Source organism: Camelina sativa, chromosome 19 (genome assembly GCF_030686135.1).
Source record: "Camelina sativa cultivar CO46 ecotype springtype chromosome 19, ASM3068613v1".
Taxonomy (NCBI): domain Eukaryota; kingdom Viridiplantae; phylum Streptophyta; class Magnoliopsida; order Brassicales; family Brassicaceae; genus Camelina; species Camelina sativa.
Genome location: NC_141898.1, coordinates 15,824,357 through 15,893,724, shown reverse-complemented (window position 1 = coordinate 15,893,724; position 69,368 = coordinate 15,824,357). Strand labels below are relative to the sequence as shown.

Here is a 69,368-nt window from a genome sequence, read left to right as displayed (position 1 = left end):
CTTCGCTCTTGTCTCCTTCCACACGTGTGTGCCTGTACTGTTAAATGTGAATTGATGCCTATAATAAACGTAGCCTAGCTAATCGAGTAAATCGGTTTAGCTGGTTCTGGTTTAACAGCTGAAATAAATGTGCAACAAAATGTTTGGTACGGTTTTAAAGTGTTTTGGATTTCCTTTATATTGGTTGGATATGAATTTTTATTTCGATTTTGGCTTTCAAACGTCAAAACATTTTTCACACTCCCAATTTAATTTTTTTTGTAATAAAAACCAGAAAAACAAAAAGCTAGTATAAATAGATGTCATTTGTTGACAAAAAGAAAGAAATAGTGGTTGTGTCCGATGTTAGAGGGGTATTAAACTTACATTTTAGAAGATTTTACGGTATTTTTAAAATCATTTGTTATTCAATTGATGATTTAAAAAAAAATGAAATCCTACATTATTAAACTTGACATTTATGTAAAATCATTTAAAATGATTTACAATTTCTTGTTATTCAATCCATAATCTGTAAAACTTACTTAAAATCTACTGTTATTTAAAATATCACAACTTTTTTTTAAAGAGTTACTTTGAATGATTTTAAGAGACTTTTTTTTTAGTTGAAAAATATGACTTAAAATCACATCCTTTAAGATGGAATTTTGAAGGATTTCCAAAATTCCTAAAAGCTTTGTTCGTGCAGGCTATAGCATGGGTTAAATAACTTCAGTTTTTATTTTAGAAAAGTCTCTTACTCTCCATCTAAACTATATATCATGATAAGAGTATTCTAAGCTTTAAGAAGATTTTGTCCTCGTCAATCTCTTTTTCTCCCCCCCGAGTTCGCCTTAGCTGTCGCCCAAAAGTTTCAAATCTTCGTTTGCCCTCTCCGGTGACCGGTGCTCCTCGCCGTAGCTGTGAGAGGGCCCCCGTTGCTCTGTAGTTCGTTTGTTTTGCTTTCGTTTGTGTTGCTTTGGGTATATCTGGCGGATCGATGGTGTGGTTAGTGTGCTCAGAAAATGAGATGGTCTTCACAGTAAGGTCTAATCGACGGTCTTTTGAGCATATGTTCGTCCTCCCCCGGCGGTTTCAGGAGAAGCCTTTGTTACCTTTGTCAGATCCGGTGTTGTCCTGACCTCTTAGGTGATGCTTCTTGTTTATGTCGCCATGGGTTCTTGTTGTCTCCTGTTTGAGTAAGCTGTTTCTCCCGTCCTTCTCCTATTTCGTTTAGCTAGGGTTAGGTGTATAGTGTTGTTTGCAGTCTTGTTGAACCTTCATTTGGGGAACCTTGTTGGAGGATTCATGGTTTGATTTGTGATTGTGTTGAGCAAGCGGTTAGAGCAGTCTTCTCTGTGAGGGTTTCTGATTACAAGTAAAGTTGATGATGCCAAATCTTAGATCAACGGTTTTTTAGAAGAATAATTGCCATTGGGGTTTGCTTGTTCCTGTCTCAGATCTTGTTGCTGGTCTTGTGCTTATTTTCATTTTAAGCTGCAAATTTGGAATGGTTTGTTAGATCAAGCCTTTGCCTTTACTCCCAGTCCTTGTCTCCATGTTTCAGCCGGTGGTTCCTTTTTAGGATCATCTCCTTTCTTAGTAGAAGTTTCGTGCTTAGTGTTTGGTTGGTAGTCTTCAAAGCTTACTGTGAATTATTGTCCTTGGTGTTTGCGGCGTGTGTTAACTTTGAGAAGTTGTGCTTTGCTCCTTGTCCCCACTTTCATGATTTGTTTAGATATGATCGCCTTTTGAAGGATTCTAGTTAGACGTAATGAGACGCATCAGTCGTCATCGTCGTCGCATCTGGGAGTTTGTTTGAGTCTCTATGAACTTCTATGAGTGCTCTTTGCTTTCCGGGTTATGATGTCCTTGGTTCTTGAGAGATTGGCTTTCAACATGATAGGAGGAGGTAGATGTTATCTACGGATTGGCCGTGGGCAGACGTGATAAATCACATGCGTAGGTGTTTTAGAAGAAGAAGTTTCTCTGCTACCTTGGTTCTACCATATTTAAGGTTGTTGACTTGTTATCTCTGCTTATAGCTTAAGGAGTTTTCCTCTCTCGATTCGGTTTTGATATTATTTGTTTGTATGTCTAGTTCGGTTTATTGTCTCCCTTCGATAGGGCTTAGTTTCCGGAAAATTCCTTTTCATTCGGCAGTTGACTCTGTGGACTTCTAGTTGTCCGCCGGTTTAAGTGTTCCTTTTTTGGACGTTTATAATCCATCTTTGATTCCAAAACAAATTATGATAAAATTTTAGATGACCAAACAAAAAAAAGCTTTAAGAAAGTTTTCTATATGATAACTCCGAAAATTTGATCCAAATATTTATAAGTATTGATAATATTTCATAAGGTATTTTTTAAATTCTTACACATGTATAATTATAATTTATGTATGCTTTCATAAAGTTCACACGTATTAGAAAAGATCTTGGATATTTTAAAAACATTTTTTTATTAAATTTAAAGGAAGGATATTTTTAAGAAATAATATTGAAAGTGGTATTTTTAACAATTTTTCGAATAATAGGTTTTTTGTTTTGTTTTGCATATTTAACTAATAGAAAAAAAATTCCTTGACTAAAACTGATTAAAAAAACAAATGAGCTTGACATATTACGAATAATTTTCCTCCTTAAAGCTAAAAACTATGTCCATCTAATCCCTACTGTAATACCCCTCCCCGGGGCCTAAAATTTATGCGCAATGGCCGTGGGACGGCTATCATGCAAGAATCGATCAAGACAATGGGGAAGTAATTTTTGGGCTGAGCCAAAGTATGGTTAGACAATTTAAAAGCCTTTGGTCGAAGAAAATATGAAGACGAACAGAGAAATAAGATTTTGGTATGGTGGTGAAGTTTCTGGCCGATGGTCGTACGCGTCCGCCAGCTTACCGTACCGTCCGCGTCCGTTAGCTACTAGGAAAGCTGCTGGAATGGACGGCCATGATTGATCGGAGATGAGGATTATCCGATAGGAGAAGATAAGGTTGTGGATAAGCTCGCCCAACCTTATCTGCCATGTGTCGCCGTCCGGAGCATGATTAGTGTCCAGACATGTGTCACGACGGCGTGATCCCTATTCACCCCCAGCTGCTTCCACAACCGACCTAGGGAACCTATATAAACCCCTCTTCCCATTTTGTTTCTCTTCACACCAAAAACCAAACCAAAAGCCCTTAGTGGGCGAGAGTGTGAATGAGTGTCCGAAGGTCCGCGAGCTAGAGTCCAAGAGAGTTTGGGTCGAGAGTCTAGGAGTTTTAGTCGCTAGACTAAGGTAAGTTCTGAAGCGCGTGGGGTAGCACGCGATAGAGTTTTATTTATTTAATTAGTTAGTTAATTATTTATTTAATTAATAAATTAGTTATTTGTTTATTTATTTATTTAGAGTGAGGTTAGGATTTTATAGTTAGAATAATAAGGGGATATTATTCTTGGGTTATTGCTTGCTTTATTGCATTGCGTATTTGCTTGCATTGTGTGATTTCTTGTTGTTAAGCTTGTGTGATTGTTTGATATAGCGTCGCGATGGTGTAGCCGTAATGCTGTCCGATCGCTATATTATTGCTTGCCTGCATGTTAGTTAGTATCATTTAGGTAGTTGCATTAGGCGAATCATGAGGATCCCGTCGTCTGTTGTGCGTTGCATGTAACTCCGTAACGTGATGGCTTACGAAGGTTCAGAGCGGGTCATGTCCGACCGGACGCTACATGACGATGTAGTATGAAGGGATGTGTATCCTTTTTAGACTTTGTGTCTAGGGGTGTGAGGCATTGTCTTGGGATATCATGGATTCGATTGGGGCCCAACTTAGGAGATAAGCATTGCATATTGTTTGATTTCTTTTGCTTGAGGCTTCTAAGCCGCCTTGATTGTTATTCCGCTGTTTGCTTGCTGATTGTTATTTTGGGGTTGGGTTGGGTTATTCATTAGAATCCCGGACTTAATGAGTAATAATAGATTACTCAGGATGCTACCCAATTTGTTTTACATGTAACCTTAGTGGGGAGACCTTAGGGGTAGTAAAGGACGTTAGGCCAACCGGTGTAGATTTCCTTGCCTTTGTAAGATGTAGTTTTTGTATATATTATGTATTACTCGATTTAACATTATCAATAAAGCGATGTTTTCTTAAAAACCCGTGTCTCCCAATGATATTTATTAGTCTAGTCCGGACTAATCACAACTCGCGCATCGCGGTACGTGTTGCAAAGCCTTAGACCATGATTCGCGAGGAACAGGCATCTGCGGTTAGACGGCTTAGGCGATCGGATGCATTCCGGGAACCTCGGTCGGCCGGCTGCGGGCGTCCTATACGTGATGCTCTCGGTCTGTTCGTGGCCTAGAACGGGTCGGGGGTGTTACACCTACCATTATCTATACTATTAAAGCAGAAGTATTTATGGACAAACTTTTGGATTATGACTTTGTTTTGGTAGTTTTTAAATAAAATGGTTAGTAATTGATAATTATTAATATATTAGTATATCATGGAATTAAAATTCTCTAACTATTTCAAATTAAGTCGGATCCCACGCGGATCATTTAATACCCGATTAGTTGACCCGATTATCTCTTTAAATATATTTATTATCTATTAATCAACCATAATCTTGCCTAAATCTTAATCAATTATAATATTTAATTAAGGAAAACATATACATCAAAATTAAATTAGGAAAAGTTTAAATACAGAATAAATCAAATCTAAATTTCTGATTCTCTAAAAATCTTTTAGGAAAAAACGAAAAAAACAAGAAAAAAAAAATTACAGTTAATATTTGTAAATATTTTTCATCACAGTTTTAGGAACAAATAGGTAAATCCAGTTTAATTTTGAAATACAATTTAAAATCAAATTTAAATTAATTTTAAAAGGTATTTTAAAATAGTAAAACATTCATTATAGCCTTAATAATATAAAGTTAATTAATATATGCGATATGTGAAATTAATAAAAATCAATTCAAATTTATTTTAATGGATATATAACATATATATAAAATCAACTTATTTTAATGGATATATAAAATCAACTTATTTTAATGGATATATAAAATCAATTTATTTTAATGGATATATAAAATATATCTCTAAAACACAATATATGCAAGAAGTATCTTTAAAAAGATCTTATGTAACTAATATATTTTGTAATTATAAATGAAAATAATATATATTTGTGAAAATAAACTATTTCATGGATTACATTTGTTGTTTAAGAAAAATTACAAAAAAATAATTTTTGTAAAAAAAAGAAGCAAAGAAATTTCAATTTATATTTATATTTCTAACTAATAATTACCCTAAAATAAGTAATTAAAACTCTAAAATTCAATAATTACAATTGGTTGACTATATTGTATTACTATATTTATGCAAAATTGAATATTAATAAGTAGCTTTTTAATTTATTTACTATTTACAAATCTTATATTGCAGAAAGAAATAAATTATATGTTAAAAAATATGAGAAAAGCATAAAATTTAGTTATGTTCTTAACCAAAAATTTTAGACGATAAAAATTGTCTAATAGTTAATTATTTAAAAGAGAACATTTATGGGACATAAAAAAATTTATGGATAGAAACGAGATGAAAGAGGACAAGACAAAATGGGATGAGACGAGATGTCCTTGCCATTCTCAAATAGTTACGTGTAGGTTATATATGTGCAATAGTCCACATGGTATTATCATTAAATATTGAATAAACTCAAAAATATAATTGCTGTATTTATGTATATTTGCTATAGCACGGGATGTCACATTTTGTAAATTAATTATCTGGAAAATGATTTTGTGTTGCGAATTCATTCTAAATCAATTTAAGATATATTTATAATATATTAGTAATATTATAAATATTAAATGTGGATATTTACGGGTCAAGTAATGAAACAATAATGAGTCGGATAATAGGACGGGTCTAGAAAATAAATATTTGATACTTGACCTTTACCACAGATCTATAATCCGATACAAGATGGGACTGGACGGGATGGAACAGGACAAGACGGGTTTTCCGTTCTAATATAGATATGTGTATGTTATCTACGTACAATAATCTAACTACAATCAAATTAAAGTAAGATATTTGAATGTAACACCCTTAAACAAATTGTGAGACATATTTTGATTAGTTTAAAAATGTACATGTATGTCAGGTAATATTTCAACAAACAAGGGCTATATTTGAGTTTATAGATAGATTACAAAACATCATAAATTATCAGTGAACACTACAAGAAAATAATATTATTAAGACGAAATATTTAGTCACAATAAAAAGTATTTAGTCACAATATAAACATTGTTACGAATTTGTGATGATTTTTGAATGGTTGCAATACAATGGTCACAAATTTTTATTTGTAACAAAAACGTCACAAGAGTTGCAACAAATATATTAGTAACCATTTTGTCATCAATAATTACGACACAAAAAGTAACAAAACTGTCTCTATTATAGACCAACAAAACGTCTTTAAATCGTCACAATTCGTGTTTAAAATAACGTTTTAATTATGTATCTTATTATTACGAAACTATAGTCTCAAATGGTCACAAATGATAATTAAAAATTTGTCGTAAAATTTTAACAAATACTCAAAAATCATGATATTTTGTGACTATCATAATGTCCAATCTTATCATTAGAAGTTAGTTTCAAATGGTCACAAGTTATTACTAAAAAATTCATTGTATATGATAAAAATTATAACTAAAAAATTAATCTCAATAGAATATTATTTTCTTAAGTTTATAATCATACAATTTTTTTTATAATCATAAACATTAGATATACATTATAAGCTATCTTTATTCTTACAAAGAAAATAAATCACAAATTCGACCAGATGCACATATTCGACCATAACTTTCATATTATAACTCCGATGGAAACGCTCTTAGACTCTCTGGAAAGGTAAGACTCAGATCTTTCCAACGGCGGGTAGATCAGCTTCTTGTTCAATTTGTAGCCGTGGGAAACGTTTTCACATGTATAACTTTTAATCTACAAAAAAGGTTACAAAATTTTTTGGGGAAAACTCACCAAAATTCGTCCATAAAAGAGTCCGTTTACCCCTTCTTTTCCACCATCTCCTAGGCCATGTAAGATTTGTCCTTAATCTCAATTTTGGCTCCTTGTTCTTTTTCTCTCAAATGGTTTACTCTCTCTCTCTAGGTTTAGGAGGCACAAAATTATAAAGAATAAAATCCTAATCATCTCTTAAATAAGTCTTGTTAAATTAGGGTTAGAGATTTGGCTTAATGGGCTTTGTATAAATGACATAACAATTTATACTATTTTATGACTAATGTTTACTCATTTTAATGTCACAAACTGTGACTGGCATATCTGTTATAAGTTCATAACTAATTTGCAACAACAAATTGGTCACAATGTAGTCATAAAAGTGACGATTAATATTATCGTAGCATATTCGTCACTAAGTGTGACAAAATTTTGTTACTGATTATGACCGTGTTGTAGCACAAGATACTACCTAGTTTATAAATACTTTAAAAAAAAATCTCTCTCTTTTCGTGATTGTTGAAATACAGTTTAGACTTGAGTAAGGAATGAGGAATGACTGTAAACGTCAAATTAGCTTTGAAGCATTCTTGCTAAGGTAAATGAAGAATTTTCAGACAATTGACACAAAACAAAAAGTAGTGGACCATGATTTATATTATACATATGGGAATCATATGAACTTGACGAATTGTGACAATGGGAGTTTGTTACTAAAAATATTTTTCAATAATTGTATTGATGGGTCCACAAATGTTATTCTGAAAGAAACTTATAGAATTTATTATGAATTGTGAGTTTACAAAGAGCAAAGAAAAGAGATATACTATATATTTCTAAATCTTTGGATAAAACTTTGAATGGTTGCAGCAAATGTAAAATACAAAACCATTAATGGATTGGACCACTTTTTGTTTACTATTCATAAATTGTAACTTTTTTACAAAATTATTTGACTTTCTAGATAAAAAAAGATCCACAACAATCATTTACTAGTTCAATTCTATAATCTTTTTCAAAAATCAAACTGAATTTCTATTTGATTTAAAAAATAGAAATTATAACAAAAAGATTTTAAAATCAAATTTCATCATGTTGAGAATTTCAACCACTTTGAAGCAATCACTTTTCCAAAAATCAGAATTTATTTCTACATATACATTTTTTATTTTATTTCACAGACTAGGATTCATAGTTTTCTATTAATTGTCAGAATTGCAATATTTACACATGACTTATGTAACATCCGCAAACCGAAATCCTAGTTTAGGGATTGTATCGGTCGATGCATAGCCGGTTTAGTGCGGACGAGTTTAAGTTAAACGCTGCGTTTTGGGTTAGGGGAAACCCTTAATTCGTGTTTTTGTCTCATTCGGCGAGTTTAGCCGTTTTTGAGAGAAAAAAAGAGAGAAAAGTGTTCTTGAGCGTTTTTGAAATTTTGGGAGATTGGAAGCTGTTCCTGTAAAGATCTGTAGCTGGGATCGTTGTAGGAGCTTCTTGAAAGTGTTTTTTTGTTTGTTCAAGGTTCAGAATCGTCTTGGGCAAAGGTAAGTGCATGACCATTGAAACGACCTGACCCGTTTTTTTTTTAAATAATAAATAATAGATAATAATAATAATAATAAACTACAACTAGTGGTCCCATACCCATTAGCCACCTAACCACAAGCAAAACCAACAGCGGAAATAACGGATACCAATATCCAAACAATAATCCAATAACTAATAACCAATAATCAAATATAACAATACTCCAATATCAAACAACAGGAAACAAAGAACCATCAACCTAGCAAGTTCTAAAGACCCAACTCTAGCAACCTAGCAATGCCAGACAAAATCCAATCGAGTCCCTAGAACATCCTCCTCTTCATTGCCTTGATTCCACGATCACACTTTGCCTTTACCTGGATCACAAACACAAATTGCAATGCATGAGTATTTTATAAACACTCAGTAAGGCAATCCTCCCATCTACTGGGCTATAAACACAAGCAATAGAGATACTCTAACCATCAATCAACAATCAACAAACAAACTAGGCTCTGCATCAACCGACACAAAGCTTGCATCGACCGACACCAACATGGACAAGCATCGACCGACACAAGGTATGCATTGGTCGACACAAGGTTCACTTGCGTCGACCGATGCTTCCACTTGCATCGATTGACGCATGCTCGATAATACGCGGAAACCCTAGTTGCATCGACCGACGCCTCCACATGGCATCGACCGATGCTCCTAGGTCAAGCCGCGATGTCCTCGCACTGCATCGACCGACGCACATAGTGCATCGACCAACGCACATGCCGAGCATCGTTTTTCCCCGAAGCTTCTCGCCAGATCTCCGTTCCTGCAAACATAAGAATCGATCCCAAACCACAAGAAAGCTTCCTAACGCCTCATACAACATTCTAACAAGCCTAACAACACATAAACAAACAGATCAAAAAATCTCCAGCTTAGATAAGCCATGCTCATGCACTTACCTTTGCCAATAAGTTTCTGAACCTTAAACAATCAAGAACACGCTCCTAGGAAGCTCCTACAACGATCCCAGCTAGAGACATCACCTAGAACGCTCAAGAACACTCAAGAACACCTTTTCTCCCTTCTTTTCTCTCAAAAACGGCTGAACTCGTCGAATGAGACAAAAACACGACGTAAGGGTTTTCCGTAACCCAAAACGCAGAGTTTAACTTAAACTCGTCCGCAGAAAACAATCTTGCATCGACCGTTGCACATAGTGCATCGACCGATGCAATCCTTAAACCAGGATTTCGGTTCGCGAATATTACAATTCTCCCCCACCAATTTAGATTTGTCCTCGAATCTCGAACAATACTCAGCCAAGGACTCTTGTGCTACCGTCTTCACGGCCCGCACTTCTCCGACTGATCTATAGAAGGTCACCTCTAGGTGATAGACTCACACTTCAAGCATTATTTGCTCTCGACTTTTGGACTTTCCTTTCCTCATAGGCTTAAACCTTGAGTTTTTATTGGCTCCTAATTCGGGAAACTTTCCTCCAAAACCCCGCCTCACGGAAACTTTGTACCCCGAGCACCACCTCATCTTGTTACTTAGTCGCACAACCAACCACCCCAAGCGACCAAGTAAACAAGAGAGATGGGCTGGAATACTCCATTCCCGCTCCAGCCACGGATTACAGATGGGACCAGGCTAGACAAGCTCAAGTCGCGGCTTGCTTCTCATACCACTTCTTAAACCTTGCCTTCATCCTCGCCTCAGACTCCCAAGTCTGCTCCTCAACACCATCACAGTCCCAAAGGACTCTCATCAAAGGAATCTTCTTCTTCCGAAGTTCCTTGATCCTCCTCTCGAGAACCCTCACTGGTCTCGCCTCCAAAGTCATGTTAGGCTGAAGATCCTCAGGAATCTTAGCTAACAACTGATCATCCTCACAGAGACACTTCCTCAACATAGAAACATGGAAAACCTTATGGAATGCACGCATAACCTCAGGTAACTCCAGTCTATAAGCCACTGGTCCAACACGCTCAATCACTCTAAACGGACCCATATACCTCGGACTCAACTTAGTCTCAGTCAATGACCTGTTCGGACCCTGCAACATGGCCATCTTGAGGTATACTCTATCTCCAACCTGAAACTCAAGATCTCTCCTCCTCCTATCGGCATAACTCCTCTGCCGATCCTGAGCTTCCTTCATGTTCAGCTTGAGAACCCAAATCTTCTCCGAGTCTCCTGAACAAAATCTGCCCCGTACATGCTCCTCTCCCCCACCTTAGTCCAGCATAACGATGTACGACACGGCCTCCCATACAAAGCCTCGTAAGGAGCAATGCCAATACTCGCCTAGTAACTATTGTTATAAGCAAAATCTACCAAGCTCAAATGATCTGCCCAATGGCCACTCCAATCCAATACACACATCCTCAACAAATCATCCAACGTCTGGATCGTCCTCTCTGACTGTCCATCTTTGCCTGAAATGCACTCCAGAACACCGAAGTGAACTTGGAATCCCTATCAGACACATTGCTTGCCGGCACCCCATGCAACCTGACTATCTCCTTCACATACTTCTTAGCCAAGACCGCTGCTCCATCAGTCTTTTTAATGGCCAGAAAATGTGCCGACTAAGTCAACCGGTCCACAATGACCCAAATAGCATCAAACATCCTGGACACTGGCAACCCAACAACGAAGTCCACAGTAATCATATCCCACTTCCACTCTGAAATGGGAAGGCTCTTCAGCAAACCACCTGTTACCTGATGCCCAACCTTCACTAGCTGACACACATCGCACCTCGCAGCCCAACTAGCCACGTCCTTCTTCATCCCGACCCAGTGATAGTACCTCTTGAGATCTTGGTACATCTTAGTCGCTCCTGGATGAATAAAGAACATGCTAGCATGAGCCTCTCTCAGAATTTCCTGCCTCAACTCCTCATTCTTGGGCACACAGATCCGCCCATGCACCAGAATAGTACCATTAGCCGATCAGAATCAACATCCTTTGAGGCATTCACCAGCCCCAAATCTTTCTCATGTGCCAACCGCACTCTGCTTAACATATCTGCTCTATCAGCTGCAACCAAACCCAACAGCTCCTGAGAAACCACACACAAGCTCAACGCACTGATCTCCCCCACCAGAGACTCCATATCCTGCTCCTGAGCCGAAACCGCCCGCTTCCAACTCGAGGCATCTACAACCAAGTTAGCCTTACCAGGATGGTAGGCTATCTCCAGATCATAATCCGTCACCAGCTCCATCCACCGCCTCTGCCTCAAATTCAGCTCGGGCTAAGTGAATATATACTTCAGGCTCATATGATCTGTAAATACATGTACCTTTGCACCATAAAGATAAGATCTCCAAATCTTCAGGGCAAAAACTACAGCACCCATCTCCAAGTCATGAGTAGGATAGTTGTCCTCATGCTTCCGCAATTGCCGCGAAACATAGGCAATCACCTTTCCATGTTGCATCAACACACACCCCAAACCAACTCTGGATGCATCTGTATACACCACATAGGGTTCCCCCTGCTCAGGCAAAGCCAACACCGGAGCAGTAGTAAACATCTCCTTCAGGCTTGCAAAGCCCTCCTCGCAATCCTATGACCAGACAAAAGGAACATCCTTCACGCTGCCAGAAACTACACTTTCTAAACTTAGCGAACAACCTCTGCTCACGCAGCTTCTCCAGAACTACTCTCAAATGCACTGCATGCTCTTCAGGACTCTTAAAATAAACCAGGATGTCGTCGATGAAAATGATGACAGACACGTCTAGAAACTCCTGAAACACGCTGTTCATCAATCTCATAAACGCGGCTCGTGCGTTAGTCAACCCAAAAGGCATCACCACAAACTCATAATGCCCATACCTCGTCTTGAATGCAGTCTTTCTCACATCTGCCTCATCTATTGGTATGATGATAACCCGACGCCAGATCTACCTTGGAGAACCAAGTAGCACCCTTCTACTAATCTAACAACTCATCGATCCTGGGAAGAGGGTACTTGTTCTTCATAGTGACCCGGTTCAAACCCCTTTAATCAATACACAACCGGAAACTCCCATCCTTCTTCTTGACAAACAACACCGGTGCTTCCCACGGTGATACACTAGGACGGATGAATCCCTTACTCAACAAATCCTCTAGCTGCTTCTTCAGCTCTGCCATCTCTGCTGGAGCCATTCTGTAAGGAGCCTTGGATAACGGCATCGTTCCTGGTTCCAGTTCAATCAAAAAAGGATCAGACCGAGATGGTGGTAACCCCTGCAACGACTGGAACACATCCTCAAACTCCTCTACAACCGGAATACCGCTAACCGTAGACTTCCACACTGACTCTAGCATAGATATAGTAACCAAATAAGCCTCACGGCCCTTATCGATCATCTTCCCAGCCTGAATGGCCGAGATCACGAGACTCCCCGAAGTCGGTCTAATCCCCTGAAAAACCAACTTCCCTCCTGAGCGCTCAAACTCCACTCTACCCCGATGACAATCCAGATGAACCATATGCCGAAGCAACCAGTCCATCCCCAAGATAACGTCATACAGCTCCACATGGCTGATAAGAAAATCCGCTGGCCAAGACTCTCCCGTGATCTAAATATCGATACCCCTCGCTCTACCAATGACCCTCAGAAACTTGCCTCCAGCAACTCTGACAACTCTTGCATGCTCTCCAGGATATCCCACGATACATGCACTCTCTGCATACTCCAGGGTAATGAAGCTATGAGTGGCTCCAGAGTCAAACATAACATGGGACTTAAACCCTCCCACCAACAAGATCCCTACACAAACCTCATGTGTTGAGAACCTAACATTTTATCACAGGACAACATAAAATCTGAACTTACTAAGAATTCACAAAGACAAAGTACCAGAAATTATACATGTGATTGCTCCGGTACTGGTTCCACCAGTATCTACAGTTGTGTAAACCCGTGGCGCCTGCTCATTCTGTGCCACCTGCTGCCCTCCTGGCTGCACCTGCTGCAACGCTGCCACTGCTACCGGTTGCAACTTGGGACAATAGGGCCTAATGTGCCCTGGCACCCTGCAATGATAGCACACACGATCTGCTGCCGTCGGAGCACTCCTCTTGGGACAGCTAGCAACCTTGTGATTGTTGCCCCCACACCCGAAGCAACTCGGACCACCCGGCCTCTGAGTAGCCTCCCATCTCCTCTTGGTTCACTGCGCAGACTTGCCGCCCCTGCTAGAACCTCCCTGATGCTGAGCCTTGCTAGGCTGGACTGTTGAGTTAGCCGCCACTGACTGTGCCAGGATATCCTCCTCAATCCCTGCTGCAGTCTCAACCAGCTCCGCACGCGTAGCATAACTCCGCCCTCTACAGTGAACCCTCAAATCGTCACGTAGGGCCCTCAAAAACCTCCTGATCTGAGCCTCCTCATATTCCGTATCCCGACCCCCATACCTCATAAGTCGACTAAACTCCAAGTCAAGCTCCCGCACTGACCGAGTTCCCTGAGCTAGCTGAAGGAACTGCACCTCCAACCTATCTAGTGCCTCTTTAGGGAAATACTTGCGGTTGAACTCCAAGACGAAGTCTGCCCAAGACATCTCCCTCTGCACTCTCCTGGCTGCCATAGAACTCCACCACAACTGAGCATCTCCAGTCAAATGATGGACCCCAATGTCCACCCAAAACTCCTCAGGACATCTCAGAGTATGGAAGTTACGTTCCACACTCGTCCTCCACGCCTCCACAGTGGTAGGATCTGTACCTCCCGAAAACCGCTCGGTACGAATACGACCCATCTCTGTCAGCATGCTGATATAACAAGAATGGACCCCCACATCCGCAGCCACTGGCTGCCGCTCCTCCGCCACTACTGGTGGCACCACCTGAGCCTGAGCCGGTGCCACCGCGGGCAACCGCTCTAACAACTGTGCTAACAAGCCCTCAAGATCAACATAAGGGACTCTAACCGCTAGGATTCCCACATCCGGAACCCTAGCATCACCGGCCACTGGAGCATCAACACCGCCCCTTTCGGCCACACACAAAGAATCCCCCTGGACATCCTGCGACTCGCCAACACCCTCAGCTGTCACACTCTGGTCCTCCATATCACTAACCACTGGGACTCTGCCCCTACCACGACCACGTTCGCGTCCACGTCCACGACCACGACCACGACCAGCAACAGCATCCTCTCTAACCATTTGCACTACCATGAACAGAAGGCTAAGCACGCAATTATACATAACACGAAACATATACTCACTGTGGAATCACACTGTAGGCTCGAAGAGGATGTTCTAGGACTCCATGCAACACACAATTGACTAACTCACATAATCAATCAAGACATGTAAATCCCAAACATCACAACAGAAACCTAGTGAACCCAAACCTTAAACCATAAGGGCTCTGATACCAAACTGAAACGACCTGACCCGTTTTTTTTTAAATAATAAATAATAGATAATAATAATAATAATAATAAACTACAACTAGTGGTCCCATATCCACTAGCCACCTAACCACAAGCACAACCAACAGCGGAAATAACAGATACCAATATCCAAACAAGAATCCAATAACTAATAACCAATAATCAAATGTAACAATACTCCAATATCAAACAACAGGAAACAAGGAACCATCAACCTAGCAAGTTCTAAAGACCCAACTCTAGCAACCTAACAATGCCAGACAACATCCAATCGAGTCCCTAGAACATCCTCCTCTTCATTGCCTTGATTCCACGATCACACTTTGCCTTTACCTGCATCACAAACACAAATTGCAATGCATGAGTATTTTATAAACACTCAGTAAGGCAATCCTCCCATCTACTGGGCTATACACACAAGTAATAGAGATACTCTAACCATCAAGCAACAATCAAAAAACAAACCAGGCTCTGCATCGACCGACACCAACAGGGACAAGCATCGACCGACACAAGGTATGCATCAGTCGACACAAGGTTCACTTGCTCGACCGATGCTTCCACTTGCATCGATCGACGCATACTCGACAATACGCGGAAACCCTAGTTGCATCGATTGACGCCTCCACATGGCATCGACCGATGCTCCTTGGTCAAGTCGCGCCGTCCCTGCACTGCATCGACCGACGCACATGCCGAGCATCGTTTTTCCCCGAAACTTCTCGTCGGATCTCCGTTCCTGCAAACACAAGAATCGATCCCAAGCCACAAGAAAGCTTCCTAACGCTTCATACAACATTCTAACAAGCCTAACAACACATAAACAAACAGATAAGAGAATCTCCAGCTTAGATAAGCCATGGTCATGCACTTACCTTTGCCAAGAAGTTTCTTAACCTTAAACAATCAAGAACACGCTCCTAGGAAGCTCCTACAACGATCCCAGCTACATATCTCTACAGGAAACACCTCCAAACACCAGAAATCACTAACAACGCTCAAGAACACTTTTTGTCCCTTCTTTTCTCTCAAAAACGGCTGAACTCGTCGAATGAGACAAAAACACGACTTAAGAGTTTTCCCTAACCCAAAACGCAGCGTTTAACTTAAACTTGTCCGCAGAAAACAACCTTGCATCGACTGATGCACATAATGCATCGACCGATGCAATCCTTAAACTGGGATTTCGGTTCGCGGATATTACAATCATGGCTTATCTAAGCTGGAGATCTCTCTGATCTGCTTGATATATGTTGTTTGGCTTGTCAGATTGTTATTTGGAACGTTAGGAAGCTTTCTTGTGTCTTGGGATCGAGTTTTGTGGTTGTAGGAACGAAGATCCGACGAGAAGCTTTGGGGAAAAACGATGCTCGGCAGTGCATTGGTCGATGCAAGTGCGAGGACGGCGCGTAAAACTTTAAGGTTTTCGTGTTACGTCGAGCATGCGTCGGTCGATGCATATCTTGCGTCGGTCGATCCAACCCCAACTGGTGTTGGTCGATGCATGTGTGGTGTCGGTCGATGCAAAGTCCTGGTTTGTTATTGTTGATTGTTGATTGTTGGTTGATGGTTAGAGATGTCTCTATTGCTTGTGTGTATAGCCCAGTAGATGGGAGGATTGCCTTACTGAGTGTTTATAAAATACTCATGCATTGCAATTTGTGTTTGTGGTGCAAATAAAGGCAAAGTGTGATCGTGGAATCAAGGCAATGAAGAGGAGGATATTCTAGGGACTCGATTGGTTGTTGTCTTGCATTGCTAGATTGCTAAACTTGGGTCATTAGAAACATTGCTAGGTTGCCGGTTTTATGTTTCCTGATGTTTGGTATTTGGATATTGTTTATGATATATTATTGGTTAGTTATTGGATATTGGTATTGGTTATTTCCGTTGTTGGTTGTGATTGTGGTTAGGTGGCTAGTGGGTATGGAACCACTAGTTGTAGTTTATTTATTATTTACTATTTACTATTTACTAATTTTAAAAAAAAACGGGTCGGGTCATTTGAGTTTGGTATGAGAGCCCTTACGGTTCTAGGTTTGGGTTCACTAGATTTTTGTTGTTGATGTTGGGATTGCATGCTTTGATTGATTATGTGCGTTAGTCAATTGTGTGTGGCATGAAGTCCTAGAACATCCTCTTCGAGCCTAGAGTGTGCTTCCAAGGTGAGTTGTGGTTTTTGTGTTTTTGTATTTTGTTAAGATTGCTTGTTAGCCTCTGTTTTTGTAAGTGCAGTGGCTAAAGGTGTTTGAGTTTTTAGTCGTGGACGGGGACGTGGTCGTGGTCATGGTCGGGCTGGTCCTAAGGCTAGCGAGTGTATGGTCCAGAGTTCCACGAGGAGGTACGTCAGAGGGTCGCAAGCGTATCAGGAGGGACCAAAGGGGGTTAGCCGGTGAGCGTGCCGGGAACCCAGGTGTGGGGTTGCAGCAGGTAGAGCCCAGGGTCGAGATGATCGCTTGGTGGATCTGTTGACGTACTGTTGGAGCGGTTACAAAGAGGGGTACCAGTGCATGCTCCAGTTATACCGCATGTTTCGGGGTGCAGCCGAGGGCTGCGGATGTTGAGGACTTTCCATCTTATGTTAGGAGGATGATGCAGTGGTAGATGACTGGTGCAAGTGATAACTCTCTAATTTACATGTTTTAAGTATCCTTTTTTGCCCATATTCTGCATTGTTTATACCCTTAACTTAGCATTCGTAGGTCATTAACTGTAGGATTTCACTTTTAGGCCATTTAGGGTGTTGCATTCTTGCATTTGCATACTTTGGATGAAAACAAGTGCTTTAGAGCCTAAAATGGAGAAAAACAAGGACAAATCCGAACGTGTACCCGATGCAGCCATCGAGCTGGAAGAACAGTCTGAACCCCAACACGATCGAGTAGGATCCGAGAGCAGGAAGAACAACCCAAAGATCTACCCGAGGATTAACCCGACCTCATCTTTGTGCACCCCATCGTGTAGGTAAAATGGATTCATTTCCTTGCAAACGAGCACGCCGCAAACCCTCAAACCAGAGAGCGAGAGCTTCTGTGAGAGAACTGAGTGACTCAAAACACTTTTAACTTTTTGTTAGGATTTTTTTATATATCTTTTTGTCATTTCTTTAGATCTCTACTTGTACTCTTTATCGTCTACTCTATCTTTTAATACAATGTAATTTTCGTTCATATATGCTTTTATGTTTCTTGCAATGATTTCCAAGTAGTGTAGTAAAGTTTCTAGGGATGGGATAGATGATTTTGTGTTCTTGATCCGTTAGGATGTCTTAGTTTGATTGAATATGTTTTATAGATTCCCTTCTAGGTTGGTGTTCTTAATGCTGTCAACAAACCGAGAGGGTGAGATTAGATCTAAGGTGTTTTACCACCAAGAGGTGTAGATGAAATGCTTGAATCAACCAATGCTAGATATTTACTCACTTAGCCTAAGAGATTAGATGAGTAAGGGGTTTATTGACAATAATGAATCGGTTCTTAGTGCATGCTTGATCATGTTTCTCCAACGTGAGTTGGGTAGGGGAGTGATCAAGGTTGATTGTTTCTATCACGAGAGTGTTTTAACAAGATATTAGAGATTCATTGTCTAGGGAATATTTGCTTGAGGCATGTAAGACATCCGTATTGGTTAGGAACACTTAGGATTTAATTACCCCATCCTTAGAAGCTTTCGTATTTTAATTGCTTACATTTTATTCATCACTCGATCCCTTACCCGAACAGGTACACGATCACCTTCTTCGAGTAACCCCTCGAGTTGTTCATACCTTCTTTGCTTACTCGATCACTCCACCCGACTCACGTTGTTCATACCTTCTTTGCTTGCATCGAGTGCTTAGGTCGTGTGGTTCTTTGTTTATATTCTTTTCTTTTATTATTTTAGGATTGTTAGAAAAAACCCCATTATTGCTTGGCTTGACTTGCATTGTTCTGATTGCATCCTTCCTGCTAGCATAAACAACCATTTGGATTGATAACCCTTTGTACTACAACTGCATAGGGAATTGATACCCTGGGTGGAAAAGCATGTTATCAATTTGGCGCCGTTGCCATTTGGTTTAATTTAATTTCGCTACGTTTAGGATTTTAGCATTTGCTTGGTCAAGTTCTCTTATCTACATTGGTTCGGAATCTGACTTGTTTGCTTTCGTTTTGCATTTCAGGTACAAACCCGAGCACCCACCCAACCCGTCACTTGATCACCTGGATCGAGTTAACCCTCATGTACACACTTGGTCACCTACTTGTGCATGCAAACACGATCCAAGATAACCAAAACCTAAGTCCATTCATCGACAACATCGACAACATCGACAGACCACTGTTACTCCACCAATAACAAGTTCGACAACCGCAACCAACAACAATTGAGGAGACAATAAATGATCAAAACGGTCCACCAGCTCCTCAAGCACGGACCTACATCGGAGCAGGAGATGCTCCATCTACTCACACTCAAAGGAATGGCATTGTGCCATCTACTGTCCAGAACAACAACTTTGAGATCAAGAGTAGTCTCATCCAGATGATACAGAGCAACAAGTTTCATGGATTGCCAATGGAGGGCCCATTAGACCATCTGGATGAGTTTGATAGGCTCTGTAGCCTCACAAAGATAAATGAAGTTAGTGAGGATGGATTCAAACTAAGGCTTTTCCCATTTTCCTTCGGAGACAAAGCGCATCTCTGGGATAAATCACTCCCCAAGGAGTCCATCACCACTTGGGAAGCGTGGAAGAAGGCGTTTCTGGTCAAATTCTTCTCCAACTCCAGAACCGCAAGGCTGCAAAATGACATTTCCAGCTTTGTTCATAAGAACAATGAAACGTTCAATGAAGCTTGGGAACGTTTCAAGGGATACACTACCATGTGCCCTCATCATGGCTTCAGCAAGGCTTCATTGCTAAGTACACTTTACAGAGGAGTGGTCCCCAAGATACGGATGTTGCTGGACACCGCAAGCAATGGTAACTTCCTCAACAAGGATGTTGATGAAGGTTGGGTCCTAGTGGAGAACTTGGCTCAATCTGACGGGCTTTATAATGAGGAATATGATCGTACTGTGCGATCTACAGGAGAGGAAGATATCAAGTACAAGAGGGACATGAAAGCCCTCAATGACAAGCTCGATAAACTACTCAGCCAGCAGCAACATGTTCATGCAATCTCAGAGGAAGAGCAGTTTTTACAACAAGATGGGGAGAATTTTCAAATAGAGGATGTGAACTACATAAACCTTCAAGGAGGTTACAACAAAGGGTACAACAACTACAAGCCGAATCCGAATCTTTCTTACCGTAATCCGAATGTTGCCAATCCTCAAGACCAAACCTACCCATCAGAAGTTCAAGGGAACCAGGTCCAACAGAAGCCTTTTGTTCAATACAATCAAGGTTATGCCCCAAAGCAGCAGTATTCTGGTCACTACCAGCATCCTATTGCGCCACCTGGATTCCAACAACAACAAGGCCCGCCGAACCAATCCCAATAAGCGGACCTACGCGGCCTAATTCAGCAGATGATTCAAAATCAAGCCTCGGTTGCTATGGATAACGCAAAACAGTTTGCGGAGATGAGCAACAAGATCGATTCTGGATACAACGACTTGACTGCTAAGTATGACTCGCTCAACACCAAGCTGAGATACCTCAAGGGCCACCACAACAACCAACCACCTCCAAAGATCAACCAGCTTCCAGGTAAAGCTGTTCAGAACCCAAAGGCCTATGCAACCGTCCAAGCCATCTTTCTTGATGATGACTTTGAGGACTACCTCACTGAGGGCAGTGATGTTCAAGATGGGGAGGCTACAGATCATTATCGGATGAATGAGTATCAGTACTACATATCCGATTACGAACCCGAGCCTTTACCCGAGGAGACTGATCGAGTTGATGATCGAGCACTAGTTAGAGAATCACAAATCGAAGAACCACCCGAGGCAGAACCCGATGATGGTGATCGGATGATACATCGAGTAGATGTTCAGATGACAGATCAATCTCAACTGCCTGTTGCAGCAGAAGGGGAACTAGAGGAAAGGTTCAATGCTGCCCTTGACGTCCAACTGGAGGCGCTTACAGAGCGTATGGCCAAGCGAAAAGCTCCACCTCTTAAGCTCTTACCACCACACAAACTTCAAGAGGAAATCTCCAAGGAGGCAGTTCAGCTGGAGATTGAGGTTAAGGAACCTGTCAAGGAGATTGGGTATGAGATTCTCAGGAGTGGAGTGTGTTTAGACCCTGAGCTGCGAATCGAGGAACAATTGGAATATCCTGGCTCTTTTACTCTACCATGTTCGATAGGACTTCGGATTTTCAAAAATTGCTTGTGCGATCTAGGAGCCTCAGTCAACATCATGTCACTGTTAGTTGCCAACAAGATGGGTTTCACCAGTTTTAAACCAAGTAGTCTGTATTTGTTTCTAGCTGATAGAACAATCAGACATCCGATTGGGATTCTGGAAAATTTACCTCTCAGGATAGGAAGAGTGGAAGTCCCTAATGATTTTATGATCCTTGACATGGATAAGGAATCAGATGATCCACTGATCCTAGGGAGACCATTCTTGGCAACAGTAGGTGTAGTGATTGAGGTGAAATAAGGCAAGATCAGAGTTGAGCATGGAGAGCACTTCAAGATGGAATTTGATGTCAAGAAAGGGATTAAAAAGCCAACCATTGATGGTCAAGCTTTTTCCACGAAGACAAAGCAGAGAAAAGTCAAGCATCTTGACGAAGTCAACACTACATTTGCTGTGGAACCTGGACAAAACTTGGAGAATCAATTGGATCAGCCTGCTACAGTGGAGAGGATTCCAGAACCTCTCCCTCCTGAATCCCATGCTTAAAGAGCATGAAGAGTCAAGCTTAGTGATTTAAAACAAGCTCATTCGGGAGGAAGTCCCAAAGGTATCCTTATTTTTATTTTTCTTTTTTCTTTTTTTCTTAAGTTTTATCTATTTATTTTACGTGATTTTCTATTTTTGCATAATAATTTATTAAAAAAAAAAAAGGAAAAGTGAAAAAGGAAAAGTGAAAAAGGAAAAATTGAGAAACCCGAGGGTCAACCTGACACCGTAGTCGACGCGCCTGATCGTGTCTATAGTCTGGTGGCGAGTGGAGTCCGAATTCCACAAACCAAGCCCACTCTCGGTGAAGCCCAAGTTGCTAACCCTACTCTATTTAAGGGATTCGAACCCTTCTCCCTCAGCAGCACAAACTGATAAGTCTCTCAACCCTAAAGGCTATTTGTTTTCCTACTTTCTTTTCTCTCTCAAACTCGAGTGATCTTTGATTTTTTGGGAACTAACCCTATTAATCTCGAAGTCTAGTTTTTCTTATCTCTCAAGAATTCAACAATGGAACCAAACATGAGAACCTACCAAAGGAAGGGAAGAAGATCAACCTCCGCCGCTGCTACAACCGGAAGTGATGTCATCGAACCTCGAGAATCCCAAGGAAGAGGAGATGTTCCGCATTCCCAACCGTTGGCTGTACATTTTGCTTCTCCAACCCGATCCATCACCCGATCCGGTGCTTGAGCAAACAATCGTGTGGACCACCGAGTCCGCTCACCAAGTCCGATGGCGAGTGCTGTTCGCCGATCTCCTCGACGTAGGGACCTGTCTACGTCCAAGAGAACTGTTACCAACCCCATGGAGGTTGATTCTTATGCTGGTGGAGGAGAGCCATAGGAGATCTAAACGTCACGGTTAAGGAGCAGGGCCGCGGTTGCAAGAGGAAAAAGACCAGCTTCTGAGAAGGCTGAGAAAGTGGCTGAGAGGGCAGCTGAGGAAGAGGATCGAGACAAAGAAGAGGAACAGAGAGAACGCACACGCCAAGCCTCGAGGAGATTGAAGAAGAAGAAGGTGGAGACTCCGGCCAAGCTCTTCAAGGTTTTCTGCAAGATGAGTTTTGTTGGTACCCGCTACCCTCACCGAGAAATGATAAAGCAGTTGAGAATTGTAAGAGATGTCGAGTTCCTGTTTGACATGTGCCACTTGGGCAATATGATGCGAGCCAACCTTGAAGCTTATGAGGAGGAGACGGTCCACTTCCTCTCAACACTAAGGTTGCACTACTTTGAGGACCACCCGACCCTACTACCCGATGGGGGGATCGGGTTCATCACATTCTCCGTGAGAAACAAGGAGTACCGGCTTACTTTCAAGGAGATGGAGAAGTTGTATGGTTTCAAGGCTGGGAGTGGAGAAAACAAGGAGGTGAGAAAGGAGGAGATGAAGTCCCTATGGCTGACAATAGGATACAAGCTCCCCTACAAGTCCACAAGCTCCAAATCCGCTCAAAGAAGGGGCCATGTTTTGAGGTATTTTCACAAGTCCCTCGCCTGCACTCTTTTTGCTAGAAAGGAGACTGGGAATGTGAATGATCATGAGCTCCAGCTGCTAGACATGGCTTTGTGTGGAGTTCTAGACAATTCTAGGGATGGTACACCGCTAGTAGGAGATGCTGCGGATAATAGTATAGTCTTTGTTCTGCTCGATCAATTCCTCTACCTCAAGTCATGAGCTATGAAGAGAAGAGAAGGAGGCGGAGAGATCTCAATTGGTGGACTGGTTACGCCAATTTTGGTGGCCTGAGATGTACCTTTGAAGGGAGTGGTACACGATCCGAGATGGCTGGACATTGACTACCTAACGCTAGCAAGGTATTTGGCTTATGAGAAGCCAAACGACATGCTACTCTTCAAGTTCGTCCATCCAACCGCCGGAGCCACCCAAATGATCCTGTCCAATGTAATGTGCACTAAGGTCCAGCTGGGGGACAATATCGACTTTGCACCACCTTTGGAGGAGCTGTATAATCCGGAGGTGGAATCAGTAGCTGAAGAGAGAGAAGCAACCAGGCAAGGACAGGGAGACAGCTCTGAAGATTATGACTTTGAGGAGTATGTTTGCTCTCAAAAGCAACCCGTTGGAGTGCGGGAAGCCCACAAGAGGATCGGATGGCTGAAGAGGATGAACAAGTTTTTGGTGAGGAAGGTGAAGGATCTTACCGGTTCAGTGAAGATGATGGGAGGTCAAATCAAGGAGCTGCAAGACAAGGCAAGTTGTGCCTCAGTTCCTACCTCGGCATACGCACCAACATGGATGGGGAGAAGCGGACCGCTAGGAGGAATTCGAGGACTAACATCTCCAGAACCTCACAGAGCATCATCCTACGAGCCCCAAACTGAGGAGGATGTCACAAGACCCGGAATATCACGGAGAAGCCATTCAGACGCCTATCCAATGCCTAACCCGATGGGATACACGATGCCCTACCTGATGCAACCATCTAGCACGCAATCGGGTGATTACTCAGGACTTTTCCCTCCGCCTTAGCAGATGCCGTACTCGATGCCATATTCGATGCATCCTGCGAGTGGCTATACGGGTGATCCCTCTGGGCCTCTTCCACCATATCCATCATATTTCCCGATGACCTACGCGATACCCCCCACGATCAATCCCTCGGATGCTGGTCCGAGCAAGTCGTCCGTGCATATCTCCGAGCTCTCTGACGAGCAAATACCAGCACCTGCTGAAGCCGGAGACGACCCTGGCTACACGTTGGCGAATATGGAGGCTGCTACAACCTCTTTCTTCACCAACCCATGAGGTACCAAATTCATCCACCCTTTGTAAATAACATTGCATTTAGTTTTATTTCATTTTGTGTGATTCTTGGATTCTTTTTCAGACTTTTATTTACACAGAGACTATGTAATTTAAGTTTGGGGGAGGGTCCTAGAATGTATATAACATTGTGTTTTATTTTCTTATTTTCTTATTTCAAAATTTTTGCATGCTAGTTTTATTCATTCGAGTCTGCATTTATGTGCATTGAAAAAACCCAATTTTTTTGAAAAATTAAAATATATAAAAAAATAGTGTCCTAGAAAGAAAAAAAAGAAAAAATATATTTATACATATTAGGAGTTTAGCAAAAAAAAAAAGAGCTAGATGTTTAAAGTTTAGATCTTAGGGATTACAAAAAAAAAAGAGTTAAAAATCAAGGTTGTGGGTAGTTTAATTCTAGGGGGTTTAAATAAAAAAAAAAAAAAGAGAAAATGAATGAGAAAATGGTAGATTATCAAGAGTTAAACTTTGTATGCCCAAATTGTTCTCAATCTTAGATAGTTTTCACAACTGTCTAGCATTCCTTATTGTGAGAGAAAACCACCCAAAGAATTTGTTTGAAACCACCTTACCAAAAAAGCTTTACCCTTGAAACCGATTGAGCTTGATTCACATCCCATTTGCAAGAATTCGCCAAACACTTAATTGAATGTGAAAGAGATGTTCTTTGGACTTGCAAGTCTTTACTTTTAATTGGAGGTTGAACTAGATCGATGCATGGTAACAAGCATAGAAAAATATTTGTAAGTATGTCGATTGATCTTAGCACCATTAAACTATCTTTAAAGACTATAGCTTGAATCCTTCGCTTAGATCCAAAGGTTATGAGTCCTATTTTAGAACGGCACCCCCTTACTTCCTTGCTAGAGGACTAGCAAGATTTAAGTTTGGGAGTCTGATAACTCTCTAATTTACATGTTTTAAGTATCTTTTTTGTCCATATTCTGCATTGTTTATACTCTTAACTTAGCATTCTTAGGTCATTAACTGTAGGATTTCACTTTTAGGCCATTTAGGGTGTTGCATTCTTGCATTTGCATACTTTCGATGAAAGCAGGTGCTTTAGAGCCTAAAATGGAGAAAAACAAGGACAAATCCGAACGTTTACCCGAAGGAGCCATCGAGCTAGAAGAACAGTCCGAACCCCAACACGATCGAGGAGGATCCAAGATTTGGAAGAACGACCCGAAGATCTACCTGAGGATTAACCCGACCTCATCTTCGTGCACCCCATCGAGTAGACCCTCGGGCAGGACTGGGAAGCTAGGTCAAAGGGGTTTCCATATATAAACCCCTCCTCTTCTACCTTGCAAACGAGCACGCCGCAGACCCTCAAACTAGAGAGCGAGAGCTTCTGTGAGAGAACTGAGCGACTCAAAACACGTTTCACTTTTTGTTAGGATTTTTTATATATCTTTTTGTCATTTCTTTAGATCTCTACTTTGTACTCTTTATCCTATACTCTATCTTTTAATACAATGAAATTTTCTTTCATATATGCTTTTATGTTTCTTGCAATGATTTCCGAGTAGTGTAGTAAAGTTTCTAGGGATGAGATAGATGATTTTGTGTTCTTGATCGGTTAGGATGTCTTAGTTTGATTGAATATGCTTTAAAGATTCCCTTCTAGGTTGGTGTTCTTAATGCTGTCAACAAACCGAGAGGGTGATGTTAGATCTAAGGTGTTTTACCATCGAGAGGTGTAGATGAAATGCTTGAATCAACCAATGCTAGAGATTTACTCACTTAGCCTAAGAGATTATATGAGTAAGGGGTTTATTGACAATAATGAATCGGTTCTTATTGTCTGCTTGGTCATGTTTCTCCGACGAGAGCTGGGTAGGGGAGTGATCAAGCTTGATTGTTTCTATCACGAGAGTGTTTTAACAAGATATTAGAGATTCATTGTCTAGGGAATATTTGCTTGAGGCATGTAAGACATCCGTATTGGTCAGGAACACTTAGGATTCGATTACCCCATCCTTAGAAGCTTTCATATTTTAATTGCTTGCATTTTTATTCATCACTTGATCCCTTACCCGAACAGGTACACGATCACCTTCTTCGAATAACCCCTCGAGTTATTCATACGTTCTTTGCTTACTCGATCACCCCACCCGATCCTGTACTCGAATGCTTGCATCGAGTGCTTAGGTCGTGTGGTTCTTTGTTTATATTCTTTTCTTTTATTATTTTAGGATTGTTAGACAAAACCCATTATTGCTTGTCTTGATTTGCATTGTTCTGATTGCATCCTTCCTGCTATCATAAACAACCATTTGGATTGATAACCCTTTGTACTACAACTGTATAGGGAATTGATACCCTGGGTGGAAAAGCCTGTTATCGGCGAGATTCTTCGCGAGAGGTATTGATCCTAGAGAGGCGGATAGGGAGACATTTGTAGTTGGAGCAGATATTTCTCTGTTTGGCGGGTATTCCAGTTGAATATTAGAAGTTGAGTGGGCAAGTGTAACATTGTAATATTATACTCGTACCACGGGAAGTACCTTTGGTCGAATGATGTTTATAGTCTTTAAGGATTGTTGCTCCTGAAGGGATGGTGGTTTTTCCAGAATACCGATAGCTCGAGGGGCTGTGGGCTCCGAGAGTGGCAGAGGGGATGACGTTCTCCTAAGGGGATGATTAGTTCCTTTGATACCGAGATCTTGAGGATTATGGTCCAAGAGTGAGATGGTATTACTCAAAGACTGAGGTCTGAGAGTGAGATCGGTATGGCTCGAAGGTACCTAAGGGTGGAAGAGTTGGGAGCAAGCAACGCCTAGGACGTGAGTATAAACATAACGACTGAATGTATACCTCGAGAGAGTGATGGTGGTTTAATCTCGGGTTCTGGATGTGTTGTCCAGTGGGTCAAGGTTTTATGACCAGAGCGTTCATGAATTTGTGGCTGTTGCGCCAGGATTGTGCGGCCGGTGGTGCTAGAGTCCCTGGAAGGGGAGTTGCAGCAGGTATGAGCCGTGAAAGGCATGTTTGCCAGATACATAAGTTCACAAGAAGCCTTCATGGCAGGATAAACTAATCGTTGCGACGATGTTGGATGAAGTTCATTGGAGAGGGACAGGGTTGCTAGATTCGAGGTTTTGGTAAGCTTGTTTGAGGGAATAAGTCAAGTGGTTTGAGTTAGCGACCTGCAAAGCATTTGATGTGGTGAATCAGAATATGTGAACGTATGGTACTTGTTTGTTTTATTACGCTCGTATTGATGATTTGTTGTGGAGAATTGCTAAGCAGAAAGCTAATTTTGGATTAAGCCATATTGAGGAAGTTTCCATTAGAGGCAAGTAACTAGAAGTTCTTCGACTGGCAAGAGGGGTTGATTTTCAGATGGTGATGAGTTGATGTCAGCATACTTGATTATTAGTCTAGTAGAGCTGAAGAAGTAACAAGAGGATTTGTTGAGCAGAGGATTCATTCGTCTTATCACTTCACCATGAGGAGCGTCGGTGGTGTTCGTCAAGTAGAAGGACGAGGTATGGGTTTATGAGTTCACGGTGATGCCTTTCGGGTTGACTAACACGCCAACAACGTGTTCCAGGAGTTTTCGGATGTGTCTGTCATCTTTTTCATCGATGACATCCTGGTTTATTCTAAGAGTCCTGAAGAGCACGCAGTGCATTTGAGAGCAGTTCTGGAGAAGCTGCGGGAGCAGAGTTTGTTTGCTAAGTTGAGCAAATGCAGTTTTTGACAGTGTTAGATGGGTTTTCTGGGTCACATTGTGTCTGCAGAGGGGGTTTCTGTAGATCCATAGAAGATTCAGGCCATCAGGGATTGGCCTAGACCGCAGAATGCCACAGAGATCAGAAGTTTTCTTGGTTGGCAGGTTATTACAGGAGGTTTGTGCAGGGGTTTGCGAGCAGAGCACGTCCTATGACTAAGTTGACAGGGAAAGATGTTCCTTTTGTTTGGTCACAGGAGTGTGAAGAAGGCTTTGCAAGCCTGCAGGAGATGTTGACTACTACGCCAGTATTGGCTTTACCTGAGCAGAGAGAACCCTATGTGGTTTATACTGATTCATCCAGAGTTGGTTTGGGGTGTGTGTTGATGCAGCATGGGAAGGTGATTGCCTATGCTTCGCGGAAATTGCGGAAGCATGAGGACGACTATCCTATCCATGACTTGGAGATGGCTGCTGTAGTTTTTGCCTTGAAGATTTGGAGATATTATCTTTATGGTGCATAGGTATAGGTGTTTACAGATCATAAGAGCCTGAAGTATATATTCACTCAGCCCGAGCTAAATTTGAGATAGAGGCGTTGGATGGAGCTTGTGGCAGATTATGATTTGGAGATAGCTTATCACCTCGGTAAGGCTAACTCGGTTGCAGATGCTCTGAGTCGGAAGAGGGTAGCTTCGGCTTAGGAGCAGGATATGGAGTCTCTGGTAGAAGAGATCAGTGCGTTGAGTCTATGTGCTATTTCACAGGAGCCGTTGGGTTTGGTGGCAGCTGATAGAGTGGATCTGTTGAGCAGAGTGTGGTTGGCTCAGGAGAAGGACTTGGAGCTGGTGAATGCCTCAAAGGATGTGGATTCAGAGTATCAGGTCTCAGATAATGGTACTATCTTGGTGCGCGGTCGAAATTGTGTGCCCAAGGATGAAGAGTTGAGGCAGGAGATTTTGAGAGAGGCTCATGCGAGCAAGTTTTCTATTCATCCAGGAGCGACTACGATGTACCGTGATCTCAAGAGGTACTATCACTGGGTCGGGATGAAGAAGGATGTAGCTAGTTGGGTCGCGAGGTGCGATGTGTGTCAGCTAGTGAAAGCTGAGCATCAGGTTCCAGGAGGGTTACTGAAGAGTCTTCCCATTCCAGAGTGGAAGTGGGATATGATTACTATGGACTGCGTGGTGGGTTTGCCAGTGTCAAGGACATTTGATGTTATTTGGGTCATTGTGGACCGGTTGACTAAGTCGACACATTTTCGGGCTATTAAGAAGACTGATGGAGCAACGGTGTTGGCTAAGAAGTATGTAAGAGAGATAGTCAGGTTGCATGGGGTGCCTGCGAGCATTGTGTCTGATAGGGATTCCAAGTTCACTTCGGTGTTCTGGAGGGCATTTCAGGCAGAGATGGGCACTAAGGTGCATATGAGTATAGCTTATCATCCCCAGAGAGATGGACAGTCAGAGAGGACGATCCAGACGTTGGAGGATTTGCTGAGGATGTGTGTGTTGGATTGGGGTGGCCATTGGGCAGATCACTTGAGCTTTGTAGAGTTTGCTTACAACAAACAGTTATCAGGCGAGTATTAGGATGGCTCCTTATGAGGCTTTGTATGGGAGGTTGTGTCGTACACCGTTATGCTGGACTCAGGTGGGGGAGAGGAGCATTTATAGGGCAGATTTTGTTCAGGAGACCTTAGAGAAGATTCGGGTTCTCAAGCTGAACATGAAGGAAGCTCAGGATCGGCAGAGGAGTTATGCCGATAGGAGGAGGAGAGATCTTGATTTTCAGGTAGGAGAGAGAGTGTACCTCAAGATGGCCATGTTGCGGGGTCCGAACATGTCATTGACTGAGACTAAGTTGAGTCTAAGGTATATGGGTCCGTTCAGAGTGATAGAGCGGGTTGGACCAGTGGCATATAGACTGAAGTTACCTGAGGTTATGCGTTCTATCCATAAGCTTTCCATATGTCTATGTTGCGGAAGTGTCTCCGTGAGGATGATCAGTTGTTAGCTAAGATTCCTGAGGATCTTCAGCCTAACATGACTTTGGAGGCGAGACCAGTGAGGGTTCTCGAGAGGAGGATCAAGGAACTTCGGAAGAAGAAGATTCCTTTGATGAGAGTCCTTTGGGACTGTGATGGTGTTGAGGAGCAGACTTGGGAGCCAGAGGTGAGGATGAAGGCAAGGTTTAAGAAGTGGTTCGAGAAGCAAGCCGCGACTTGAGCTTGTCTAGCCTGGATCCATCTATAATTCGTGGCTGGAGCGGGAATGGAGTATTCCAGCCCATCTCTCTTGTTTACTTGGTCGCTTGGGGTTGTTGGTTGTGCGACTAAGTAACAAGATGAGGTAGTGGTCGGGGTACAAAGTTTCCGTGAGGCGGGGTTTTTGGAGGAAAATTTCCTGAAATAGAAGTTTCCAAAAGTGGAAAGTGCTAAAAATAGAAAGTTTTATGTGACTTAGAATTTGTCCATTTCTAGTGGCGGAGAGCCTTGGAGGGGCTTTTGTGGCCTTAGTGGCAGACTTTTGAGTCATTGTGCCCGTGTGTGGCGGCGTTTTGAGACACTGTGTGGCATTTGTGGCGAGTTATTTAGCCGTCTGTGGCCTTTGTTGCAGGCTGTTTAGCCAATTGTGTGGCCTTTGTGGCAGGCTGTTTAGCCATAGTGCCTGTTTAGGCGGTCCTTCGGGACAGATGGTCTTTCTGATGGTCCTTCGGGACAGATGGTCTTTGTGACGGTCCTTCGGGATAGATGGTCTTTGTGATGGTCCTTCGGGACAAATGGTCTTTGTGACGGTCCTATTTAGGATATTTGTTTGGTCTTTGTGACGGTCCTGTTTAGGACATTTGTTTGGCCTTTGTGGCGGCCCTAGTGGCAGTGAGATGATCCATGTGTGGTCATGAGGTATCCTAGTGAGGGGATATGTGGTTGGTAGGACATTGTGATGTCTTACGCGAGCCACGGGAAGGAAGCCTGGATAGGGATAGGACTCAAACATGTTCAGAATTGTTTGCTCGCGACTCTTGGGGGACTTAGGTTCTCCTAGTACTGCCATATTCTGAGACTTTGTGGCTTGGGAGTATGGTTAGCATATCGACTTTGGATGACGATTCGGGGGCGCACTGTAGGGTGACAACCCAAGAGACGAGTATTAGATTTTCCTTATATATTATGGCATGCGGGCTTAGGCCCGATGAGGAGCCAACATTATGGCATGCAGGCTTAGGCCTGATGAGGAGCCAATAAAAACACAAGGTTTAGGCCTAAGAGTAAAGGAAAGTCCAAAAGTCGAGAGTAAATAATGCCTGGAGTGTGATTCTATCGCCTAGAGGTGACTTTCCGTAGATCGGTCGGAGGAGTGTGGGCCGTGGAGACGATCGCACGGGAGTCCTTGGCTGATGGTTGTTCGAGATTCGAGGACGAATCTATGTTGGTGGGGGAGAATTGTAACATCCGCGAACCGAAATCCCGGTTTAGTGCGTACGAGTTTAAGTTAAACGCTGCGTTTTCGGTTAGGGGAAACCCTTAAGTCGTGTTTTTGTCTCATTCGGCGAGTTTAGCCGTTTTTGAGAGAAAAAAAAAGAGAAAAGTGTTCTTGAGCGTTCTTGAGGATTTGGGGAGATTGGAAGTTGTTCCTGTAGAGATCTGTAGCTGGGATCGTTGTAGGAGCTTCCTGGAAGTGTTTTTTTGTTTGTTCAAGGTTCAGAATCGTCTTGGGCAAAGGTAAGTGCATGACCATGGCTTATCTAAGCTGGAGATCTCTCTGATATGCTTGTTATGTGTTGTTTGGCTTGTCAGATTGTTATTTGGGACGTTAGGAAGCTTTCTTGTGGCTTGGGATCGAGTTTTGTGGTTGTAGGAAGGAAGATCCGGCGAGAAGATTTGGGGAAAAACGATGCTCGGCATTGCATCGGTCGATGCACTTTGTGCGTCGGTCGATGCAAGTGCGAGGACGGCACGTAAAACTTTAGGGTTTTCGTGCTATGTCGAGCATGCGTCGGTCGATGCATATCTTGTGTCGGTAGACGCAACCCCAACTGGTGTTGGTCGATGCATGTTTGGTGTCGGTCGATGCAGAGTCCTGGTTTGTTATTCTTGATTGTTGATTGTTGGTTGATGGTTAGAGATGTCTCTATTGCTTGTGTGTATAGCCCAATAGATGGGAGAATTGCCTTACTGAGTGTTTATAAAATACTCATGCATTGCAATTTGTGTTTGTGGTGCAGGTAAAGGCAAAGTGTGATCGTAGAATCAAGGCAATGAAGAGGAGGATGTTCTAGGGATTCAATTGGTTGTTGTCTGGCATTGTTAGGTTGTTAGAGTTGGGTCATTAGAAACATTGCTAGGTTGCCGGTTTTATGTTTCCTGATGTTTGTTATTTGAATATTGTTTATGATATATTATTAGTTAGTTATTGGATATTGGTATTGGTTATTTTCGCTGTTGGTTGTGATTGTGGTTAGGTGGCTAGTGGGTATGGGACTACTAGTTGTAGTTTATTTATTATTTACTATTTATTAATTTAAAAAAAAACGGGTCGGACGTTTCAACTTAATCCATATAATCCTCAAATTTGGTGGTTTTAGATTATAGATATTGACTTTGCAAAAGAAAATTAAAAAAAAATGGAACTTAAGAAAAATGTACATCTCCTAGAAGAAAACCTCAAAATAAATTTTATGAAAATATATATCACAATGATTTTGAAATATGATTACAACTACAAAAATATATGACATATGGCATGTAAGATACAATATGACTTAATTGCACTAAATATATTATCATCAAAATAAAATTTGATCACAATTTTGATGTACACCGAACAAATAAAATAATAAAAACATATTAATTTATATTATTTTTTCAAAATAGAGTAGCGATTATGTAAGAACTCACGCTGTGCGTGAGCTAACACCTAGTTTATTCTGAATTGTGAGTTTACAAAGAGCAAAGAAAAGAGATATATATCTCTAAATCTTTGGGTAAAACTTTGAATGGTTGTAGCAAATGTAAAATACAAAACCATTCATGGATTGGACCAGTTTTTGTTTACTATTCATAAATTATAACTTTTCTACAAAATTATTTGTCTTTATACATACAAAAAGATCCAGAACAATCATTTACTAGTTGAATTCTATAATCCTTTTCTAAATCAAGTTGAATTTCTATTTGATTAAAAAATAGAAATTATAACAAAAAGGTTATAAAATCAAATTTCAACAAGTTGACAATTTCAACCACTTTAAGCAATCACTTTTTCAAAAATCAGACTAAAAAAAAATCTGTATTTTCTACATGTACATTTTTTATATTGATTCCACAAACTAGGATTCATAGTTTTTCTATTAATTGTCAGAATTGCAATATTTACACATGACTTAATCCATATAATCCTCAAATTTGGTGGTTTTAGATTATAGATATTGACTTTGCAAGAAAATGGAACTTAAGAAATATGTATATCTCCTAGAAGAAAACCTCAAAAATTCATTAATAAGAGGGGGGTATTCAACTTGATGTTTTAAGGATTTGGTAAGATTTTAATATTTTAGAATTTTGAAAGATTTAGTAAGTTTTTAGGAGATTTGATTGTGTTTAGAGTTTTTCTATTTTGAGAAAAGAAAGTGAAATGTGATTGTATGAGATTTGACTATTAAACTTTAGGTGATTTTATAATATTTTACAACACAATACCAAAAGAAAATCAGATCAATAGTTGGAGATATGTCCTCAGTTCATGTAAAACTTAAACCCAGAAACTGATCAATAGTTTGATCAATGGTGATGTTTTTTTTTTGTATCCAAATAATAATCTAATCGAACTCTCCATGAGCTCAAACCCAGAAACTGATCCAAACTAATACAATTCATTATCCCTTTATTCTGCCTTTGGTGATGCTGCGACAAACCCAAAAAAAACTTGACGGCTCAGGCTGAGACTGGTGGAGAAGGTGGCTGATGATTGGTAGGGGTTTTTAGCTTCAAGATCTTCAATCTTTTTTTTTTCTCTGAAATCTTTCAAAATTCCACCTCTATAGGTATGATTTTGATTGTCACTAGGTTTTACCCCGTGGTACACCACGAGTCTATTATTTTGTTGATATCATACTGTAATGGTTTAGTGGTGCTTGTACTCGATGGTGAATTGCATCTATATATATATTGTTAACGGTTGTAGGTAGGTTTGTAGAAACTCTTGATTCGTAAGTTGAGAATATACATTTTATTATTTGGTTAGTTATGATTTAGGAATGAATGATATGACATATTCTTATTTTGATTCTCAATTGATATTACTGGATTAATAGTGTACATTTAAAGCTGATAAGAACTTACCAAATATGTAATCGTTTATTAAACAAAAATTAGATATTTCCTAAGATGTATTATCTTGAATTAATTGCTATATTATAGGGATGTGATTACAGAATTTCTGTTATCAATTGTTTTTGTCAAACTCAGCCCTTAAAATTTGGCATGCAAATTAGATATTTCCTAAAATACAATGGACATTAATTGGATGTAAATAAGTACGCTATGGATTAAAAATCAGCCCAAAATATTCGGTAATCTTAAGGAGGATCCGGATAATTGAATCGGTTATAATTTTAGTTAAAAATCTGACCCGAAGTTGACAAAAAGCCAAAAAGTGATGGCACCCTATTGTACTCCAAAAATATATTTTGAGCTCTATATGTTGATATACTTGTTTGGTTACAAATATCCTAAGATAAATTTTAAAATATATATCTGTTTATAAAAATTCAAATCAAATCATATGCTGGAAAAAATCTAAAATTTTATTAGCTTTATGTATTAAATAGTAATTAAAATAATTAAATATAAGATTAAATAAAAGTGCAAGGAGAATTATATTTTAATCTAACATATTGATTTAAGGGATTTTTGCACTCACACCCATTATCTCCAAAACTATTCACCACTACACCTACTTTCTACTACTCATTTAATTACATATTACCCCTCACTCCTTCTAACCCTTTTTATTCTCTCTTTTTATTTTGTTTTTATTTTATTTTCTTAACTTAAAAGAATAAGCTAACTGTTATTTTATTTTATTTTTTCTGTTGGCCCAATCGGTAAGTACAATATGCGTTTGTGTTGGTGAAGAAGACCAAGGAAGGAATCTATATTGGCCTTTTTCCTTTCTTTTCTTCAGTGGCGTTGAACGTCATTATTGCCGTATCATTTATTTGACACTACAGTATTATTTTTAGGTTAAGTTAATCAGGTTTATATTAATTATAAAGTGCTAAAGTGAATAAAAATGATAACTATTCTATGTTAATTGCTAAAACAAATATGTAAATAATCTATTATTGCTAATAGAACAAATAACATTTTCTTGTTTTGACAAAAGTGTGATATTAAAATATCACTATGTGTCTATGTCGGTTGTTTTACATTTTGGTGTTGCATCTATATTGGAACCAATAGAAGGGAAAAAAAAAACAGTTGAATTCGGTGCAAAAATTATATCGACATGACGCCAAACGTCTAATAGTGGATTATTTTTTATTATACAAAATTTATCAACTTCAATTAAGTAATTCAAAAGGAAATGTTAATATTCCATTTATTGAGAGAGACTCTCTCTCCGTGCATCAACGAAAATTTTGCATAAAGTTAATAAAGAAGCGGATAACAAGAACTATTCTGACAAGGGTAGAGATCTAAAATAAGAGAAATCTTCAGATTATGAGAAATTTGATATGGGTTTTTTAGTTTGATTGTTATTTTACTGATTGTTTGTTGTCTTGTGAGTTTTTAAACTTAAATTTCAATCCCATCAGAAAAATTAAGTTTTAGAAAGCATATGCTCATGTCCAACAAACATATGTCGACAAATTAGGGTTAATGAACATGTGGTCAAAGTTAAGTGGATGGGCTTGGATGGAAATCATGAATCTTAATGTATGAATATACTTTTTTATTGCCGCACATTCTGAACTGGTGGTGGAATAGAGACTAACCTTGGAAAAATTTACTTTGTTTTGAATGAATCTATGGAGACCTATCCATAATTTATTTATCCACTAAACTTTGTTTATTTTTCTTTTCAAGTTAAGGTCCGTAACTAATCATCATAAGCTCTTTTTTTATGTTCTTTGAGTTTTAAGTAACACATGAACCTTGCAAAAAGATCATAACATAACATAATACTGCAATTGATTAACCACTTATCATTGAACAAATGTTCAATGACAAATGGATACTGTATAATCTAAAAATTCATAAAAAAAATATAGCAATATGTATCTTAAAATGTAGAAAATATATAATCATAACAGATTATATATAAATAAATAGATAAATTGTTTTATGATAACCATTTAAAGTGTTAACAACAATAAAAAAGAGAAAAAGAGACAAAAGATGGAGAGAAAGAGGAGAGGGACAATTTTGCCACAAATAAAAGACACGTAAGGCAAAAAACTTCAAAAAGTATAGGAAGAGTAGAAAGTAGGTGAAAGTGAAAGAAGATGGAGATAAAGTAGGTGTGGGTGCAAATCTCCCTTGATTTAGTTAGGTAGATAGTTTTTAGGAAATTAATATTATCAAATAAGAAAATAATTATGTTTGGTTGTAAGGATTGTAGAGAATTTAGTTGAGACTTGTTTAGATACAAAGATAAGAGAGGATGACACAAAAATATACTCCAAAAATGTTAAGATAGATACTTTTCAACTAAAAAACAAAAGAAAGTCTCTTAAAATCATCTAGCAAGTTTTAAAAAAGTTGTGATAAATTGAATAACAAGAGATTTTAAGTAGGTTTTAAAAATTACTGATTGAATAATAAGAGATTCTATATTATTTTAAAGGATTTTACATAAATTTTAAGTTGAATAACATATGATTTCTGAAAATTTGTAAAAAACCTTAATTGAATAACAAATGATTTTAAAAATACTGAAAAACCTTTTCGAATGTCAATACCCCTTATAAAGTGAGATTTTGGATTTCATTAAGAAGTCGGCAAAACAAAACTCTAAAAAACTAGCTTTACCCAATAGAATGCGCTACTCCCTCCAGTCATGGAATTTTTTTTACGTCATTAGGGTTTTAGAACCGGTTTATGGAAAAGAATGACCTTTTGTAAAAAACTTGGCCTTCAGAAAAACCTAACAAGTAACATCAAAGTCATTTCGGAAAGCCCTTTGGATTTAGTTTATCTGCCGGCCCACATATACATACAAACGGGCTATTATGTTAACTCAATCAAAACGCTAGGGTTTACGAGAAGGAAATTAGGGTTTTAAAGTTAAGCCGACTCGTACCCCTCTATATAAACTCAGATTCTCTTCTCTCTCATATTATCATCCACTTTTTGTAGCTTATTCGACCTAATAATTTTACACAGTTCATTACTAGTTTTTCGGTTCTCAAACGTTTTTTTTTTTATTTTTATTAAATTCCCGATGAAGAAGCAATCCCATAGATAGGAAGTGCCGTATGACACTTTACACAACAACGGACTGAACGAGGATTGCATCCGGTGAATTCCCATCCCCCGATCAGTCAAACCCGGCTCGTATCTGGATCCCAAACCCGGATCCGTTTACGGTCGAGTACTTGACTCTTCGGCCGGGTCTTCACCGTACTTCCCACCGTTCTGTGTTCGTTGTGTGGGTGATTTGACAAGGGTTCGCTGAGGGTTCTCTCTTTATTTTATTTTTTTCATTGATTATTAAAATTGTCCGATGCCACGTCGACGGTAGCTCTTATGTGGCAATGATCCTCGATGCTACATTGGACATAAACAGATGTACGTGTTTCGCTTACTGATAGGAACCTGTGGGTCTCGATTATTACACGATCTACGGAGCCATTTCGGCGATTACATTTTATATTTTTGAAAACCATTTTTTGATTATTGGGAAGGTTACCGATGATGATTATTGCTAAAATATGGAATTACCGTCTGAGTTTTGTACTCTTTGATGTAAAAAACGCTGGCTTACTGAGGCTTCCCAATTTTTCAAAGCTTTTTTACCTTTCAATTTTAGCTATTTCCTTCGAATGTTTTGAAATTATTGTTTAAACCATTAGCCAAGATTAACTGTTACATGGGATGATGTTAATGACTGTTATAATTATGACATGGGATGATGTTAATGACTGTTATAATTATGACATGGTTCGAACACGAAAGACATGGAACATAATGTTGATTGTCTTCACCAGAGCTCAATTTGTTTAATCACTGACGTTCATAATGAATTCGTCGCTTACACGAACATAATTCTAATGGAAAGGAAAAAAAATCTAGAAATGTGAGCAATGTAACTGATCTTATTGAATCTACATCAGGAATAAAATTCTGAATTTTACTTCAACTAGGGTCATAAATTAAAAGACCACTACCAAAAAAAAAAAAAGAATCAGAAATCAAAGTATGGACTACTACTATGTAGGAGGGAAGAATCTGTTGAGGTTAAAAGGCAAAGTGTAGAACTCTTCGTTACGGTTATCTCCTCTGAATGTTCTGAACTTGACCCACCAAGGCATGCCTCTGTCTTTCTTTGATCTCTCTACTTCCATTGTGTTGTCCATGAACACTGCTATGATTAGACCAACTGTTGCTGGAGACATGAATATTGTGTTTAAGAAGGCGTTGAACCATCCTGCGTTTGTGTGAACTAGCCCGTAATGTCTAGCGTCCCAGTAGTTGACGAAGAACTGAGGTATTGAGATTCCGAGAAAGAGTGATAGACCGGTGATCATTAGGTTTCTCATGCTGTTCATGTTTGTGAACTGAAGAAATGATAGACCAACCGCAGCTGCAATAGAAGATTAAAACAAATGACAAATGTTTTCTTTCAGTGAGATGATGATGTTGTGTATTCAGTTTTGTCATGGTCTTTACCAACAAGGCCGAAGAGGACACAGTGCAATGCTGCGTATATTGGGACTGGTATCGATGCAAACACAGCTCCAAATTTGCCTGATCAAAACAAACAACAAAGCTTTTAAACTGTAGGATCCGATACAATAGAATGAATGGTAAAGCCTACAACAAGTATGAGTAAGTTTTTGTACCCAATGTAGAGAAGAAAATCATGAAGCCTGCGGATACTTGAACAACACGACGGCTTCCAACTCTTGTTAACCCTAAAAGTCCTACATTCTCACTGCAACCACATTTTAACACCTTCGTTAGGGTGTGTAAAATATGTGAAAACGATAGTTTCCAAGAAGTTACTTTACTTACACTAGTACAGTAGAACCTGTGCCTGTTCCGAATAGACCATCAAGCAATACACCAATGCCCTGAATTTTTATCAAGAAACATAGCATAACAGATAAGATATAGGAGAAGTCAAGAAGGTGCGATATGCATTTAAATGTGTCTCTTCATCACACTATTGATTCACCTGCCATCCAATGCCTCTACTCAATACATAAGCAGGAGGTGGCGTGGCTATGGCTAATCTTGAAGCTGCCATGTAAGCTCCAGTAGACTGCATACCGATTAAATTAATCATCTCAGACCCCCTAACACAATTAAACTTAAGTTACTTGCAATGACTCTAACAATGTTCTGATTCTTTACCTCGACCATGGATACAAGAACTGCAGACATCATAGCAAACGAATGGCCTACTGAAAACGTTGGAGGCCCCCATTGGAGAGGGTATGGAAACTTGAACCTGACGACACATTATAAGCACAATGAGATATGTACTATGTAACCACAATACATGAGGATACTGAGCTGCTGAATACCATGGAGCTGTTGATATAAGATTTGCTTTGTCTGTTCGACAACTATGTTGTGTAAGTGATGGTTTGCCTCTGTAAGCTCCACTTGCGGTAAGGATAATGGCGTAGATCCAAACAATCGTTACACAGATCAATATCGGAAACCTTTCAAAGATTGGGACATCTTTAAATGGTCTGACATGTTTTAGATACTGCCAAGAAAGAAAGAAAGAAAATAGCATAAGCAAAGAGAGAAATAACTTGGAGAGCAAGCCAAGAAAGTCTAAAACAACACAAAGGTTTTACTTGGGTTAGTCCAATGACAAGCAATAGCATCGGTAGTCCAATCTCAATGCAGTTCCCGAGCTATAAAACAAGATAATCAAAGTTTTAAAAGAGATATTTCATTAATGTTTAAAGCAAAGTCATGGTGTGGACTGTGGAGTGGGGCTTTGTATGAGTTACCTGGGGAAATCCTCGCTGAAACATACCGAGACCAACCAATCCAACAACTGGTGCCATACCAAGAGGGCTAAAAAACCTGAAATTGAAAAAGATGAAAAGGAAGTAATGAATTTGGATAAAAATCCCATAGTTAAGACAATGAATGTGTCTTTCAAAAACAAAAAACAACACAAGTAATGATATACCTTGAGAAAAGACCCCATACTTGGCTGTAGCCAAGAATGATCTGTATGCTAGACGCGACGATCAATGCCCCTTGTATAGCTCGCATCGTGTGAATAAACCTCTACAAGAACATACTACATTGTTACTATGTATAAACGAGACAGTTGTACGAGGAAAAAACAAATGATCTTGTGTTTTCTCATTAGGCTTTTCTTTTTATGTACCTCATGGTCATTGGAGATTTTTTGCAAGGAAGAGTCGCTGATAATGTAAGCAATGGGGACAACAAAAGCAAAAGAGCCACCAACAACAGCAGGCAACCTGGTACCAAAAAGAGCTTGGAGAAGTGTCTTGATACCAGCTACAAAGAGTAGTGTCTGTATAACCCTTGCTCTGTCCCCCTTTTGACACAAAAAAAAAAAAGATACAAGGAACACCCATAGCTGATAAGCCAGCCGTCCGTAGCTGAGTAAAGAGAGAGAGAGAGAGAGAGATTGTATTAAAAGGCTTACATCAGAGCCACCCATAGCTGGAACAAGCAATGCGGGTATAAAAGCACTTGATCCAAGCATTAGAATGTAGTTTTGAAAAGCTAGTAACACCGTTTCAGCTGCAATAAAAAAACGTTACCAAGAGGTTCAATTAAAAAAATTGTGTTCTACTAAATACATTATTACAAGCAACAAAAGGTGTTCAAAAGACACAATCAGCAAAAAAATTATATCTCAAGCTGCAAAAAATGTACACAATGAGTTCGTTGATAATCAATCATAGCTAATTTTACACTACGGAAAAAAAACAATAAGGCAAATCAAACACCATGAAAGAGGTCCACCAAAAAAAAAAAACTCAGGTTTTTGGTTTTTTTTTTGGCTTAATTACGAATTAAATTAATGTGGTCATTAATTAATTAGTCCCATAAACAAACACAATATAATATTCCATTGCATAAACTATATAGTTTTGAAACGTCGCATATATATACAGAGAGAAGAGAGAAGAGAGGAAGCGTACGCCAAGGAGGATTAGAGTCGATGCAATATTCAAGGTCTTGAAGCTGTTCCATAGGAGGATGAGTTATCTCCGCCATTGGACTAACCAAAACAAAACCTTCCTTTTCCGATGAACAAACAGAGGAAGACGAACCAGAAGAAGAAGAACCAAAAAAAAAAAAAAAAAAAGGTAAAGTAGAGAGAGAGATATAAAGGTAGTGAGAAAAAAAAAAAAAAAAAAAAAGGGAATATGCAAAGAAGAAAAAAAAAATGAACTGTGCGAGAGAGAATTTAAAAGCTTCTCTCTGCAAGTGTAAACTTGTTGTTTTCTCTCTCTTCTTTTCCTCTGGCGTGGCGTGGCGTTGATGAGTTTCTTCTCTTCTCTTCTCTCTTTCTCTCTCTCTCTCTTTTTTTTTGAATTAATTGTTTTTGATATTACAGATTTGCCCCTGATTCGTTTGCCTGTTCCACCAATTAAGTGTTGCCGAGAGTGGGGCCCGTTCTTATAACGGAGTCAATTTTTTTTTACTTCTCAGGTTTTTCCTCTTTTATTTTTGAAAAAAAAACTTGTTTGTTGTTGGCACTTGCATTGCATGAGAGAGATCTCTTAAATGCAAATCTACTCTTTCTTTTTTTTTTTTGGTTCAAACTTCGTTATAATACAGCAAATATCTATTAAAAAAAGTTAAACTACACTAATAAAAAAGTAGAAGTTATAAGTTCTTAGAGCATCATTAATGGGAGAACTTTTTTTTGTGTTATTAGATTAAATATATAGTGAAAATAATGTTAGATCAGTTGTTAAGATCATAGGTAAAAAAAATGGGAGAACTAATTATGGTGTTCTTAGAATAAATATATAGTGAAATAATATTCATAAACATTTTACAAATTATAAAAAATTATAAAATAACATTTAAATTGCTTACTTATATAAAAGCAATTGTATACTTATAAATTAATATAATATTCTTAAACATATTACAATTATAAAAACTTATAAATTAACATTTAAATTGTTTACTTATATAAAAGCAATTGTATACTTATAAATTAATATAATATTCTTAAACATATTACAATTATAAAAACTTATAAATTAACATTTAAATTGCATACTTATATAAATGAAATATTTTCTTTTTTTCCAAAAAATCTCGTCCAATCACATGAAGCCACGTCAAATAAGAACTGGGCTTAAATCAGTTCTACATAAAGAACTAAAAAAAGTGTTCTAATCCACTATTCATTATTTTTATAATTTTTTTGGGCTTAGAACACCCTTGGTGTTTTCCCATTAATGATGGCCTTAAGGCTGTCCACCTAGAATTTTAAACATCCAATCGGAATTCCATATATCACTAATTAACATTTTTAAGATTTTCAGAATTTTCTATATTAAGATATTTTTTAAACGATCAATTAGGATTTGACATGTCATTCATTAATATTTTTAAAATTTCCAGAATTTTTTAGAAAAAACAAAATTTTAAATTTATGTAAATAAAAGAACTATGTTCAATATCCCACATCAGTTAGAAATTTTTTAGACAATAGTTCAGAACCATTATAAATAAGATTAATATGCTTCCAACAACGAATGAGCATGAAAGCTTGATTTATCAAGCGTCCAAGTTTAAAAGTTTTATTCGGTTTAATCCAGTTTTTTATCTGATCAAATTAAAACTTTAAAAAGTTTCAAAAAAATATTTAATATTTAAAATTTAAAAATTTAAATATTATAAATATTGAAACTTTTAAAACTTCTTAGCTTTTTATAAGTTTTTAAATATTATAATTTTTAAATTTTAACAGTTTAAAATATTATAAATATTGAAACTTTTTAAAAGGTTCAAATATTATATTTGGAACCTTTTAAAAGTTTAAAATATTATAAATATTGAAACTTCTAAAAGTCTTAGCTTTTAAAGGTTTCAAAATATTATAATTTTTAAATTTTAAAAATTTCTTAACATCTAAAAGGTTTTTTTTAAAATTATAATTTATAAATTTAAAAAGTTTAAAATATTATAAATATTGAAACTTGAAAATTTTAAAAGGTTCAAATATTAAAAATATTTAAACTTCATAGAGTGTTTTAAAACATTACAATTACTTAATCTCCACAGAAATTTTAAGACATTATATCTATACTAATAAAAAGTTGAAGCTATAAACTCCTAAAGGTGTCCATATAGAATTTTTAAAATATCAATAAAATCAATAAGAATTAGATATTTCACTAATAACATTTTTAGAAGTATAGTAGTAATCTATATATTAAGATTTTTTTAGAAAAAAAAAGTAAAATCTATAGAAATAAAAGAAATATTTACAACATCCAACATCGGCTAGAAAATTTTAGACAATGGCTGAGAACCATTATAAATAAAACTAATATGTTTTTAACTATAAATTTATCAGGTTTGCTTGATTTATGCTTATTTATCAGGTTTCCAAATTTAGAAGTTTTATTTGATTTATTTTAGCAAATTAAATATATAAAGGTTTAAATATTTAATATAGAATATTTAGAAATATTATAAATACCTCCATAAAAATGTTAAAAAATTAAAGTGTCATTAATTTTTAACTCAAAAAAAATGTTACAAATATTTAAACTACATCTAAAGTTTGAAATATTTTAAAAATTTAATCTCTATTAAAAATTTAAAAGTTTAATAATTACAAAATATTATATATCAAATTTTTAATATTTTGAAAATATCTTACTTATCTCTGTTTGTGCTTTATATATCTTATGAGCTGTAAAACATGTTTTTGTGTATGACTTTACAGATGATTTGATACTTTCGCAGTAAATTTTTATTTTCAAGTCTAAAAAATAAGGATTGACGTCGCAAGACCTTGATTTGATGTTATTTGAGTTTAAAGAAGAAGGATTGATGAAAAGCATAAATATTGTTTTAACTATATATGTGTTCATATTAATTTCTCTTCAAATAAGGATTTTGGTTTGACAAGTTTCAAACCGTGTAGATCTAAAATCGAATAATATAGATGAAATTATCAATAATTGGGTGTATGTGTTGACTATGCTGGTTTTCATGAATTGCACAATTTTTATGAGAAAATATATGATTTTGGTCTTGGAGTTTGATGGGTTAAATAGTTGTGTGGTAATCTAAAAAAAAAATTTTTCAGTGGAAGAATGTGAAGAAGTTGACGAGGAAGAAGAAGAAGAAGAGAATAACGAAGAACCAGACGGTAAAAGTAATGATGACAATTACCATAAAATTTGACAGTGAAAATGACAAGAAAGAATATGAAGAATAAGAAAACATTGAATAAAAAACACGAAAATATAGGTGGTAGCGATCAATTAAATATGAAAACGTTTCATAATTATAAAATTGTTTGGTTTTTCTGGTGGTCAAAGAAAATGGTTTAGGATATGTGAGGTCATCAGTTTAATTTGTCTTGCTTGGACGTCAAGTTAAATTTATGATTTTTTTATCAGATTTGATTTTATAACACAACTGATTTTTATATTTTGAAAAATTGTGTATCTGAAATTTAATTTTTTTCCTTAGTACTAATTTTTTTAATAAGATAATATTTTATTATCGTAATCAATCATATATAATTTTTATTAAAATATATCAAATAAACCCACGCTATGCGTGGGTTCAAAACCTACTATAGTTAAAATTATGATACTTTATTCATTGATCTATTTTATTATTTATAGCATAAATTAATAATTATTTATATATGTACTTGACATTTTAAGATATATGATAATAATGAAAAAATACATTTTTACATAGGGATGCTAAAAAAAAAATCTTATTATTTTATTGAATTTTATAAATTTTTATACCAACCGACTTGAGATTGGATAATTTTACAGTTTTGTAATATTTATTAGTTTATCAAATATTGATTTATAAAACTTATTTGTTAACTCTTTTTTCTTTTATTTTATAGATAAGTTCATTTTCCTTACATACACTTAATATTTTGTAAAAACTAATTAGTAATGTAGTCTCTTAAATAGTATGGAATAATGAAATAGATTTGATCATGAAGAAGATCATTAAACTCTGTCTTTTATCCGATTATGTTTTTTCCACATTATATTATATTATTATGTGTTTATTAAAAATTTAGAATTCCATTAAGTAATACAATTTCTTGAGTCATAAAAAAATTAAATTACATTTGGAAAACTGATATTACGTCTAAAAGTTATGTATCTAAAAAGAATTATTATCTCTAGATTATTCTGAAATGATTGAACGTATATCATCTGGTAAAAAAAATATTAACTTCACATGTACTAAAATGACTAGTATGAGTATGTAGACAAATGTTTGAGCACAAAAAAAAAAAAAAAGAGTATGTAGACAAATAGAATAAATTGCAAGAATGCAAGAATAAATGGTTTAACCACGTAATACACATTTAAAATTCTTCGGCCCCTTTTTTTTTGTTTTGTTAAAAAAAAATATATTTATCTTCGTAAGAATTAATTTTGTTATTTAATTCATATATATACGTTCGTACATTATAGAGGTTTTTCGATTAAATCATTCATAATCGAACTTTAGTAGAATATAATACGAATTTTAATAAATGTCAAAGATTGCATCAAAAAATCTACTCATCAGCATGCTTCGATCTTTAGATCTCTCATCTTTTTATGGTAAAAAGAACCAAAAATAAATTGTTGAAATTCGCAAACCATTGGACAGAACATAAATATCATTATTTCGGCATGCATATGGTTTTTCTGTCTTTTGTGTGGGAGCACGTGTTATCTTCCTTAATTGTGACAATTGATACGATAGATTTACATGTACCAGACAATAAAAATCTTTACATTTTAATATAAAACAATTTGGTGTAACCAGAATAAAGAATGCATTAATGTCGTCCCAAATACTCTTACGGAAAACTGTGTTTGTTCTCGTTAGTCGGGCGCTCACTCTCGACCTATCGCCTAGCAAGAAAATTAAAGATTAAACGGGAATTAATCGGAACTATTTTTAGAGTTATTTTATTAAATTAATAATAAAATACAAATATATAATATTAAATATATGAATAATTTTGTTTATGTTAAAAACAAATATCAAATAAAATATAAAACTATAGTAATGTCTTTAAAATTACGGTAAACACATAAAACCATAATTTTAAAATTGTAAAACATCATGAACTCTTAATTTAGATGTTTAAATAACAAAAATATATATATTTGATTTATATTTGACTCCAAAAATAATCGGTATATACAAAATTAAGCGGAAAGTAATTGGAGTAGATATGCTATAATCAAATTAGATGAACATAATTAAATAATCGATGCTAGGCAGAGATTAGTAATTAATCAATGCGGTGAGGGTGGGCTAATGATTTTACAGGGCGTAATCGGTGCTAGGCAGAGATTTTTAAAACAGGGAGTAAAACTAATATACTGTATTGTTAATCCTTTTTTAAAATTATATATATAGGGCTTTATGATCTGATTCGTTACTAAGGAATTGCAAGGTTTGTTAGTTGTTACTAAGGTTTGTTACTAAGGAATTTGAATCCTTTTTAACTTACTCAAGATTTTATTTTGAATTTGATTCGTTAATGATCAAATTCTTGTCTTAAACGTCTGGGCTCTTTAATGATCTTTTATCATAAGAGAAATGTGGGTAGTTTCATTTCTCTCTTAAACAATGTATGTAATCGGGGTTTAAGCGTAGAGAAAATCTACTTCTTTCCTATAAAGTAATTTTTTACTCATGAAAAAATATCGCAACAAACCCATTTGTAGTGGTGGATCGACTGAAACTAGGGAGTAAACCTTTACATAGGTGCAGTTTTGGCTCGTTTTCTCTTGCGTATAAACACTACATGTTGGGTCATTTTGGACACTTGGACTCATGTGTTTTATAAGCTACTGATGATTTTTTTTTCTTTCTTTTTGGTGTATTATAAATGTTATAGATTATTAGAGTTGAACTTGTGGATATTAGAAGAAAAAAACTATAAAAGAGAACCATTAATTACGTACACACACAAACCATATTTTCTAATTAAGCTATGTACGTAACTCCAACATGCATTCTTCCAACATGAAATTGTCGTATCTCTTTTTCACATTCATGTACAACAGCTTCACAAGTACATGTGTCAATTTCTAAATTTCTCTTTGTCTCTAATTCATTATCTCTTCCACCATTGTTCATCAGTCTTGAACAAATTGTAATAATTATTCTGCGATCATAATCCAAATCGCATTTTGTAATAATTGAATAAAAATGTAAATGCTAAATTTACTACATCGAATTCATGTGATCCATGCGTTTTTAGTCCTCATCACAAGAAATCCTTTCTATTTTCAAAATCGTGGTTGGTGTCTTCAGTCTTTTTATTTTCTCTAATTTCACAACAAATCTATTCATCAGAATCGAGTAAACAAATATGGAGAAACATGAAATTTACACGAAAAATAAGAAAAGTTAATACGTACAAATACTTTACTCTTAAAGACACAACTGCTGTAGATCTTCGACGGACAATATGAAGCTCACGATCGATAATAGGTTACTCCCGACTACATGAAAAACTTAACCTTAGATATTTAAAAATATATATATTTCGCCAAACCACTTGGTTTGACATGTGAAGAAAATCTCATACCATAAACAAGTAAACAACATCGTTCGGTTTGTTGAATTAATCATTTTAAAACAATTTGTTTTAATTACTATAATGCTCACCACACGCTAAAGGATTGAAAGGCGTTTAGGTCAATAATATTATTATTTTGACATGCAAGTCAATACTAATATTTTCGCTTGATCTTATAACTCGGCTTATATGAGTAGGCTTTAGTTAGTACTCTAAACTAATTAAATAACTTAAAATCTTCACGCTCACAATAATAGTTTTGTGAAAGAATAGACCATTTCCCCTCGTGAATTATACATTTTAAAACATCATTAGAAAAACGAAAAGCATGTGAAAAGTATAGTCTTACATTAAAACACCTTTCACGTGAATTATTCTAAGGATAAAAAAAGGAAGAACGGTGAAGTAGACTCACACACACAACTCGGCCATAGGTCGAAGCAAACTTGATGAGCAAACAATTCAAATATCTAGCTACCATCAGTTTCTCTTTAATTCTTTCCTGACTAGCCATTTTTATAATAATATGGGAAGAAGAACAACGTTCTCTCCAGCCCGTCGGTCCTTTTTGCGGCCACCGACTGTTTTTTTATTTTTTGAGAAGATTCCGACAAATATTTTCTTTTAGAGGGAATAGATGCTTCCGATTTATTTATATATTTTTTTGAATTAAAAACCACTAACAAGTGAGTTTATTTCATCTTTTTCGTACAGCTACCATGGAATCTGATCCACATGTAAACTTATCAATAAGAAAGAGGGAGAGAGAGAGAAAGATAATGATAAAATGTAAAGTGCTTCGGCTATTACCAAAACAATGAATTCGATTCTCTTGGATTGAAAAGTGTTTTAAGTAACAACTAAAAAACTACTAGTATAAAACTTAATGGGTATGGTTTATTTATGTAGCTGGTTTTACCCAAAACTAATTAACACAACAAATGACCAAAGTGTTGTTGTCTTACTTTTTACGTTGGACAAATGATCTATCACATCGGTTTTGATTAGGTAATTTTCAATCAAATTCGAAAATTCCGGATTTCCATAATGATTTCAAAGCATACCAAATAGCAAAATATAATAAATTTTAAATGTAGTATAGTAACTAGAAGCCATACACTAAAAACTTTAGTATTGATTTTAAATATATTTTTTAGTAATATAAATTCATATCATGGATATTTTGCCTTTTTACACTTACTATTTATAAAAATGGACAGTATACAGTATATGCAACTCTTTGGATTGGAGCCAATATCTTTTGAAAGTATTTGTGATTTTTTTTTTGTTTGTGCCAAACCAAATATCAATTTCTGTACTATAGTTTTTAGTGTATGGCTTTTAGTTATTACTTCTTTCTTTAACTACGAAAGACTTATTCTAATATCACTTGGACTAAAATCTAGGAATCGAAGCGGCACAAACAAAGTGACTAATTTTGCAGTGAGTGAGAATGGAACGGGATGCACTAAGATCAGATGGTCTAACGACTACCATTACACGACCTTGTTTGTGTTACACTTTTTTTTTGCCCTTTATATGAGAATGAGCAAACACCCAACAAGTCGGCTAAACAAACCTGACGATTCTGCTTTTCCCGTGCTTACTGTCCATGACTGGGATAACACCACCTAAAACGAGAAACACATCAGAAAACAAAGTCTTGATGCATCATCACTATGTTAATTCTGTTTCACCGATTCAAAACAAATGAACAATATAGAAATAAACTTCATATCCGAATCGAAAGAAAATAATAAACCGATCAAATTTTGATGTCTTTGAGATTTTTTTTTTTTTTTTTGGTAAGGGTCTTTGAGAATCTTTTGAGTTAAAGAAAAAGTTCACTAAAATCGAATTCATACCGATACTTTAAAACGAAACCGAATGGTATTCAGTATTCACCATTCAATTCTATGTTTTGAAAACCCAAAAAAAAAACTCAAACTGAAAACCGGACTAGAGGCTCCTATTCTAAACCCAACTATTCCATGAAAGTGGAAGTATACCTCAATGTACAATATGTTTGCCGCTTTGCTGATTCTCTCAAGCTGAAGCCCACGTGCCAAAAGTACCTTAAAACAATAGAAAACTTACTCAGCAATCTAATTTCCTGAATTGCCAACAAAAATCAAAACTGTGCATAAATATAATGTTATTGAATGGCCTCACCTCTGCACAAAATGCCAGTAACCCTAGTACAATCATGCTAATGAGTGTGTCAAACGCTGGCAGCACAAAGCTCTGCATGAGAAAAAATTCACGAGTTTTGAGTAATGGTCAACCAACAGATCAGTTGATGCACTTCACATTTGGTGCTAGTGCAGTTGATGCATTTATTGGTAACTATATCATATTCCGTTTCAACCAACACTATTTATACATTTACAAAACATACCTCCAAGGAAAACATGCAAATTGCTGCAGCGGGGCAAGCTACCAAACCAAACGAGAGGACAGTAATCCTGAAAAAATATACACATCATTTATTGATTCTTCCAAACTTCAGAATTTTCGCTAGAGAAGCAAAACTGACACATCTGGATCTTAAATCTCACACTGGCTGTTCCGATGCTTTAGCAGCTGCCTTTATGAAACAATAAGTGATCCCTCCAGTGATTGATGAAAATAAACCCAACAAGAACGCATATATATGATGGTTTCCTTTTAGATTTTCATTCTTAGCTTCTGATCCAACTGCCAAGAAAGATAAGTGAAATCAGCATGACGTCTTTGTTTCCTCATGCATAAAGGAGAGAGCCAGGAGCAACTTTCTGAAAAGAATAAATAGAGAACTATTTTGTTAACTCACTTCTGTACCTTGGACACTTAGTGTTGGGCCAAAGATAAATAGCACGCCAAAGAAACTGCAAGCAAGACCTAGACCAAAACGAAAACATAAAGAAGAAGTCATAAAATGGACTTGCTTTGTTATCAGTTCACAATACATTTAAGGAGCTAATTAAGGCTAAGGGAAAAAGCTATGTACCTCCAATATCAGTTATTTTCAACTTTTCATGCAGAACAACACGTGCTGCAATGGAAGCCATAACTGGATTCAAGAAGCTTAATACAATAGCTTGGGACAAGGGCAACATTTGGATGCTGAATGTCAATAACAGTAAAAAAGAGTGTTAGAAGTCTTATTTTGCTACCAGTGACAGGTTGATTAGTGGGGGATAGACATTGTTGCTAATAGCAACTTCATTTTAAATGATGCATATTTTTCAATATAATAAATTTAACAGGCTGTTTAGGTCTACACACGGAGCAGAGTACGGATGTGTAATAATTACCTAAAGATGAAACTAAACAATGAAAGGTAACCCACAAGGGCTCTTGAAACCAAAAGCTTCCTGGCGTGCGCAGGTCCAAAAACTGGTTGTCCAGTTCTTTTCAACCAAAGGTATGATAGTATCAAGATAATTGTGCATCTCATGAACGCGGTCTCAAATAAAGGAAATGGCTGAACTGTCATAAACAAAAGACATTAGAAAGAAAAACACATCAATCAATACACATGACAGCTCAAGGCAACACTAAAACGCTGAAGGAAGACACAGATTGAGGTAAGTATTTGCACTCATCTAAGCAGAGATTCCATTACAACTAGAAAAGACAAGTTATTAAACAGGTCCAAGAAACAAAAAAGTTCTCTCCCACCATGTGAAGAAAGGACAAGAAGCAGAGCATCAGCAAAAAGTAATTTCAACATTTTCTCTAGTCTTCCCATAAAAGCTACTTATCATCATCTTACACAAAACCATGAAACTGAAACACAAGGACGAAATCACAAGATACCACTATAGAGGAGAGACAAAGAAGTACTGACCAGATAAATTATCTGAAACTAACTCCATGATGAGATACAGTATCGATGACAAGGCCATACACAGTAAGCCAGAGTAACGAGACCCACTCCAAACCCATGAAGAAAACTGAGTCACTGGTGATATCTCAGTTTCAGTCACTTTAATCACTTGCTCCTACACACAACAACACAGTTCCAAATAAAAAATTCAACAAATTCATTCTAATATCTGATCTCAGTTTTTGTCAATAACCTAAATCTAGAATTCTAACAACATAAATTAGTAGAAATTGAAGCCACTGGCAAATTCAGCGAATCAATTTCGAACTAAAGAAGAATCAAATCCATTAAAAGCTAGAGGAGTCGCTCTTACTCTTGGTTTGCGTCGAGTGTAGGAGGCGGAGAAGATGTTGATCCTAGGTCTTTGGTTTTGATTCAGGAGAGGGATGATTTCGTCGGAAGATGATACAGGGGCGGAGGAAGCGTCGTCTAACGCCGGAGAATCTACATCTCGGACGGTAAGCTCAAGGGCGAGGTGTTCGTCGGCGATTCTGATCTCCGGAGACGAAGAAGCCATGATTACGAAATCAGCATCTAACAGACAAAACGGAAAGATAACGAAAAGTCAAAGAGACGACGCTTCCGAATGTATTGTTTTTGACGTTTGCCGTTAAAACCCACGTTAACGGTTAAATAAAAAAAAAAAGTAAACCACTAAACTAGAACTGAGATTAAACAGAGCAGTCTAATTTCAATTGGGCTTAAAAAAGACATTACAGGCCCAATCACTCGATTAAGCCCAATTCGGATTACACCTTGGTGAAAAGATAAGTCGACGGCTCTACTCCTCCGATACGATTCCGGTGAGAAGTGATGCGAGCAGGTTCTGTCTGCTTTAAGCTCCTCATTTCTGATTCTTTCAAACGTTCTTAAAAAAACATGTCAACGACATTGTTAAAAACAATTCAGCTAAACCAGTTCTCACTTCTTGGAACTGCCTTGATTAGAAGGAGGAGTAACAACGTCTCCGTGAGGTGTTGTGGAAGCCAAACAGCGACGACCCATGAAGCTAAACAGACTTCTCCGTCGAGGGTTGCACCCAAAAACCATAAAAGCAACAAGCTTGATGAGATTCTGAGAGACTACGAAGCTGTAATTGGGATAGAGACTCATGTGCAGCTCTCTACATTGACAAAGGCGTTTTGTAGCTGCTCTAACAATTACGGGTCGTATCCAAACACAAGTATTTGTCCAGTTTGTATGGGTTTGCCTGGTGCTTTGCCTGTTTTGAATTCAAAAGTTGTTGAATTTGGTGTTAGATTGGGTTTAGCTTTGAACTGTGAGTTGTCTCTCAAGTCTAAATTCGATAGGAAGCAGTATTTTTATCCAGATCTTCCTAAAGGTTATCAGATTTCTCAGTTTGATATCCCTATTGCATCTGGTGGCTATGTGGATTTGGATATTCCACTTGAGTTTGGTGGTGGCCATAGGAGATTTGGTATCACTAGAGTTCATATGGAAGAAGATGCTGGCAAGTCACTCCATTCAGACACTGGAGATTACTCTCAGGCATGGGTTTATTAGATCTTCTTCCAAGGGTTTTAGGTTTCCAGGCTAGATGTTTGTGTTACTTATGGTTTGGTGTATTATTATGTGGTGCAGGTAGATCTGAATAGAGCAGGGGTTCCTTTACTTGAGATTGTTTCTGAACCTGATATGAGGAGTGGTGTAGAAGCTGCTGAATACGCTTGTGAAATGCAACGGATTGCGAGGTATTTGGGAGTTAGTAATGGGAATATGCAAGAAGGCTCTCTTCGCTGTGATGTCAATATCTCAATCCGTCCCATTGGGCAAGCTGAGTTTGGCACCAAGGTTTCTTTCTTTGTCATTTGTAGATTCTTCTTAGTTAAACCAGTGAAACGGATGGATCAACTCATTGCATTTTCATTTCATCTGGCTGATGATACAGGTGGAGATAAAGAATTTGAACGCATTTTCAGCAATGAGCAGAGCAATTGACTTTGAAATTTCAAGACAGGCACTTCTCTACGATCAAGGCAAAGCTGACCAGATTGTAACCGAGACTCGGCTTTGGGATGAAGGCGCTCAGGTTCTAAGATTCATTTGGTTGCAATAATATCCATATCTGTCTCTTTTTTCATATCCATCAGAAACTAACTTGAGTAGGTGTTCAGAAAACGGTAACAATGAGGAAAAAAGAAGGGCTTGCTGATTACCGCTACTTTCCAGAACCAGATCTTCCAGAAGTTATCCTTACAGAAGAATACGTTGATAGCATCCGTGCTTCTTTACCAGAACTTCCTGAAGCAAAGCGCAGGAGGTATGAGGCGATGGGTCTAGGCATGCAAGATGTGCTTTTCCTCGCTAATGACGTCAGTGTAAGTCCTACTTACTCTATGTTGATGATATTTTAGTTTCATGTTATCTTCACAAAATGCTGAGAGCAAAAGAGTAAATATTGATATTTTAGTTTCATGTTATCTTCACAAAATGCTGACAAGTTAACTGTTGTTTGAATGAATGGCTCTTAGGTTGCAGAATATTTCGATGCAGTCATCGGTAAGGGCGCTGAAGTGAAGTTGGCAGCAAATTGGATAATGGGAGATATTGCTGCTTACTTGAAAAATGAGAAACTTTCTATCAATGATATGAAACTCACTACCCAAGAGTTGGCTGAGCTGATAGCTGCCATCAAAGATGGAACCATTAGCGGAAAGATTGGAAAGGAGGCCAGTTTCAATTCAGTTTAAAATTCCATCATCTTTCGTTTAGATCAATGCAAGTTATTCCTTTATTTTTTTATTTTTGCAGATACTGTTTGAGCTATTGGCCAAAGGTGGAACCGTCAAAGGAATGATAAAGGAGAAAGATTTGGTTCAGGCAAGTCCATGCTATACCACAAAATGTTCTATAAAAGAGTTAAATTCAGAGAAGTACATTTTTCTAATTGAAGAAATGGGTATCTTGAAGCTTCATTTTTCAGATCATATTTTATGAAATATGTATGTTAGACTAAAAAGGTAATGTAGTGGGACATTGCATAAAATCTATTTGCTAGATGGGGTAAGTTGATAAGGTCCGTAAGAACGTCAGCAGTATATATCTTCATGGTTCTTAGGGATAGGCGGATGGCTAAGAAATGTTCCTATAGCTAGGTAGTTAATTAAACTAGCAATCCGAAGTGACTCGGCTAACATATTCTAAAGAGATCATGAATGATTTTTGCTTATGTGTGACACACGCTGCAGATAACCGATCCTGCAGAGATCGAGAAAATGGTTATTAAGGTGGTCTCCGAGAACCAGAAGCAGCTTGAGCAGTACCGCAGTGGGAAAACTAAGCTTCAAGGCTATTTTGCTGGCCAGGTATGGCAGTTACCGTCTGCATTTTTTTAAAAACTTGTACCTTGTGAACCAGTTCAAACTCTTAAATGCTTTGTTACAGGTTATGAAAATGTCAAAAGGCAAGGCAAACCCAGGTTTACTGAACAAGATCCTCCTGGAGAAGCTCAATGCCAAAGACTGATTGAAGCTTCAGCACTGACACTTTGACAGAGTTATTGCTCTTGAAAATGGTATAGAGTGATTTGTGCTCCGTTGGATAATGCTCTTGAACTAGAGTGTTCTGTACAAATATTTTATTTGGAACTGCATTGCCATCAAATTGTTGTCTAAGAGGCAGACCATCATGTCCTATACACCATTTGTTTTTTTTTTTTTGAATTTAATGTTAAATTATATTCAAAAGAAAAAATACTTTGTTACAACTAATGCATCTGTTTCAGAATAGAATTAAGCTGAACTTAGACTTGAAAAAACCCCAAACTTTGAAAGTAAATACGGTTGTAAAGAAGCTAGAGATGTGACTGTAACCAGAGCTGAAAAGCTGTTTGAAACCGGTGATCCCCCATTCTCCTAATTGCCAGGAGCTGATCTCGAACCTGTCTGTCCACCCAGTCAATTATATGCGCAGCAGTAGTTGGCGACTCCCCATGCCTCCTCCCATTGTGTTCTCTCCAGACTGAATACACCGTAGCCTGGAGAACATATCGAATGAGAAACCCTTCTGATCGAGGCAACTGAGATTGAGAAATGTGAGCCATTAGAATAGACCGATCCGTTGAGAAAGCAGTCTTGAGTAGATTCTTCGCCAAACTGGACCACACATCCGAGACAAACGGACATGAGAAGAAGAGATGGTCACGCGTCTCTAAACTCAAATTGCAGAAAGAACACATTCCCGCAGCCCCACCATTCCACATAATCATACGAGCACCAGTGGACAGACGGTCTTGGACAGCAAGCCACACACAGAAAGAGAACTTTGGTGTACAATGAGTGAACTAAACCCCCTTATGCCAGGCTACCGTACTCGCTGTGGTTCTAATATGGTTCCATGTATCCAATCTGGAAAACTTGGATCGAAAAACATCATTCTTACCCCGCCATAGAAATTTATCCTCCCCTAATGAGCGGACTTCCCTCAGTTGGTACAGGATCTGTTCAACCTCATTGAGCTGATCCCCCCGATACCGTCTTCGACGATGGTGATCCCATGCTTCCGCTAATTTGCTTTGCCTAGATATTCCCAAGTCGATAATCCCGCTCTCCCCCACTGCCTCCAAAAGATATCCCATGTTCGACCAGCTATCATACCAAAAAGAAACGGTCTCACCATTTCCCACTTCGACTTTGCAAAAATCTCGAGCCAGACCCCTGTATTTAAGCAGCTTTTTCCATATCCACGAGCCAAGACTGGTGGTGTCCTTCACTGACCAAAAAGAAGCCTGCTTGAGTAAGTTTGAATGAACCCACTGAACCCACAAAGAGTTACCTCTTGAGACCACACGCCAGATTAACTTCAAATAACTCACCGTATTGGCTTCACGTAGAGATCTCAGACCAAGCCCCCCCCTCAGCTTTCGGCTTACAAACTGCCTCCCACGACACCTTAGCTTTCTTAGGATTCAAATCAACCCCGGACCAGAGGAAACCCGAGCACATGGAGCCAATAGTCTCCAAACATTTTTTAGGTAGACAGTAAGCACCTAGCCAAAAGTTACAAACACTCCAGAGCACCGAGGATATCAAGTTGAACCGTCCCGCATAAGAGAGATGACGTGCTGTCCACGAACCTATCCGCTTGCGAAGCTGTTCCAGCAAGGGAGAGCAGCCGGCAAGTGTTAGCTGTTTTGTGACCAGCGGCAAGCCTAGATATCGAACCGGCAGACGACCGACGTCAAACGGGATTTGAGCCTCCGGTATAACTGACTCCCCAGCCAAATAGATTGTGGATTTCTCCATACTGATCTTCAACCCTGACATCCTAGCAAACTCCGCAAAAACATCAAGAATGCACGTGATAGAACGCAGCTTACCGTCCGTTAGGACCATAAGATCATCTGCAAAACTCAAATGCGTGAGACCTAGCTGACGACACCGTGGATGGTAACCGATCAACCGCTCTCCAGCCGCCTTATCAAGCATTTTTGAAAGGACATCCATGCAGATGACAAACAAATACGGCGATAACGGGCAACCCTGACGGAGGCCTCTAGAGCTTCGAAAATAGCCTGCAAGTTCCCCATTCACTTGTACTGAAAAAGAAGCTGTAGATACACAGAGCATCAACCAGTGAATAAATAGTGGCGGAAAGTGCATAGCAGAGAGGGTTTTAGCGAGAAACGACCACTGAACCGAGTCAAAAGCTTTGGAAATATCAATCTTGATTGCACATCGACTAGAGATAGAGTCCTTGTGGTAGTCTTTGACCAACTCTGTTGTCAACAACACATTCTCAATCAGCAACCTATCTTGAACAAACGCCGACTGATTATTGGAGATAAACTTGGGCAGCACACGCTTCAGTCTATTAGCTAAAACTTTGGAAATCACCTTATATAGCACATTGCAACAAGATATAGGCCTATAATCTTTCATTTGCCTTGCGTCCAAGGATTTGGGAATGAGTGCAAGTATAGTTGCCTACATTGCAACAAGATATAGGCCTATACACCATTTGTTGCTTTTCCAGCCAACCGAGCTTTAAAACATTACTTCTATAAACAATAAAACTTTCCCTAAACTCATGCTTTGATTAATACGTTAAACCAAAAGGAAGTTCAAAAGCAAATCAAACCAAAAGTTAAAAAAGATGTTTGAACAATCAGTTGGGGAATAAAACCAAAAACAAAACAGCTAATGAATACTGAATAGTTCCTGAAAAGGACAAAGAAATGAAATTACACCCATACATTCTTCTGTTTCTTCAATAATAATCCAAATACATAGGAGGCCAGTATGTATTGTAATCTGGATGAACGAGTGGGACATAAGGAAGTGGCGCCACACCCTGACCCGCTTGGGGTTGTATCAAATATGGCGGCAGGTGACTTGGTGCTAGCTGAGCAAGCATAAGAGGAACTCCAAACATTGTTGTGTCATTCGTAGAACCTAATGGATCATCAAGCATTCCGACGTGATCTCTAGGCTCTTCTTCATTTGTCTTAGCTGATTTTGACTTGGTTGCAGAAGAAACATGTTTTAGCTTAAACAGAATCTCACTCTTCAAATCGTTCACTAACTTCTTCAAATTCTTGAACTGTGCATCGTAATCCCTCTCCTCTTTCGACTCATCAGTATAATTCCCAACTCTGTCAAATAAATTTAGAAAAATTAAAAGAGGAAAGTTTTAAGTACCTTGAGACTCAAGCAAAAGTAAAGAGAAAGCAAGACATACTCTATTTGGAGATGAGCAGGTTCATTTCCATCCTCAGTTATGACAACAACAAGAATTTTATCATTCATAACCAAGCACTTAACCAGAGCTTTCCTCACTTTAGTCTTTGATCCCTTTACCGGTTTTTTATAAACAAACGCATACTCCTGGTCGAATTCGTTCCACCCTTCAATCCCAACCAAACCTAGAAATCGAGAATCGAACAAATCAGAATCCTAAAAACCCTAGAACGAATTGTATACAAAAATAAAACCCTAAAACGAAATCATGAATACTAACTCTTAGTGGTTGGTGACGATAGAGCGTCGTGAACGAAGGCAGGACGTCCGGTGGCAGTGAGGATGAAACCGGAAATTACGAAAGAAGCGTGAACTACGAAAGCTACTTTGTCGTAGTTATTGCGAAAACCAGGCATAACTGACCTGATCACACCCATCACTGCATGAGGAGTCGCCATTGATTCCGTCTGTAGAGTTCTCGTGAAGTTCAGATGTTCTCCCTTTAGAGTTTATTGTTTCCCAAGTAGTAATGTCAAAAATGTATCTAGCTGAGCGTAAAGGTAATAGAAAAAGGAGTTACATTAGTTCATTAGTTGGTATAATTATCGAGAAGATAAGTATTTTATTGCATTTTTCTTTTCTTTTACTAATTTCCCGGATTAATTACAATATATCTCTATTCACCACAAAAATATCCACTAACAAACAAAAAAAAAATAATCACAACGAAGATAAGTTAAAGAGGGTAAAATTAGTTGGTATAATTATCAACAAAAGAAAATAATTTCATCGTTTTTCTTTTCTTTTGCTAGTTTTCCGGAGTTACAACAAATCTCTCTATTCTACCACAAATATATCCACTAACCAAAACAAAAACAAAAAAGAACCACAACGAAGATAAGTTGAAGAGGGCAAAATGACGGAAAAAGAGTGTCCTATTTTATCAGTTGAAATTATAACTACGCACCCTTTGATATGGTTAACTTTATATTCAAGCACCACCTCATCCGAGAGGGAGCAAGTAGGAAGGAGCCAATAGATAAAAAAAACAAGCTAGAGTCATTAGTATTCTTCATACACTTGAGATTTGAACTCCTTTTCTAATATCTCTATTGGGAATTTTATATAAACACTGCGGTGCTATATACTAGGTTTTTTTTTTTCGCTTAAATTCGAAGATTTAAAGAGATCCGCTTTTTATTCCTTTCCAAAACAAATAATATTCAGCGGTTGCAAGTTGCGAAACATGGGAGAGCCCAAACATGTAGTAAACCACTGAAACCGTACAAAAGAAATCTCATATTGCTTGAGATCCACTCACCTTTTCACCTAATCCCTCCTAGACAGAATTATCTGCCTTTTAAAATGACAACAGAGAAAAAAAAAATCTCTTTTATTTATGCTTCCATAAATTGGGTTGTTTCCTTCACTATTGCTTGCTCAAGTTTCTGATGACGTATGGAAGTATGCCTCCATGGTTGAAGTAAGCCAATTCCACCTGTGCACATTTTGTTTACCAGTATTAGTTAACATTGTAATGCTTTTTTGCTCGACTACACATTTTTGGAGATTGAAGTATTTACCTCAGTGTCGAAGCGGACTGTGCAAGTGAAAGATTTTCCGTTGTCAGTAGTGACAGTAACATCTTGGCCAGGTCTAATTTCTGAGATGTCGGTTGGGAGATGGATTGTGTAGCGCTCGTGACCAGTCAATCCAAGAGTATCGGCATCTTCCCCAGACTTAAAGCACAACGGGATGATTCCCATTCCCACCAAGTTGCTTCGGTGAATTCTCTCAAAACTCTTTGCAATCACTGCTTTCACACCCTGCCAATCCCAAATTTTTTTTGTTTCAGATAAAACAGTAAGACAGGTTTATGCGGAAAAAAACACACGAGGGAAGTGACTCTGAACCTGTAGCATGGGTCCCTTGGCAGCCCAATCACGTGAACTACCACTTCCATACTCAGCTCCAGCGAGAATAATTGTGTCTTCACCAGCTGACTTGTATTTCTGATACATTTGACATTATGATAAGGAGACATTAGACTTGATCAACGTACAGTCAGTCAGTAATACAAAATTCAGTTAGATAAACACAAACCATTGCTGCGTCGAAGACTGAGAGCTTCTCTCCAGATGGAATGTGAACTGTCTTGGGGCCAACTTCACCATTCATGAGCTTGTTAACGATACGGATATTAGCGAAAGTGCCTCTGGCCATTATCTCATCATTCCCTCGGCGACTTCCATAAGAGTTGAAGTCCTTACGGTCAACACCACGCTCGAGGAGAAACTTAGCAGCGGGACTGTCCTTTTGGATGTTCCCAGCTGGAGAGATGTGATCGGTAGTGATACTGTCTCCAAAGTTGAGCAAACAGTAAGCATCCTTCACATTGTGTGGCCCTGGAGGATCCATGGTCATGTCCTTAAAGTATGGAGGCTCGTGAATGTAAGTGGAGTTGGGATCCCATGAGTAGAGGGAATCTTCAGGAACAGACAACTTATTCCACATGGGGTTACCCTTGGTGATTGACTCATATGTTGCTCGGAACATGTCAGGCAAAACACTGGATTGAACAACCTGATCCATACGCCAAAAGACTAATTTTAATATTTGTGTACCAGAAGTAAATTTGTTCTTTGGTTGTAAGTTCTATATACCTCAGCAATTTCCTCAGTGGTTGGCCAGATATCCCTTAGGAAGACATCCTTGCCGTTCTTTCCAGTGCCAATAGGCTCCGTTTCAAAGTCAATGTTAACCTGTAAAATAAGAAAGAGGAATGTTAAATTTCCAAAATGATGATGAGTTATATGTCATTATCACATACAACAAAACATTTGACAAGTTTTCGTGATTTATTACCGTGCCAGCAAGAGCGTAGGCAACCACCAAAGGAGGAGATGCAAGGTAGTTGGCTCTTGTTAGTGGATGAACACGCCCCTCAAAGTTCCTGTTCCCAGACAGCACAGCAGCCGCCACAATATCTAACAAGCACAGAAAACTTTGAATCAATAACACCATACAATTAACCACATATATAAAATAATAATAATATAAGAAGGTCCAAAGTAAGTCTAGTTGTGAATCTCAATAATACCATTTTCAGTAATAGCAGCTCCCACTGATTCATTAATTTCTCCAGAATTCCCAATGCAGGTAGTGCAACCGTAGCCGACAATATGGAAACCCTGTTGATTCAGATATTCTTGAAGTCCACTGCATGGAATATAATATACACTTAACATTTCCCGCACAAAAGAAAGAATTAGCCTTTAACAACAAAGAACTTGAAAAACTACAACATACCTCTTTAACAAGTATTTTGTAACAACCCCTGAGCCTGGAGCAAGACTTGTCTTTATCCAAGGCTTAACCTGAAGAGGCAAATTTTTGATAAAAGATCAAGAAAAGTCAAGGAATCAGATCGATTTCTAGTTTGATATCGGAAAACCAACCTGTAGGCCGAGGTCAGAAGCCTTTTTTGCAACAAGACCAGCACCAAGCATGACGCTGGGATTTGATGTATTAGTACAGCTTGTGATTGCAGCAATCACAACACTTCCATGTTTAAGCTCAGCTGGTTGTCCATTGAACGAAAAATTTGCCACCTTCTCTTGTGCCTCTTTAGGTATAGCAAAACCCTGTAAAAAATGTAAATTCAAGAATAAACAATGGTACTTAAAATGTGCGCCAACAGCCAACCAGTCTAAAGAACGAGTAAATGCTGAAGAAATAAGTCCTCTACAAAACGAAACATCTAGTTACATACCTTAAACCCAACTTTACTGTCGAGACATGAATGCCAGTCAGCTTTCATATCTTTCAAAGTAACACGATCATGTGGCCTGCAAAGAAGATATCGATAATATGGTCATGATCAATTAACCAGACAATAAGCTTCGTGATTACAAAAACTAACAGAACCCATACCTCTTTGGTCCAGAAATGCAAGGTTCAACATTATCCAGGTTCAGTTCTAGATATGACGAATAAACCCTGTCTATCTGAGGCTGAAATTTATTCACAAAGCAAAGTAAAAAAAAAACCTGAAACGATATGAAAAACTTAAAACCCAAATATATTACGTATACGGCTGATTTACCTCATTGTAGTCAACAAACATATTGTTTGCCCGAAGATATGCTTCAATCATGGCCACCTGCCATGAAAATATTTTATCAGACCAGATATCTGAATATATATATATAGAAGGAAGATTACAGCCAAACACTCACGGTCTCGTCGCTTCTTCCAGTCAATTTGAGATACTGTAGAGTAACATGATCCACAGGGAAGAAACCCATGGTTGCACCATACTCGGGAGACATATTGGCAATTGTGGCCCTGTCAGCTAGGGAGAGCCCACTCATGCCATCACCTAAGACGAAAAAAAGTAGGCTTTATCATTTTCTGAAAACACACATCTCTATTAAAAAGGAGCAATACACACAAGAGCTCAGAAGGATATATATTACCATAGAATTCAACAAACTTTCCAACAACACCATGCTTCCTCAGCATTTGAGTCACTGTTAGAACCAAATCAGTAGCTGTTACACCATTGCGCATTTTTCCGGACAGTTTGAATCCAACAACACCAGGCAATACCATACTCATGGGCTGTCAGCAAAAAGAGTTGCAGTATAAGAAAGGTTCACAAGCCTCACTAAAATGGAGCAGAAGAGACGTAAAATATAGTGATCTAATCTATATTCAGTAACATAGCCTTCCGATTCATCAGCATAGGATAGGGGTAATGTTAATAATCAGACCAGTTTACCTGGCCAAGCATTGTTGCCTCAGCTTCAATACCTCCAACTCCCCATCCAGCAACTCCCAAACCATCAATCATAGTGGTATGTGAATCAGTTCCAACCACGCTGTCTGGGTATAGAAGGCCTTTGGTATTGAACACAACTCTTCCAAGATATTCCAAATTGACCTGAATGATCAAAATGGGGTCAAATTGAGACATTCAATGCCAAAATCCAAATACAAACTTTAGGTCAGACAAAAGAAGATAATAAATGAAAGAAACATTTCAATACACTGAAATCATGTGGTTGAAAAGGTTACATATCAATGTCAGAACAAGTATAGAAACAAACAATTGACTTGCGTACTGAAAAAAAGTTACCTGATGCACAATACCAGAACCAGGAGGCACAACAAGCATGTTCTGGAACGCAGTAGAACCCCATTTAAGGAAAGCAAACCTCTCCTTGTTCCTCTGGAACTCAAGCTCCATGTTTGCTTGCACTGCGTTTTCAGACCGAGCAACATCAACTTGAACTGAGTGGTCAATTACAAGATCCACCGGAACCTGAGAGACACTGTACACATAAGAAATCTAGAAGAACCCTAAGCTAAACAGATAGCATCGATATGTGGGAAATAAAAAAAGTACCAAGGGATTAATTTTGTTGGAATCACTGCCCAGCTTGTTCATCGCATCACGCATACAAGCAAGGTCAACAACAGCTGGGACTCCAGTAAAGTCCTGCCACACAACAAAACAAAGGGTTAAGACTTACGAACATGAAAACAAACAAGACACAATTCATTTTGGCATCCCCTACACCAAACAGTTACCTGCAGAAGAACACGAGCTGGTTTAAACGGAATCTCGACTTGTTTAGGAGATGTCTTTTCCCAGTCAATAATCTTCTCAACATCTTCCTTGGTTACTTGGAAGTTATCACAATTACGAATCGCAGATTCAAGAAGAATCCTGATAGAGTATGGCAGTTTATCTACAAACAGAGCACTTCTCTTAGATTCTGATCCTTCTGTAACTTTCTCAATCAAAATGTTCAGAGAGATATTTAAAAAATCGTTACCAATCCGTGGATCATTTAGAGCAGGCAAGCTGTAGAACTTTCCGAATTCGCCACCACCAGGCTTAGGAAGAGTAGTGAAGATCCCCTTGTACGGATGCTCAGACGCTGAAACAACACAAAAAACAAATGAAAATGGTAATCACTAGAGTAAACCATCAGTTCCATATCGCAAAACCTATACTAATCACAGAAATCTCAATTTCATAAGCTTATAAATCGGAAAATTCAAGCTAGATCCATCCGATCGAAGAAATTACCCATGGAAGAGAAGGTTCTCTGGAGACGGTCTAAGACAGGAGAAACGGCTCTGATCTGAGAGGTAAGGCTAAACGGAGACGGTTTTGAGTGAAAGCAATGGCTCCAGCGAGGAAGTGAGCGAAAAGCAGGTGAAATGGTACCAAAAGATCTTCGAGTGAGAAGAGACGAATGAGATGCGACGGAGGGGGACAATAACGATCGGAAGGAGCAGAGAGAAGAAGAGCGAGAAGAAGCAGCTCGAAGGATCGAGGAAGTAGCGGAAGATGAAGCAGTTATATACATGATGTATGTAATCACGCTTCCAGATGCAGATTCAGATACTGACAGAGGATAAGGATAATGATTTATGGGAGAAGGTTTTTTGATTGATCAATTGGGAGCGATCATGGAGGCGCTGATGAATAATGAATCTGACGTTGGAGGCGTGTGGAGACGAAACGAAAGAGGCCTAGGGCTGAGTGCCACAAAGTCAATCTTTCCTCTGCAAGGGAATATTATTTTGTTTTTTTGGCTAACAAGTAAGGGTAAAACCGGGTTTTTCAGACTATGAATTTTGTGTATTTTTTTTTTGAGTGAATTAGGAAAATAAATTGTTATTTTGTTATGATATGATATTGAAATTCTCGTCGATCTCAGTTGAAAAATGAGAATAGGATTTTGGAATTTCAACTAAAAAATGGGAAATTGGCAAAAATAACAAACAAAAAAACTGTAATTAAATGAGTAACTTTTCTAACCACAAATAAGTTATATTCTCTGTATTTTATATAATAATTCTAAAAATACCTTCATTCATATTAATTCTACTTGTATTTCCACTTCTTCCTCCTGCCACCACCGTCCATCGCCGCTCCAATCACTATCACCGACCGCCGCTCCGGCCACCATCGCCGGCTGCCGCTCCAGCCACCACCTCCTCCGGTCACCACCATCAACACTAAAATTGTAATTTTCTTTGTCCTTCATCTTATTCTTCTAATTTTTGGTATTAATGTGCTATATCCTTAATTAAATCTCTGAATTTGGCTACTGGGCAGTTTTGCCCCTAAAAAATCCACTTAAACATAAAGAGTAACGAAAAAAAATTATAATAGATTTGATTATTATTTTCCGTCATTTATTAAATTTTAATAATTTAAAAAAAAATATTTTGAATAACATAGATTTTTTAATAATTTTTATATAAAATTAATCCAAATCTTTGGACCACACTTTTCGTAAACATTATCAACACAAATTAATGACGGAAACAATAGCAGTAATGTCCTTTTGGCATTGCTGTATCCAGACACTGGCAACGAGGATATGTTTTCTTTCCGATGGCGTCTTTGCATTTTGAAGAAGAAGCACAATATCCAGGAAACCATCCAACAATGCTATCTTTATTTTCGCTGACGTCAACTATTTTATAACAAGAAAAAAAAATAGGTTGTGAATTGATGATCTAACAAATTATGGGAAAAAAATATCTCATAACAACAGTTTTTGCTATAAACTACGAATGTTTTTTCATATTATGTGAATATCTCATCAATCGAAAGAAGAAGACCGTATTACCTTGAGCATGACTCATAACAGAGATCACAAGAACACATAAAAACATGAATAAAGTAGCAGATTTCATGATTCAAAAGTAAAACTAATGAAATAGTTTCTATTTTTTTGTATTTTCTTGATCTTGAAATGAATATTTTTATTTTATCAAAATTGATAGTATATATACCCAAACATCAATATATTCAATCTTTTTGAAAATAGGATATCCATATATGAAAATATATTCTACCTAATTTTTTAATATAGTCAAACTAGATTTGTATATTCTACCTTTAATACGATTTTTGTAATATTTGACAGAATCTTAACAAAATATAGTATCTAGCTATTCCTATATATCAATTTATATATCTTAGTAACATCTTGTAGCCATTTAAGTCAAGTATTTTAATGGCTCAAATTTGATAGTATATAAACCCAACACACACACTTTCTAGGATGTATTTAACAGATCAAATTAAGATATTTATGATATAATTATTAAAACATCAATATATTCAATATTTTTGAAATAGGATATCCATATATGAAAATATATTCTACCTAATTTCTTACTATATTAAAATTAGATTTGTATATTCTACCTTTAATGAAATTTTTGTAATATTTAACAAAATATTAACAAAATATAGTATCTAGCTATTCCTATATATAAATAGATATATATCTTAGTAATCTTGTAGCCATTTAACTCAAATATTTTAATGACTTATTGTAATATTAAAAAATTATTTAATACTATTAATATTAATATTATTACAGTTTACTAATTCTTATCATCTAAAACTATGTAATTTATCTAATACTTGTAAGGTTTTTGAGAAAATTATATTATTTTTTAAAATTTATAATGTTTCAAAAAAATTAAAGAAATTTAAGATAATTTATTTTCGGAATTTCAAATGCTTCATTTTTAAGTATTTTATAATTATTTTAGTTTTTTCAAGAATATAGGAATTTTTTATTTTGTATTTTGAATATCTTAAAAATATATAAGGTACTTTACAAATAAATAATTTTTTATTTAGTTGCTTAAGAAAATAAGTTTATGTAATATAACGGAATAAAAATTTATCTATGAAATTTTTTGTACTATCAAAAAGTTTATATATTATAAATGGTATATATATTTATGAAACTTTTTCTATTTTGAGTTACCATACTAACAAGAAAAGTTAGTCCGAGCCTAATACATAAAGAAAGGATATCACATGGATAGGGTTGGACGGCCCATATGCATATGGGTAGAGGGATAAAGCTGATAACTTTTATAACCATGAAGTTGTGGCCTAGTGGCCAGACTAACATGACGATTCTTCCACTAAGCTAGAACCACTAGGCAACAACTTCCTGGTTATAAATGTTAGTTGTAATAAGTTTATTTTCATATGAGAAAATACTATTTTTCTACCAAGGCAAGTAGCAACGACTAAGCTTGATTATGAGCCATTATTGGATAAGATCTTAAACAGATTAGTGAGTTGGACTAGTCGGTATTTAACTTATGCAAGTCGGTTCAGCTCGTTAAATATCAGTCATTACCACTGAAGAAGTGTTCTAAGGAAATAGAAAATATGTGCTCAGCTTTCCTTTGGAGTGGTTCTTCAAATATATATGATAAGGCTAAGGTAGTTGAGGAGGATGTATGTGTATCGAAGGAAGAGGGTGGCTTGGAATTCAGTGACTTCATGAGGTTTTTTGGGGTTTTGGTCGAAATTTGATAGGCAAAATACTTTTTTGACTATGGGTTTTTGTGGATGGCTTGGGTTCGTCAGTATGTGACAAAAAAAAAACAATGCTAAGGAGTCTATTTTGGACTTTTAGAATTGGCAGAAAATTCTGAAGTTGAGACCATTAGTAGCTGAATTTATACTTTGTGAGATCAGTAATTGTCATAACACATTTTTCTATTATGAAAATAATAAAGAAATTCACCATTGGATCTCAAAAAAATAAAATCTATCTTAACATTTTTGAAGTACATTTTTGTGTCATCCTCTCTTATCTTTGTATCCAAACAAGTCTCAACTAAATTCTCTACAATCCTTACAACTAAACACAATCATTTCCTTATTTGATAATATTAATTTCCTAAAATATATCTATCTAATTTAAAGAAATATGTTAGATCAAAATATAATTCACCTTTCATTTTTATTTAATATTATATTTAATTATTTTAATTACTATTCAATACATAAAGTTAATAAAATTTTAGATTTTTTTTCAGCATATAATGTGATTTGAATTTTTATAAACGAATATATATTAAAAATTGTCTTAGGATATGTGTAACTAAACAAGTATATCCACATATAGAGCTCGACATACATTTTTGGAGTATAATAGGGTGTCATCACTTTTTGCCAACTTCGGATCGGGTTTTTAACTAAAATTATAACCGATTCAATTATCCGGATCCTCCTTAAGATTGCCAAATATTTTGGGTCGGTTTTTAATCCATATCATACTTATTTACATCCAATTAATGTCAATTAATGCCCATTGTATCTTAGGAAATATCTAATTTGCATGCCGAATTTTTAGGACCGAGTTTGACAAAAAAAATTGATAACCCAATTTATGTAATCACATCCTCTTAATCACATCCCTATAATATAGCAATTAATTCAAGATGAATACATATTAGGAAATATCGAATTTGCGTTTAATAAACGATTACATATATGGTAAGATCTTATTAGCTTTAAATGTACACTATTAATCCAATAATATCAATCGAGAATCATAATAAGAATATGACAAATCATTCATTCCTAAATCATAACTAACAAATCGTAAAATGTATATTCTCAACTTGCGAATCAAGAGTTTCTACAAAACTC

At 37.6% G+C, this 69,368-nt stretch overlaps 6 protein-coding genes, 2 long non-coding RNA genes and 4 other non-coding genes across 14 annotated transcripts; 5 read left to right on the top strand and 7 right to left on the bottom strand.

The window, feature by feature from the left end:
- The first annotated feature begins 638 nt into the window (after positions 1-638).
- Positions 639-2,237, top strand: LOC147920640 (uncharacterized). Its single transcript, XR_015591705.1, has 2 exons — positions 639-1,178; positions 1,886-2,237. It is a non-coding gene; the product is annotated as an uncharacterized LOC147920640 (long non-coding RNA).
- Positions 2,238-19,744: 17,507 nt separating this feature from the next.
- LOC147920639 (small nucleolar RNA R71) lies at positions 19,745-19,851 on the bottom strand. Its single transcript, XR_015591855.1, has one exon. It is a non-coding gene; the product is annotated as a small nucleolar RNA R71 (small nucleolar RNA).
- A 17,882-nt stretch (positions 19,852-37,733) lies between these two features.
- Positions 37,734-37,798, top strand: LOC147920638 (small nucleolar RNA U49). Its single transcript, XR_015592011.1, has one exon. It is a non-coding gene; the product is annotated as a small nucleolar RNA U49 (small nucleolar RNA).
- A 216-nt stretch (positions 37,799-38,014) lies between these two features.
- Positions 38,015-38,165, top strand: LOC147920637 (small nucleolar RNA snoR2/U65). Its single transcript, XR_015592009.1, has one exon. It is a non-coding gene; the product is annotated as a small nucleolar RNA snoR2/U65 (small nucleolar RNA).
- Positions 38,166-38,205: 40 nt separating this feature from the next.
- Positions 38,206-38,286, top strand: LOC147920636 (small nucleolar RNA snoZ7/snoR77). The gene has a single exon (XR_015592007.1). It is a non-coding gene; the product is annotated as a small nucleolar RNA snoZ7/snoR77 (small nucleolar RNA).
- A 306-nt stretch (positions 38,287-38,592) lies between these two features.
- Positions 38,593-42,093, bottom strand: LOC104767910 (nucleobase-ascorbate transporter 1). The gene is made up of 13 exons (XM_087503096.1): positions 41,667-42,093; positions 41,165-41,262; positions 40,877-41,053; positions 40,673-40,773; positions 40,488-40,563; positions 40,329-40,388; positions 40,047-40,234; positions 39,874-39,970; positions 39,695-39,781; positions 39,532-39,590; positions 39,360-39,451; positions 39,187-39,264; positions 38,593-39,100 (listed from the first exon to the last, which is right to left on the bottom strand). Exons 1-13 carry the CDS (start codon positions 41,740-41,742, stop codon positions 38,727-38,729), a joined length of 1,563 nt encoding a protein of 520 aa, XP_087359222.1. The 5' UTR covers positions 41,743-42,093; the 3' UTR covers positions 38,593-38,726.
- Positions 42,094-49,670: 7,577 nt separating this feature from the next.
- On the bottom strand, positions 49,671-52,683 carry LOC104766562 (putative transport protein YPL264C). 3 transcript variants are annotated; one of them, XR_015591037.1, is made up of 10 exons: positions 52,480-52,683; positions 52,128-52,281; positions 51,592-51,766; positions 51,285-51,400; positions 51,108-51,175; positions 50,854-50,992; positions 50,694-50,760; positions 50,468-50,539; positions 50,305-50,370; positions 49,671-49,926 (listed from the first exon to the last, which is right to left on the bottom strand). XR_015591037.1 is itself a non-coding variant. In XM_010490475.3 (10 exons), exons 1-10 carry the CDS (start codon positions 52,681-52,683, stop codon positions 49,831-49,833), a joined length of 1,149 nt encoding a protein of 382 aa, XP_010488777.2. In that variant the 3' UTR covers positions 49,671-49,830. The 3 variants fall into 3 exon arrangements, 2 of the variants coding, with proteins under 2 accessions (XP_010488777.2, XP_087358024.1); XM_010490475.3 differs by having other exon boundaries at positions 51,116-51,175; XM_087501898.1 differs by having other exon boundaries at positions 51,116-51,175; positions 51,592-51,761; positions 52,480-52,620.
- Positions 52,684-52,780: 97 nt separating this feature from the next.
- On the top strand, positions 52,781-55,944 carry LOC104767909 (glutamyl-tRNA(Gln) amidotransferase subunit B, chloroplastic/mitochondrial-like). The gene is made up of 8 exons (XM_087501897.1): positions 52,781-53,675; positions 53,769-53,978; positions 54,076-54,216; positions 54,302-54,505; positions 54,659-54,856; positions 54,939-55,007; positions 55,376-55,492; positions 55,572-55,944. Exons 1-8 carry the CDS (start codon positions 53,046-53,048, stop codon positions 55,650-55,652), a joined length of 1,650 nt encoding a protein of 549 aa, XP_087358023.1. The 5' UTR covers positions 52,781-53,045; the 3' UTR covers positions 55,653-55,944.
- Positions 55,945-55,980: 36 nt separating this feature from the next.
- LOC147920635 (uncharacterized) lies at positions 55,981-58,066 on the bottom strand. The gene is made up of 4 exons (XM_087501168.1): positions 57,262-58,066; positions 57,058-57,174; positions 56,568-56,960; positions 55,981-56,417 (listed from the first exon to the last, which is right to left on the bottom strand). Exons 1-4 carry the CDS (start codon positions 58,064-58,066, stop codon positions 55,981-55,983), a joined length of 1,752 nt encoding a protein of 583 aa, XP_087357294.1.
- A 203-nt stretch (positions 58,067-58,269) lies between these two features.
- LOC104766561 (putative proteasome inhibitor) lies at positions 58,270-59,432 on the bottom strand. The gene is made up of 3 exons (XM_010490474.3): positions 59,145-59,432; positions 58,866-59,049; positions 58,270-58,779 (listed from the first exon to the last, which is right to left on the bottom strand). The coding sequence occupies exons 1-3, from the start codon at positions 59,320-59,322 to the stop codon at positions 58,395-58,397; spliced, it is 747 nt and encodes a 248-aa protein (XP_010488776.1). The 5' UTR covers positions 59,323-59,432; the 3' UTR covers positions 58,270-58,394.
- Positions 59,433-60,041: 609 nt separating this feature from the next.
- Positions 60,042-65,544, bottom strand: LOC104766560 (aconitate hydratase 3, mitochondrial). The gene is made up of 20 exons (XM_087503095.1): positions 64,965-65,544; positions 64,708-64,812; positions 64,460-64,620; positions 64,275-64,367; positions 64,005-64,190; positions 63,648-63,809; positions 63,343-63,487; positions 63,103-63,245; positions 62,970-63,026; positions 62,798-62,877; positions 62,637-62,712; positions 62,323-62,508; positions 62,174-62,241; positions 61,965-62,083; positions 61,730-61,851; positions 61,528-61,626; positions 60,968-61,447; positions 60,778-60,876; positions 60,448-60,690; positions 60,042-60,362 (listed from the first exon to the last, which is right to left on the bottom strand). The coding sequence occupies exons 1-20, from the start codon at positions 65,245-65,247 to the stop codon at positions 60,294-60,296; spliced, it is 2,976 nt and encodes a 991-aa protein (XP_087359221.1). The 5' UTR covers positions 65,248-65,544; the 3' UTR covers positions 60,042-60,293.
- Positions 65,545-66,060: 516 nt separating this feature from the next.
- LOC147920634 (uncharacterized) lies at positions 66,061-66,700 on the bottom strand. Its single transcript, XR_015591608.1, has 2 exons — positions 66,523-66,700; positions 66,061-66,366 (listed from the first exon to the last, which is right to left on the bottom strand). It is a non-coding gene; the product is annotated as an uncharacterized LOC147920634 (long non-coding RNA).
- Positions 66,701-69,368: the final 2,668 nt, after the last annotated feature.

Bases quoted from the DNA above. Each gene is read 5' to 3' on its own strand.
- LOC104766562 (XM_010490475.3), bottom strand. From the start codon at position 52,683: ATGGCTTCTTCGTCTCCGGAGATCAGAATCGCCGACGAACACCTCGCC. The intron at 51,401-51,591 runs GTAATTATTACA...ATTGACATTCAG, and splicing joins TTGTTTAGTTTCATCTTTAG to CATCCAAATGTTGCCCTTGT. The intron at 51,176-51,284 runs GTACATAGCTTT...GTTTTGGTCTAG, and splicing joins GAAAATAACTGATATTGGAG to GTCTTGCTTGCAGTTTCTTT.
- LOC104766561 (XM_010490474.3), bottom strand. From the start codon at position 59,322: ATGGCGACTCCTCATGCAGTGATGGGTGTGATCAGGTCAGTTATGCCT. The intron at 59,050-59,144 runs GTTAGTATTCAT...CTCGATTTCTAG, and splicing joins ATCGTCACCAACCACTAAGA to GTTTGGTTGGGATTGAAGGG. The intron at 58,780-58,865 runs GTATGTCTTGCT...TTTATTTGACAG, and splicing joins CCTGCTCATCTCCAAATAGA to AGTTGGGAATTATACTGATG.
- LOC104766560 (XM_087503095.1), bottom strand. From the start codon at position 65,247: ATGTATATAACTGCTTCATCTTCCGCTACTTCCTCGATCCTTCGAGCT. The intron at 63,027-63,102 runs GTGAGTGTTTGG...TTTTCATGGCAG, and splicing joins CTGGAAGAAGCGACGAGACC to GTGGCCATGATTGAAGCATA. The intron at 62,084-62,173 runs GTATGTTGTAGT...TATTCCATGCAG, and splicing joins ACAAAATACTTGTTAAAGAG to TGGACTTCAAGAATATCTGA.
- LOC104767909 (XM_087501897.1), top strand. From the start codon at position 53,046: ATGTCAACGACATTGTTAAAAACAATTCAGCTAAACCAGTTCTCACTT. The intron at 53,676-53,768 runs GCATGGGTTTAT...TATGTGGTGCAG, and splicing joins ACACTGGAGATTACTCTCAG to GTAGATCTGAATAGAGCAGG. The intron at 55,493-55,571 runs GTATGGCAGTTA...GCTTTGTTACAG, and splicing joins AAGGCTATTTTGCTGGCCAG to GTTATGAAAATGTCAAAAGG.
- LOC104767910 (XM_087503096.1), bottom strand. From the start codon at position 41,742: ATGGCGGAGATAACTCATCCTCCTATGGAACAGCTTCAAGACCTTGAA. The intron at 40,564-40,672 runs GTATATCATTAC...TTTCAATTTCAG, and splicing joins GTATGGGGTCTTTTCTCAAG to GTTTTTTAGCCCTCTTGGTA. The intron at 40,389-40,487 runs GTAACTCATACA...CTTGTTTTATAG, and splicing joins TTCAGCGAGGATTTCCCCAG to CTCGGGAACTGCATTGAGAT.
- LOC147920635 (XM_087501168.1), bottom strand. From the start codon at position 58,066: ATGAAAGATTATAGGCCTATATCTTGTTGCAATGTGCTATATAAGGTG. The intron at 57,175-57,261 runs GTTCGTGGACAG...ACTTTTGGCTAG, and splicing joins ACAGCTTCGCAAGCGGATAG to GTGCTTACTGTCTACCTAAA. The intron at 56,418-56,567 runs GTAAGAATGATG...TTGCTGTCCAAG, and splicing joins GGATAAATTTCTATGGCGGG to ACCGTCTGTCCACTGGTGCT.